Source organism: Alosa alosa, chromosome 4 (genome assembly GCF_017589495.1).
Source record: "Alosa alosa isolate M-15738 ecotype Scorff River chromosome 4, AALO_Geno_1.1, whole genome shotgun sequence".
Lineage (NCBI taxonomy): Eukaryota > Metazoa > Chordata > Actinopteri > Clupeiformes > Clupeidae > Alosa > Alosa alosa.
This window is the reverse complement of record NC_063192.1, coordinates 14,730,003-14,802,091: the sequence shown is the minus strand read 5'-3', so window position 1 is coordinate 14,802,091 and position 72,089 is coordinate 14,730,003. Positions and strand designations below refer to the sequence as shown.

Genomic DNA, 72,089 nt, shown 5'->3' with positions numbered 1-72,089 from the left:
TCATCCCTCAACTCCCCTGCACTTCCTCACTCCTGTTATCTTCTGGCTGGTTGATGTTCTGACAAGAGTTACCATGACAGTTCCAACAAGCAGAAATACACTTGACTCCTTGCTTTTTACAGCAGCACCTGAGAGTGTCACAGACGCCTGCACAGTTGCAGCTGACAAACTTCAGAAGGTAGTCTGGTGCAATGGGATCTGGTGTGACTGGTGCATAATCATGTTCTCCTTGTTTCTATCCACACTCAAGGACATCTAGTGATGGATTTTGTAGCAGTAGCCAATCTCTGGTCTGGAGATATGCCTGCAGAGAGTGCTATGCTGCACCTCCTGTAGTCAGAGGTAGTTTCTAGGCTTGACACTAGTTATGTTGTCCTCATGAGTTTTACATGTTGCTTACTGTCCACCCTCAACGTTGGACACTCTTTTATCTCTCTATCTATCTCTCTCTCTCACACACACACACACATTTATGCACATTGACTCTCTCACGAACACATTCACAACCACACACCCACACATCTATGCACATTGACTCTCTCACAAACACATTCACAACCACCCACCCACCCACACCCACACAAACACATATGCACACACTTAGAAATAAAGTTCATGTTTGTCCAGGACTGTCTTTAGAATTTTGGTCCAGCACCGTTCCAGCGCCGTTTTTACAATGTTAATCCTGGACCAACATTGTAAAGACGGTCCTGGACCAACATGGTGATGTCACTCCTGGAAAATGTACAACAAGCAAAAGTGACTGCTTTAGCCTATTACCAAGAAGGGACCCAATAGTTGAATAAGCTTTGAAGCTCATTTAGCAATCTTGTTGCCATGGTAACTGGTGCTAATGTTAGCTGCTAGGCTAGGTAAAATACAAAAAATAGCTTGCTAATAGGCAATGTTTTTCTTTTTTGCTAAATGTCTGAGAAACTTGCCATGTTTAAACCTTTTATACAATAAGCTGCAAACTATTTTTGTCTGCTTTGTTTATTCCAGGCCCATTATAGGGAAGTTTGTCCCTGTACATCACAGAGAAGTTGGTCAAGGTCCATCATAAGGAAGTTAGTCCAGATCCATCACAGTGAAGCTGGTCCAGGCCCATCACAGAGAAGTTGCTTCATGTCCATCACAGAGAAGTTGGTCCAGGTCCATCATAAGGAAGTTGACACAGGTCCATCACAGTGAAGCTGGTCCAGGTCCATCACAGGGAAGTTGGTCCAGGTCCATCGCAGGGATGTTGGTCCAGGCTCATCATAAGAAATTTGGTCCAGGTCCATCATGGAAGCTGGCCCAGGTCTATCATAAGAAATACCAGTATGCACACACTCTGCTTTTGTCTGGACCCAAATGGATGGTCAAGCGATACATCACTGTTTCAATTGAATTTTCTGTTTCAATTTAATCTGTTTATACTATAATTTAAGAGAGTGGGACATGGAACAGCAGTTTAAGAAAGATGTTTAGTAGGAGATTGACTTTTACCATGTTAAGCTATGGAGACTGACTGTGTGGGTCGTTAAGGCCACTTATTTTGACAAATATATTGAAGTATATTTTAAAGGTAAAATGCAGTATTGGCAATTTCCTTACTGTTTTCTCGTTTTTTGCTTCTTTTTCGCTGGCTTTGTCATGACGAATGTCTGAGAAACTCCATCGCTACCTTTTTCTAGCCGGTGCCTGTATGTATGTGTATTTGAATGCAGTAAAGCAATTTGTTACACTCGTTATACTTCCTGACACTGAGACCGTCGGCCCGCCGGCCCACAGTTGCAAGGGTGGTTGACTTGGTTCCACTTCCTATATACCACATAACGATAATACTGGAAATTTAAATGAAGTATCAATATTCGGTTTTCTTTTATTTCATTTTAAAATATCTGGTCCTCGGTCAGGTATATTTTATAATATTTTATAACATATCATTAATGGTACTTCCAAAAGGTTTTATTAGATAGATTGGTGCTGGGTAATAAGTCTTAGGGAATGTCTGATAACAACTCTTTGCCGTCATTGTGAAGCGTGTAGCCCACCTCAAACATGGGACTGCCATGTGGCTCACACTGTCCACTCACTTCCCCCTTTTGATGGACATTGCTAGGCAAGCTTCAAAGTGCCTCATAAAAAAACCCACAAAATATCGGTTTCTAAATCTGCAGTCAGCAAGTCCCCAAATAATGTATGCAAGATCAGCCACTGTTTCCGAATAGGAAATGTGACTCAACTGTACAACAGTTCAAAGATTACCCAAAAAGAAAAAGTTAAAGGCTATATTGGGTAAACTTATACTGATGTCCCTGACTCTATAGCGATGTTAACTGTTCTTTTGTGACACATTATGTTACAATGTTCCAATAAATTGTGAATGCTATTCTATGTTGCCACTGTCATTCCACAATCTACCCAAACTCTTTTGCAACCAATAAACATGATTCTCTGATATTGTAAAATAATTATATATGGCTTGGTGACACCTACAGTATACAAGTAAATTCAGAGATTCTTAGAAAGTGTATGGCTCCATTCTCTAACAACTTGTAAAGAAACACACTCCTTTTTTTTTCTTCTTGATTTTATTATGACCGCCGCACAGCGAATGTTGCTTCTGTGTTCACATTCTTGTCTTCAGAGCCCTGCGTGTTTTTCCTATATGCTTTCCCACAGGGACATTTGATCAAATATACCTAATTAGTAGTGCTGCATGAGATTTTTCCTTTAACCCATAGTTCTTTTCCTGTTATAGGGTGATTGAAGGAGTGACATTTGTGTGTGAAATTGTCCTGTGCACAGTGCACACAAGGATAATTTCCATCTGGTGCAGGTGGGCAGTCTGTTTTCATAGTCTCTGATGTTGTCTGGCCTCTTGTAGATAATTAAAAATAGAATAGAAAATATAATAGAAAATAAAATATATGGGTCAATGATGTGACGCTCATTTTTTTGTGTACATATGGGTTACATACATTTAAAATTGTTAAAATTCGAAAATAATTTGACAAATTATTTTCAAATATCATTTTCATCAAACCCTAATCTTAAAGTTTTGGATTCATTTAATTTTGAAAGAGTATTAACTGAATTTGGGTAAAATTGTCAACACGGTGTAACCACAAAAACATGAACCAAATAATGACACTTGCTGAAAAAAATCTGAAATTCTCTCCAAAATCCCTTCTAAAATAATCTGGCATTATCTTGCACAATAACTTTTCTATATTTAATACAAGTAATGAAACCCCATTGTTCTGAATGTTTGAATTAATATGGGGAATCGTGTCTGTCACATTAACCACTTAAAATGTCAAGTGGTGTAACCACCATTTAAGGAGCAATTTTGTATTATTATTTACTATGAGTCAAGGTTAGCAACTCTCTTAAAGTAACATAATAGTGTTTTTAGGTCATGGCCAGGCAAGCTTACAGTAGGTTACATGTCAAATGGTATGACCTTTTAAAAATGTTGATAAATCATAATAATCATAAAATATTCAATTTAATGTAAAAACTGTGTTTGAATATTCACATAAAGGTGGAGTGTGTACATAGTTGTCCACAATAATGCCTGCAAATTTTGCTTTTAAATAGAAATGTCAAATGGTGTAACCGGTTACACCATTTGACTCTTTTCTGTTTGAGACCAGTTTGATCAGATTCAGGGCCAAGAGTATGTAATTTTAGGTGCCAATTATATTATTTTTATAATTTAAATAGTGACTAACTGTTTAGCATGAACAATAGCTTTAAAAGGGTTTAATTAGATTGCAATTTAAGCGATTTTTGAAATGTCAAAGCTTTTCATTTGAAATTTAAACTTCCATAATTATTTTTTAATATTTTATTATGATGCATGTAAACAGTATGTTCAAATTATAAATAAATAATATACATACATTTATTATATATAAAATGTGCCTCTTGTCCCCCAATGGATGCCACTTACAAGCAAGAAAAACTTGTCTCGCCACAGAGTGCATGTGAACGCAGATCCTGCTGTTGGTTGGTTGTTAAGAAATGATCATACCCACTTTTTCACTCACTCTTATTCTCTCTCACACACACTTTGGGCCCTAATTTAGCAATATAAAATGTATGGTCACTAGCAAATAGCGTAAATACATTTAGGGATTTGTCCAGTCCACATTCGGGGTGGTTTTGTTATCAAACGTCAGGTGCCTGGCACAAAAAGGTGGCTCTTATGTTTCTTAATCAGTCAACATCCTTTAAACCAATGAGGAGGACATCTGTCATTCCATTTAACAGCAAGCAGTGCAACTTCAAACAGCACATCAGTATTTTGATAGTCAGCGGTGTATTTGAAGGAATCTGCTTGTACGCAAGACCGTATGGAACAAGTATTCCACTAAGCCATTCTTTACTAAAACCGAGTAGAGTATAGGCTACACACATCTGCACTTGTCTATTAATTGAACATATAGGCAAAGTGAAACTAACTTCACTGTGGTGTCACAGTCAACGACAAAACAGTTATACACAGTTAATTACTTTCAATATTGACTGACAATGGGTTACCAGCAAAAACATAGCCTGAAAAAAGCAAAACTTCCCCCTATAATGTTCGAATGACTAAATAAATAACCTAAGGACATTTATTCTGCAGAGGAATGGCTGCTTACATCTCGTGACAGTGACGTGTTTCATATGCGCCTTTCACTATAGACCAGGCTTTTCTTGAAGTGTGGCATAATGCTTTTTAGACGGTATAAGATTTTTAGATCATGTGCCAGACCACACCTTATGTCGGTAATTGCCATACCCCTGGGCGCATTATTTAATAAATGTGTATAGGAAAAAACTTTGCATCAGAATAATAAAACGCTTTGCGCCAGGTTTTGCATCGCGAAAATAGGGCCCTTTATCTCACTCTCTTTGAAAATAATGGGTATAGACTGAAATTGTATGAGAACTGAATTGAAATCAAATAGACAGAGGTGGAAAAAGTATGAAAATATTGTACTCAAGTACAAGTTAAAATACTGATCTGAAACTGTACTCAAGTAAAAGTAAAAAGTAGTTCATTTAAAATGTACTTTAAGTAAAAGTTACTTAGTAGTTTTTTTTTTGGTGGTACCATAAACAAGACTTTCTAATGAGGAAACACAGCACTAAAAAAATCCCCCATAGTAATGCATGGGGTTAGTTTGTAACGCCAATATGGCAGTTGTCTACACATATCACAACCCTTCCACAGCAAAACGTCGACATGTGAATACATTGAGCCAATCATGTGGTGTGTTGTAAAATACATTGAGCCAATCATGTGGTGTGCTATGAAGACATCGTGCCAATCATCTGTTGTGATCTTGCCGCTGGAGCAAGATTGGTGTCGTGAAGCCTTACGCACACACATTTCTGCTGAAATTGATGCACGATAAGTGCCCAAAAAGCGTTGCAATATGGCCTGCCGAGTGGAGGGACTTGCCTAAAAGGACTTTGGTCCTAGCTGGAGTTGCTGCAGCCAGCAGCTAAGGCAGCAATGTTCATGCTCCCAGTGTGTAGCGCTGTAGCTGCAGCAACTCGAGCTAGGTAAAACCGATTGTTTCAGTTTTGTTCATACCGACAGTACTCAGTGACGTTGAGAAATGATCTCTGTGAAAAAATGTGAAAGAGTTCTCCTTTAAGTTTGAGCAGTAGTTGATTTTCAAAGTTAGTTGCACTCATCCTTGATCGCTTTGCAGTGAACAGTAATCCAGCACAACTGAAATGCCCCTCACAGGCAGCTGAGGCAGGCAGGCCAATGTTGAGTTGCAGACAGTTTTTTTAGATTTGGAAACGAGCAGAAGGTTCAGCACATTAAAGGGCGTCAGACTGGGGAAAGTGGGAAGTATAGGGCCCCAATGGAGGAGAGGGCCCTTGAAAAGTGGAATACGGGGGGCACAACATTTTCACCAGACATTAGTAATAACTCAGGTAATCCACACATAAAAAATCCAAACAACTCCATAAGTAGAGTCATGTGTAATGAAGTGGAATAACACAGGGAAAAAGTATTGAACACGCTAAGAAAAAGCACTAAGGCAAGGAAAGGGAAGGAACGAGCTGGAATCTGTAAGTAGTTAGAGAGTAGTTATCCTTTCTATCTGTGTCAGTACTTAGTACTGAGGGACTCTGGCCGCCCTGCAGGACTGTTTGTGTATTGTCAGACAATCTTGTGTTTTGATGCCATGTGCCTTTGTTGTGGCCTGAATCCCACCTCCAACTTGCCACTCCCTGTTTTTTCCCGCCACTTTCTGCCCACACCTGTGCTGTTCATCAGTCTGCTTATTATCTGTATTGATTTCTCCTGTCCCTTGTTTGTCCTCACCCAATGATCTGTCTCCTTTGTTTAGACTGCCTAGTATTTAAAGTTCAGTTTATTTTCTGTTCTTTGTCTGGTTGTAACTGATTTTGGTGAGGATCATGCTGTGTCTGCCAGAGATGTATTGCTGGTCTTCTGTGAATACTCTGCCTGTTTTTGCCTGAACTTTTGTGTTTTTGCCTGCGTTTTGGATACTCATCCTGGATCTTTTGTGCTTTGCCCTTTTTGGAACTTTTCGTGTTTGGACTGTATCTCTTGTGCTTTGCTCTGTTGCTGTCTGGCTGCAACATTAAAACTGAACGACGCAAGTTTCTGGTCTGCATTTGGGTCCTTGCCTGCAAGTCCTAACAATCTGTGCAAATTAATATAAGCTTGGTTAGTAGCTTACATATTGATGGGCTATAAAAAGTTTTTTCATTACCAAGGTGTCACAAGAAACATTTCATGATGGATAAAAGCAAAAAGCTCTCCCAAGACCTTTGCAACCTTATTGTTGCAAAACATATTAATGAAACTGGTTACAGATGCATTTCAAAACTTCAGAATCTTCTAGTAAGCAGCATGGGAGCCATTATCTGCAAGTGGAAGGAACATCACTGCATCATCAACCGGCCATGCACAGGATCTCCTCGCAATATTTCTGACCAGGGAGTCAGAAGGATAGTCAATTCCAAGGGCCAAGGACCACTCCGAGAAAGCTCCAGAAAGACTTGAAGGCAGCCAATTAAATTAAATTAAATTAAACAGTTCTGGAAGTAACTAAAGATCAGGATTCACAAGAGGGACCCCTGGAATCGGTTTAAAACAATGGGCCAAAATCACACCTGATACTCTGACTAAAGATTTGTCATACAGGAAATGTCTTGAAGCTGTCATTACAAACAAAGGCTTTTCCACAAAGTATTGAAGAAATTTCAGTAGGCACGTTCAGTACTTTTTTTCCTGTGTCGTTCAACAAAGGTCACTCTCACTCCCTTGCTAAAGAGCTAAATGGTTTAGTCCGCCTGCACGATAGTCTATCTTTTGTTTATTTAGTTGAGCATCGCTAGTAGTGGACCGCTAATTGTTGTGCTGCTGGTGCAATGTCTTTCTCCAAGAAAGCCAAGTCAGGTTACCAAAAACAAAGGCCGAAACAGGAAAAAATGACATCAAAATAAGGGGAAACAACTAATAAACTTATTTCCAAAGAAAGGTGAGCACAAACGTCAAAACATGAAATCCCATGGTGTTTGCTTGAATAGGCTATCTCCACAATCATTAGTGCTAAAACGAACTGAGACAACCCATTGAAATAGCGGAAAATACTGTACACTTTCATAGGTTAGGCTACACATGTAATCTGAGGCATCTCGTGATCCAGCTCCATCTCCATCACTTTCAGAAAGACTGCATGGCGCCAGCTTGATTCATGTTCTGTTGTAGGCTACATGCTGACCATTATCACTAGGCTAGTGGTTTAGGTCGTGATTTTTTTTCTCTCCCTTTCTGTTTCGTTAGTCTTAACTTTTTTTTTACTCAAGTAATGGATGGGATTTTTGATGTAGCGAAGTACAATACTTCACTCAAAATGTAATCAAGTAAAATACCAATTTTATAAACTACTTAAAAAATACAAAATACACAGAAAAACTACTCAATACAGTAACGTGAGTAAATGTATTTCGTTACTTTCCACCTCTGCAAATAGAACACAAGTTTCTTCATTGATGTTATGAAATGATATTTGATATGGAATATGATGAATGACATGAATACATATCAAAATATCCAATTCAGTTTACCTTGATGCCTATTTTCTGTGTCAATTTCTTGTCCTATTGCTATAAACATTTTATGGTCAATTGGTGTAACCAGTATTTTGTCTAAAATACTAATAATGTACAAAATGTATATGGATAATGATTTAATACTCTACTTTACTGTAATAATGGTTGTTTAAACCATTTTTACTCAAATGGTCAAAGAATAGACAGAAAACAAGATGTTTACAGCATATGGTCTTGGCTCAGTACAATGAAAAACCCATATAATTTAAATTTAGAAATAAATATAATAAAACATATTCTCACAGGATATTACAAAATAAACTAATAATTTCATGAGAGCAATTGCATGAACTCTAGGAGGTGTGAAATATTAGATATTTGTCATTTTTGTGGTTACACCATTTGACAATTTAACAGGCTGTTAGTTCTATTTTTTGTTAAAAAATAGCATACACGTCATATTAAATAATATGAATACAACAGAAATACAAAGTATACACTCTAGCAAACCTCAGGCATGTGTTGTTTTAAAGGTTTAAACATATTTTTAATTTTCTCATCTTACCAACCCTTATCTGTCACTGACCCACATACAAAAAATATATACTGACAAAATATATATTGACAAATATGACAAAAATATATAATTTGGACACTTAAAATATAATTCAATATATTTTTCCAAATAAGTACTCTTACCTACCCACACTCCGTCAGTCTCCATATCTTAACATGGCAAAAGTCAATCCCCTACTAAACTTATCTTTCCCACCCCCTTAAATTATAGTATAAACAGATGAATGCACAAGGCTATTGACCATTCATTTGGGTCCAGACCAGAGCAGAGTGTGTGCAGACTGCAGAGTGCTATTTCTTATGATGGACCTGGGCCAGCTTCCCTGTGATGGACCTGGACCAACTTTCTTATGATGAGCCTGGACCAACATCCCTGCGATGGACCTGGACCAGCTTCACTGTGATGGACCTGGGTCAGCTTCCTTATGATGGACCTGGACCAACTTCCCTGTGATGGACCTGGACCGGCTTCACTGTGATGGGCCTGGACCAGCTTCACTGTGATGGGCCTGGACCAGCTTCCTTATGATGGACCTGAAACAGCTTCACTGTGATGGACCTGGACCAGCTTCCCTGTGATGGACCTGAACCAACTTCCATGTGATGGACCTGAACCAACTTCCCTGTGATAGACCTAGACAAACTTCCCTATGATGGACCTGTTATAAACAAAGCAGAAAAAATATTTTGCAGCTTTTTGTATAAAGGTTTAAACATGGCAAGTTTCTTAGAAATGTAGCAAGAAAAAAATCTGTCTAACGACAACTGACAGATCTGTATTCCCTATTAGCAAGCTATTTTTTGTACATGTATTTTACCTAGCCTAGCAGCTAACATTAGCATGAATTACCATGGCAACAAGATTGCTAAATGAGCTTCAAAGCTATATCAACGATTGGGTCTCTTCTTGGTAATAGGCTAAGCAGTGACTTTTGTTTGTTGTACATCTTCCAGGAGTGACATCACCATGTTGGTCCAGGACCGTCTTTACAATGTTGGTCCGGGATCAACATGGCGATGTTGGTCCAGGATTAACATTGTAAAAACCGTGCTGGACTAAAATTCTAAAGACGGTCCCTGACCAACATTGTAAAGACAACATTGTAAAGTCAGTCCTGGACCAACATTGTAATGACGGTCCTGTACAAACATGACAATGTCGGTCCTGGACCAACATTGTAAAGACGGTCCTGGACAAACATGACAATATGGGTCCTGGACCAACATTGTAGACGGTCCTGGACCAACATTGTAATGATGGTCCTGGACAAACAGGACAATGTGGGTCCTGGACCAACATTGTAAAGTCGGTCCTGGAACAACATTCTAATGGTGGTCCAAGACCAACATGACAACGTCGCTCCAGGACCATGTACAAACAAAAGCTACTGCTTTAGCCTAATACCAAGCTACATTAGTAGTCCAAAAGTGTGCTCCTTAGCCAGTGAACTAACATAACACCGGCTTGGCACTTCACATAGTTGCATGCTGCACCTACCTATTAGCAAGCTAATTTGGTAGCATAAATTTATGTTCCCTAGCCTAGCCTAACATAATAACAGCGGCACCAAGATTGCTAAATGAGCTTCAAAGCTAATTCAACTACTGTATCCCTTTGAAATAAGTTATTTAAAAGATGCATAGCCACTGAATTACCTATTAGGAAGCTAATGTATTACAGTAAATGTATGGTCCCTAGCCTGGAACCAAGTCAGCTAAAACGAAAATAAAAAGAATCAAAGGTGCATACATTCAGATTCCACTCAGAATTATTTTATTTTACAGCCAATTTACACACAAATATGCAAGGACCTACCTGTATTGAGATACAAGTTGGTGATCCACTGGTTGTTTCTGGAGGGAAATTTCAAAATGGCAATGGGAGAAGCAGAAGGCTCACATTGAAGACATCACAAGGCTGTGATTGGTTAAAGAGTTGTTGGTCCAGGACCGTCATTAGAATGTTGGTCCAGGAACAACTCTTACTTGAACAAATCACGGTCACCGTTGTACTACAGTTAAGCAAGTACACTTGACATTTTTTTAAAACACTTTACAATGCAGTATTTCTTTTATTGCTTCTATATCTCACAACATTTCCTATCTGTGATCCGTACACATAAACTTAGATTTGTCTGTCCTTGATATCATTTTCACTTCCATTCACTTTTTGTTTCCTTTTTACAACTATGGCTTTTCCTTTGAATTTACCCAGAAGGACTGGGCAGGGCTCTACTCTTTAAAATAAGACTGGTGATTTCTGTGTACTACGTTGTAAAGTACACAAATGCATGAGGCATGCATGAGGCATGAGGCATCTGTCTCTCAAATCAGAACCTCCTGCCTGCCCTTGTGTCCTGGTTCAAGCCAGTTTGCACTTTTTGTTCTCTGAAGTGCATATTTTTGAACCTTTCAGTTCTCAATTTTTGGCAATATTTATGAGGAATTTCCTCAGTGTTTCAAAATGATAGATGAGTTTTTGAACGAAGCTCTTTTTTAAGTTTTTTTATTTTTTATTTCGAATCCAGAAGTGCTGATGCTCCAGATACGGAGCCGGTTGTAGTGTACGTTTTCAGCTACGCAGACATTCAGTAATTGCATAAAGGCTTTCTCGTGATGAATAAGCATTTTAAATATGATATAGTTCATTAACATGAAGTGTAAATGTCTAAATGTCTAAATTAAAAGGCATGGTAGCAGAAAGTGGTCCATTTAAGTCTGTTGTTTCAGACATTTACAACATACACAATATGTACAAAACATTTTCTTTTAAAAGCTAGAATATTTCTGAATTTCTGAACTGTGATGAACTGCCCTACTTGTGATTGTTTAAAGGTTTTATAACAATGCTACAACTTCTTTGGCTATTCTACAATCTACAGTATTCACCTTTTCAGCGCCATTAGGCTACTTTCTGTGCAGCCGCACACACACACACACAGGCATGCCAAACAAGCATACACAAACGTTTCAAGAGTGTGGGATGGAGTAAAAGATGGAGACAAATTGATTAGTGGGATTTATTTTCGCGGAAAGGATGTACAGGACTGAGCGGCGGTCATATTTTGTACCGCTGTGCGGTACATCTAGTTTTTCATTTGAGTACATCCACCACCTTAGGGTGTTCTCAATCATGTAGTTAAGACTCTGACAAAAATGGCAGAGCTATGCAGTGGACACGTCATTCTAATGAAACCTTTTCCCATGCCAGCCTGTCATTTCTTTCCAGCAAACTAGCACAGTTGTCACCATGTTGTTTGGTGACAAGATGAAAGTAGAGCACACTTTCAAACTAAGTTTATTCATTAAAGTAAATGAGTGTACTCAAAATGATGATGAGACAAGTCTGAGTTATGTGGTGTAATGAATCAAGAAAGCCAAAGTCAGAGGCATGCTGAGAGAGGGAATGGCAGGTATAGGCCTAGCCCTTTTAGGGCCCCAGGTATATGCCTAGCCCTTTCATGGCCCCAGGTATAGGCCTAGACCTTTTAGGGCCCCAGGTATAGGCCTATCCCTTTTAGGGCCCCAGGTATAGGCCTAGCCCTTTCATGGCCCCAGGTATAGGCCTAGACCTTTCATGGCCCCAGGTATAGGCCTAGCCCTTTCATGGCCCCAGGTATAGGCCTAGCCCTTTTAGGGCCCCAGGTATATGCCTAGCCCTTTCATGGCCCCAGGTATAGGCCTAGACCTTTTAGGGCCCCAGGTATATGCCTAGCCCTTTCATGGCCCCAGGTATAGGCCTAGCCCAGCCCTTTCATGGCCCCAGGTATATGCCTAGCCCTTTCATGGCCCCAGGTATAGGCCTAGCCCTTTCATGGCCCCAGGTATATGCCTAGCCCTTTCATGGCCCCAGGTATAGGCCTTTATGGCCCCAGGTATAGGCCTAGCCCAGCCCTTTCATGGCCCCAGGTATATGCCTAGCCCTTTCATGGCCCCAGGTATAGGCCTTTCCCTTTCATGGCCCCAGGTATAGGCCTAGCCCTTTCATGGCCCCAGGTATAGGCCTTTATGGCCCCAGGTGGTCAGTCTGGTAAACTGTGGGCACCTGCCCTTGAGAGCCCTTTACTCCACATCTCCCACCAGCCTGCGAATAAAGGCAGGCCACTGATGTTGCTACTCATCCATTACCGTCCATTACCATTACCGTCACCGTCACCGTCATATTATCTTCAATCAATGCAGCATGTCCGTTTGAGCTCCAAGGCACTCTCTGTCTCAAAATAGTTAAAAAAAAAATTATTTTCATGGCTTGGTCATTTTAAACATTTTAGAACACTCTGATGCATCTCAGCATCAAGCTTTCATCAGGGAGTCCAACAACAATCTTACTGAACGTTTAGATTAGTGTAGGTGAACACAGGAAGAGAGGAGAGGCCCTAACATGGGTGAAGCACATGCTTGAGCAGGATGCCGAGACAGAGGCTTCATCTGCTGATGTCATGATTCACATTATAAACCCATGCACCTTTGCTCTGAGCCGTAGTGTTACCTCCCCTTTGCAATGATGATTTTCTTACTACTATACTTGCACATTCAGACCATCCATGGTAAGATCTTTTTTATTTACTTTACTTAAACACCAGCATACTTATATAAATATATATTATATTTTTTATACAAATGTATATATATATATTTAGAATTTATCAAAGTGGTGTTTGCAAGTGTAAAGTTGTAAAGAGTTTGGCAGATTTAGTATGATTTCTGTGATATCAATTGACACCTTCAGAATGCAATTACTTTGTATATTGTGTTTCTTTAAAATAAAATTAAATGTATATTCAGTTTCGCCTTATAAAACATATTTTATTATATATCTGACAAAAATAAATCACTATCATGTTTTATGATATCTGATTCAAACTGTAGACCATTTTTAAGGGTGAGCAAAAAAAAGACACATCTGCAGCTGAATGCATGCACATTTTAAATGAGGGCTCAGCCCCACTTAACACAAAACAATGTCAGGATCAGTTTGAAGAAACAGATACAGGACTTTTGATGTTGTGCTTTTTGTTTTGGATGGATTTTGGATTTCACATATATTTAAAAAAAAAAACAAATGAAGAGTTTGGTTCCAAAATGCTATATCCATCATTTTAATGAATTTTCATAAATATTTTTTTACATTTGAGGAAGTATTTTTTAGTAGAACTGTAATCAGATATTGTTATTTGATTCATCTTCAATCAGTCAATACAACACAAGTGCAATTTGATTGATATTAGATGAACTTTTGAATCGAATTTGAATTCAAATTGACTTTTTAATGTTTTAAAAAATAGAGCATTTAGGGACCAAACTCTTCAAATACAGTAATACAAAAATACAAAAAAAATATTTAGTTATGTAATGTTAATTTAGTTATGTATTAATATTTTTTTTGCATGATGCAGTGAGCTGCCTGCTACAGCAGCGCTCGGGGAGCAGTGAGGGGTTAGGTGCCTTGCTCAAGGGCACTTCAGCTGTTCCTACTGGGATCGAACCGGCAACCCTCCGGTTCCAAGCCCGAAGCCCTAACCAGTTACGGCCACAGCTGCCATAATATAAGAGGATACTCCAGTGTGCTAAATAATGTCAAAAACACTAAATGAAATGTGTTGTTTGTTTTTGTTTTCTATATGGTCATCTACAATATCCCACAATGATATTTTCCCAAGTGGTGTGTGATAGAAAAACATCCGCTGAAGCATCTAAAAATCAGGTGGAAGCCAAATCATCCGAGGTCAGAGACATCCGTAAAACCAGAGATGTCAGCAATCATTATAATTTAAATATAGAACATAATTATATTTTAAGTTATTGCCTTTTACTGTAAATAGTGCAAATTAATTGTAGTTTATGGTCTGTCAGGTTTCTTGTATTTCATAAATATTTTAAAGCAGTGACAAACCCATGCATTTACTATTTCAAAGTACAACCCCGACAAGGTACAAATTGTAAATAAAAACGGTATGCAATGATGTGGAAGTTTCAAAAGTCCATATTTTATTCAGAATAGAACATAGATAACATCAAATGTTTAAACTGAGAAAATTTATAATTTAAAGAGAAACATTAGGTGTTTTTAAATTTCATGGCAACAACACATCTCAAAAAAAGTAGGCCTTGTTTACCACTGTGAGGCATCCCCTCGTCTCTCTACAACAGTCTGTAAACGTCTGGGGACTGAGAAGACTAGTTGCAAAAGGTTAGGTATAGGAATGTTGTCCCATTCTTGTCTAATGTAGGATTCTAGTTGCTCAACTGTCTTATCTCTTCTTTGTTGCATCTTCCATTTTATGACGCGCCAAATGTTTTCTATGGGTGAAAGATCTGGACTGCAGGCTGGCCAGTTCAGTGCCTGGACCCTTCTTCTACGCAGCAATAATGTTGTAATTGATACAGTATGTGGTTTGGCATTGTCATGTTGGAAAATGCAAGGTCTTCCCTGAAAGAGACGTCGTCTGGATGGGAGCATATGTTGCTCTAGAACTTGAATATACCTTTCAGCATTGATGGTGTCTTTTCCGATGTGTAAGCTGCCCATGCCACACGCACTAATGCAACCCTATACCATCAGAGATGCAGGTTTCTGAACAATCCTCTTTGGTCTGAATGACACGGCATCCCTGATTTCCTAAAAGAACTTCAAATTTTGATTTGTCTGACCACAGAACAGTTTTCCTAGAGAAGTTTGCCCAGAGAAGACGTCTGCGCTTCTGAATCATGTTTAGAAACAGCTTCTTCTTTGAGCTATAGAGTTTTAGCTGGCAACAGCGGATGGCACGGTCAATTGTGTTCACAGACAATGTTTTCTGGCAATATTCCTGAGCCCATTTTGTGATTTCCAATACAGAGGCATGGCTATATTTGATCCAGTTTCGTCTAAGGGCCCGAAGATCTCGGACATCTAGTATTTTTTTCCGGCCTTGATTTTTCCAGACCCACTGAATCTTTGGATGCTATTATGCACTGTAGCTGATGATATGTTCAAACTCTTTGCAATTTTACACTGTGGAACTCCTTTCTGATAGCCTAGAAATCTAGACGCGCCCCTAGCGGCCGCAAATTACATTTGCTGCCAGGGCTAGTCTAGCAACTCTCCGTTGGCTTGTGAGCTCCAGAAATCGAAACTTAATCAGGCCAATGAAATCGTGTATAGAGTCGTTAGTTGGGCTTAACATAATGATTGATGGCAGAGTTGCAACGGTTTGGCTTGAATTCCCTGCTACTTGAAAACAAATAAGATGGATGTTGCTGCTGGCGAACAGTGTGACACGAGTTAAGCTTTTATTAAGTAGGCAAACGTTTGAACTAGCCAACTAGCTCGCTGGTGGGAAACGATGGGACTCATAGCTGCTGCCGCTGTCCTATTGCGTGCAGAGGGAATTTGAAAGACAACTGATTATCCCGCCCCTCGGACTGAGCACTGCGAACGGTGAGTGCCCAGACCCTACATTTTAATGTGGGTCTGGCTCGTCAGGCTACCTTTCTGATATTGCTCCACTATTTGCCGGCGCAGCATTAGGGGGATTGGTGATCCTCTGCCCATCTTTACTTACCGCTGCCACTCCAAGATGCTCTTTTTACACCCAATCATGTTGGCCTATTGCCAATTGACCCAATAAGTTGCAATTTGGTGCTCATTTGATCATTATCTAAAAGTATAAATGTTTTTGCTCAAATCAAATGGGCGGTCACATTTAGTGTTACATTCACGAAAAATATTAGATAAAAAATTAATATAACTAAATAAATACAAATTTAATGTAAATAAAACATGTTTCTATTATGCCAACATTACAGGCTGTGTTCAAAAACAAAATGCTACATTTTCATAAGTTTAAAATATCTAAAGTAACTAATCATTACACATTACGCAGCAAATTCAAAATTGATATCACAGAAGTATATATGAAAAAAAAGTTGAAAAAACTAAATCTCGAGTAAGTGCGGACGTTTAGGGACCGGGTTGGGGTTGAGCTTTTTGAAGCTGATGGCAGTTTTGTTGCTAAGGACTGTGGTTTAAGTTGCTTAGTTGGCTGGGAAACAAGCTGTTATCTAAATATCTGCCTTAGAGTGCTACACCCACAGGTTCTTCCCTCTAGCCCACAAATTATGCGCCACTGAAGAGTGTGTGAGGTATTCTGTGATATTCTGCGTCAGATGTGCAGATCATTTTCCACTGCAAGCATACAAAAGTCTAACAAATACTTCTCAGACTGAAATTTGCTGAACATTTGTTTGAATACTAAAGGGCAATACATTACCTTATGATAGCATGAGTGAAATAATATGTAATAGAATCACCTGATATACATTCAAGTATTCATGGTGAATAACTCTACCATGTCTCGAGTCTCTCATGTATGTCATGATCGGGTCTCTTTTCATGCATGTAATATACATACATAATATTAACAAATATGATATGTACAGTGTATAGAATAATTATTCCTTCATAGTAGCAGTAGGTAAACTATTATTATAAATGATTAGCATTCTGTTGCATTCAGAGACATTTTAAAATGTCGTACCACCACATAGTATCACACCTGTGCAACTTTGAAAAAAAGCCCATCTTGTGCTTTGCAGGGCAGAACAAACTGATCCTCAGCGGTGGCTCCAACGCATGTGAAGGCCGAGTGGATGTCTACCATCAGGGCAAATGGGGCCATGTTGGACCCATCAACTGGCACATCGAAAACAGTAATGTTGTGTGCAGAAGCCTGAATTGTGGCACTGCCCTCGAAACTACGTTTGGGTTCAAGGATGACCACCATTTAACACAACAGGTTTGGGCAGATGATATTAAGTGTGAAGGGACTGAGAAACACCTCTGGGACTGCCCGTCTCCAACATGGGGTATTGTAAAGTCCAGCCACCTGCAGCATGTTTATATCAAATGCTCTGGTGAGTGTTTCACTATTTATGAGTCATTAATCTTCATTAATCTATGTATACATATTGTATAGTTTTATTATTAAGTGCTGTAATATTTAGACTAAATAATATACTGGAACTCATGACACGAGTGTAATAATATAATATAATATAATATAATATGAATATTTTAAGATTTTTTTGTGATTAATCACGATTAATGTCTTCCTTATAATGAAGCTCAAAGCGAGCCAGGAGATTCTGAATGCCTCTGAATGACAGTTAATTAATCACAATGATCACACAAATCATGTTAATTTTGATTGCACTAAATATAATACATATGAAATATATAAATATGTACAAAAATATTCATATAATATTTTTAGGAATTGTATTATTAGGTATAGTCTTCTTGTGAAAAGAAATAAATTAATAAATCCAATTTTAAAAAAACGGATTTTGACATTTCATTTACAACTACCATATCGAAGTTTTGGCAAGTTTATGCATGTGCACTGCTGTTTAATTCTCAATACAATTATATTAAAAATATATATTTTAATAATATTTTTCCACTTTGACACAATAGTCAAGTCAAGTCAACTTTATTTATATAGCACATTTCATACACAGAGGTCATTCAATGTGCGTTACATAAACAAAAATGCCTCACATTAAAGATTCGGCATGCATTACATTCTACTACCTGCATGCTGTACCATTTGTTCTCCCTTACTTAGTAGTCCTTGAGCCAGACCAATTGGTACCATTCAAGGGGAATAAGTGATGTTGTCATGTAATATAGTGATTTTTGACAAATTTGTATACCACCATAGAATTATTAAATATGATCGTGCATTTTGGGTAGCTTTTTGTGTTTTATCAGCCTGTTTATGTCCATTGTATGAGGGATATTTTACAGGTGATTAGGCTAAACATTTTAACTAATAGACATCCCCTCAAAACTTCCACAGATGATTAAGTCAATATTTTGTTGTATTGCAACTTATCTAAAATATTATATGAAACACGCAATCATTTGCATGCATTTTAAGTACAGAAACCTTCACACTGTATAAAGCCAGGTTCAAAATTGTTATTTTTTTTATTTTTCATTTTGGACATATTAGAGTGAGATGTTATTACAGTGGGGTGTTTTGAATTTGTGTATTTTAAATAGATCAAAATACTGCCAACAGCCATTAAACATATATATTATCACCATTTTCACAAAACCAGAAAATCTCCACTTCAAAATTTACAAACTTACAAACACTAAAGTTTCTAGTTAAATGTTGGAGGATCTATAGAGGATGCTGTTCATGTATGATTTGTAACCTATAATATGGAAAATAAATACAAGTTCTAGAAACATATATAACATGGGTTTTCAGCAAATGTATGAAGACATTCTCAAAAATACAGCATTTCAGGAATTACATTTCACTCTAAAATGTCACCAAAGTGAAAAACAAAAAGAGGAATTTTGAACCTGACTTTATCCATGCGGGACTTTATGCAGGCGGTGGAAGTGTAGTGGTTAAGGAGTTGTGCTAGCATGCAGTACTAGCCTGAAAGTTATGAGATCAGTTCCGGGCTTCCACTTAACCCGAAGTTGCTCTGGGGACAATGTAATCCCTTGTAATATACGGCAGTTGGTATATGTAAGTCATTTTGGCCAACAGTGTCTGCTAAATGAATACATGTAAATGTACCCAATGTTAAGGTTCCTGTACTTGAAATGTATGCATGCACTGTGCTAGCCTGGTCGTTACCATCCTATGTACTTCCGCCCTAAATTTGATTTAGGTCTCGCATGTAGTCTGGCCCGACCCACATTATACGGCTCGCGTGTAGCCGAGCCATTCAGCGAACAGTTGAGTGATGGCGCGGAACTTGCCTGCCGAGTTGCTTGTAGTCCAGCGAAGCTTGTAGTTCAACAGCATAGCAACAATGGCGACGGAGGAAGAAACGCTAGAAGCTATCCGCGAAGTTGTCTCAACTCTCGAGGGCATCACGCAATTAAAGCAGGAACAAGAGGCTTGTCTTGTCAATTTTATAAATGGCAAGGACGTCGTATAACTCTCCTTCCAACTGACTTTGGGAAAAGTTTGATTTATCAGATGGTGATAACTAAACCTAAATGCACAAGTGTACTACATGCATCACTACTTATCATGTTTTCAAATAAACGTTTCCTGCTCGTTATTCTCCCCCCTACTCTCAAATTACCTTTACAAAACCAATGTGGCAATGTTAGGCCTACTTAAGGAATGGAATGTTAGCTACTAGCTAGCCTTCCGAGCGGGGCTCAAGGCAACGCGGTGTGTCTTGACGTGAGCTAGCCGGTTACCGAGCGGGGCTCAAGGCAAGATTTATAGATTTATTAACGCACCCATGATGACCTCGGACACGTCAGTCGTGAATGGAGAGCGTAAAAAAGCGTAAAGTCCTTTTCCAGTTCATCAAAAAACGTGAATCGATTGTCAAACTCATGCCTGAGTCCGGAAAGCAAGTTTGCGTAGCCTACTTGTCCATACTCGATTAATAGGCTGAGATTTTAGACAGGGAAAGTGGGCTTCATTGCGCTTGGAGAGCTGCGTCTTCCATAACGCCAGTTTACTTTGAAAAGCACAAACACTATCATAATACTTTGTAACGAGTTTGATAACATTTCGATAGCGACTAGTACCGTCAGCACGCTGCTGCAGCTGAGGCGAGCAGCAGCAACAGACCAACTGACGGATTCCACCGAAAATTAAATACAAATAAAATAAAAATATATTCTCCCCTTATCACCCGCGGGCCAGATGTGACATACAGTCGGGCCGGGGCCGGCCCACGGGCCATAACCCTGGCATCACTGCTGTAAGCCATTGGTTCTCAAAGGAGATTTTATTTGGGTCGCCAGCATAGCCTAGTGACAATTAAAGTTGTGTAATAGGCCTAGCATAGGGCCTTTTAATAAATTAAAATGTGTATCATTCACAAAAATCCATGACATGGCCTCTTCTTGATAGCTGTTGAAAACTGCATGGAACTGACAGGGATTGTTTTGTTTAATAAAAATAAAAAAATACATTAATGCTGCTACCTTCTGCTTTTCCCAAATACAATGTAGCCTACAGGTGTACCTTTCATCAGTCCAGTTGCAATGGATGGACTGTGATGAACTGCCCTACTTGTGATTGTTAAGAGATTTTAAAGGTTTTATAACAATGCTACAAATTTTTTGGCAAGTGCTACAAATCTATTCACCTTTGCAGCGCCAGTAGGCTACTTTGTGTGCGGCCCGCAAACACACATTCCAAACAAGCATACACAAAAGTTTCAAGAGTGGGGCATGGAGTAGAAGATGGAGACAAAATCATTAATATTATTTATTTTCGCAGAATGGATGTACAGGACTGAGCGGCGGTCATATTTTGTACCGCTATGCGGTACATCTAGTTTTGCATATCTCACCATCCTTTATACTGTGCGTGGGAGCAAGATAACCATGTTTGTCACATTTCCAGTTGATTAGAACATTCTAATCATTGTTTTAACTGTAAATATAGGCATTTTCAACAAAGTGCCTAGTTTGTATAGCCATTCCCTGACTTACAAATGTCAACACACTTTCTTTTTATTTAAATGTACCAGTATTCTCTGGTCTTTCCCAAGTTGCATAATTGCTTCTGCTACATTTCGTACGTTTTTTCTTGGGGTGCCGATAATTGTGACCAACATTTTTCTGTTAGAAATATTTATTTCTTTATGAGATTTTCCTTTTACTCAAAGTGGAAAAAATTGACTGTTTATAGTCAATTTTATCAAAGGTGGCAATAACTCTGGAGGCTACTGTATTAATATTTTTAGCCTATTCATCTGGAATATATCCCTGCATAAGCATAATAGACATGAACAGGGTGACCTTGCCAAAAATCAGTATGAGACCTATTCTCCTCAGATGGTACCAACCAACCCCTCTGGCTCAAAGACTTTATCTATGTTTTCCCTTTTTGTCTTAGACAAACCTGAACCCAGCCTGGTACTGAAGGGAAGAACGGGATGTGCTGGATTTGTGCGACTCAATACAACAAAAGACAATCACGTTTATCTGTGCTCAGGTGATTGGGGTGAGTATAAATATTGATTTACTGCATAATGTTATTTCTGGACATTTCAACCTATGGCTTTAGAAACACAAATAAAACTCTAATCACTTGCAAAACTGAACATTTGTGGCAGTCCTGCTTTACATGAACACAGATAAACAATGAACAGGGTTTTTTTAAATCATATACTAAAGTCTTACAAGTCATGTTTAATGAAACTTTACACCCAAGGTGGCCCATCTGCACTATTAAGCACAATGTCATCCTCACACTTTTTGCAAAACACTACACACAGCGAATTACAAATACATTTCTTATCTTTAGACGCATACAGTACATTTAATGTTTCTTCTTTGCAATTCCAAAATACTGCATTTCATTTAATTTAATTTAATTTATTTATATAAAGGACAGTGCACATTGATCAACATTTCTGTAAATGTGCCAGTGTTAGCCAGCAGGCTAATTTTCAACTGTAGTCCATTGGCAAGATGTTATACTAGGCACATGGTGGCTAAAAAAAAGAACATATTAAATCACAGTGCAATTGATATACAGCAATAAAACACAATGCCATAGGACTGGCTCCATTAAAACAATTAGAACATAAGACATGTAACCATACAGCCATACAGTACAACACTTAAGGGATCAATAAGGGATCAAAAGTAATCTATCCATCTATCTATCATACATACACCATGGGTTACAAGACAGCTAAACTATAGCTGGCAGACCAACATTAATGTATTATGAGAGGTGCTCACATTTTTGTATGCTCAAAAGCCAGTCCTTATGATGGTGTGTGAATGTATGGTGAGAGGTGGAGTTTCTAAAGTCCACTGGCAATTGATTCCATAGTTTAGAGGCTCTCACAGAAAAACATAATTGGCCAAAGGAACTGGACCTAAGAGGGACTACACAGTCCCCTCTTAAGGCAGACCTTGTGGTTGTGCTAGATGACTTTTGCTGTATAAAAGTGCTGAGTGCAGGGGGAGCCTTCCCATTAATGATCTTTGAATTAGGCATGCATCACTGCGTTTTAAAATATTTTCCCAACTGAGTAGGTTATATTTGTTAAGAATGTTACAGTGGTGGTAAAATTTGTTTTTCTTGTCCAAGACTTTAAGTGCTTGTTTGTGAAGTGATAAAATAGGCCTTAATGTTGTGCTACATGGGTCCAGCTTGTCATACAATATGTTAGGTGAGGGATTATCATAGTATCCATGTATAGATTTGCTACAGGTGTTGTCAAACAGTTCCTTATATACCTAAAGTTTGCTAGGTTATATTTGGTTATTTGCACTACTTTTCTCACTTGATGTTTAAATGATTAAATTTAATGAGTAGAATCAAGAATAATGCCCAGATATTTAAACTGTGTAACATTTTTATTCTGAATGCTTAAGTTCCTCCAAAGAAAATAATCCATTAAAGGGGTGGTTCAGGATTTTGGACATAGGACCTCATTTCCAAGTAAGCAAGTGTGATATTTATCAGTGGAGACCGTTTTCAACACGTTTCATCCAGTCCTTCTAATTGCAGAGTTAAGCAGGTGCTAGGCTAGCGCAAGTCAGCGGTATGTGCTAGCCTGCCACTAAAGACAGTCTTACCCACTCCAAAGTACACCCGAGGCAAATAAATTATAACGCCAGACTATCGATGTAAATGTCTGTATTGACAGTGTTATTTCTAACGTTATTCTATCCTTGCATTTCAACAATCGCATTACATTTTGAGGGACTAGTTTCTTAGCAGCGAATTATACTTGCTCGGTTAGTAGTACTGTGCGAAAAAGTAAACAGTAAAGCGCCTCAATGGGGATACCTAGTAGTAGCCTTGGTAATATCAGTCCGCCCGCTGAGTTGCAAAATGACTACTAACAACTTTAGGGACCAAAGTATAACTATTGCAACGATGCAAGGGTAGTTGTATTTCTTACACTATTCTATCAACACAGACATTTACATCGATTGTCTGGAATTTGCCTCAGGTGTACTTTGGAGTGGGTAAGACTGTCTTTAGTGGCAGGCTAGCACATACCATTGACTTCATTAGCCTAGCACCTCAGAACTCTGCAATTAGAAGGACTGGATGAAACGTGCTGAAAACGGTCTCCACTGATAAATATCACACTTGCTTACTTGGAAATGAGGTCCTATGTCCAAAATCCTGAACCACCCCTTTAATGGAGTTACAAGCAAAATCTTGTGGAAATACATAACCCTTTAAAGTGATTTCAATCTCCTTTCTTTCCTCATGTTTATGATCACAACTATGCACCTTTTTAAATAGGATGTTTATATTTATATTAATTTTCATAATTCATATTTTTGAAACCAATGTGTCCGACCTATCAAGTGCAACTACTGCTGTTCTACCACCTCCTCACAGATAATTTGTGTCCACCAGTGATGTGGCACATAATTGGCTTGTTGAAAGTAGGCAGAAGTGAGCACTTGAGAGATGCAATTTTAAAAGACATGGATGCTAACTGGCTGAAGCTAACCCTTACAATCGTGACTCCCCTGTATGTGACTGGGGGAAAAAATCAAAATGGAGACTGAATTATTTACTTATCAAAATGTACCATGTTTTTCATCTTATATAGAGAAACATCAAGACCACGCAGAACAGCTGTGTAAAACGCTGTCCTGTGGACGAGCCACACAGAGTCCAGTGTCCCATGGATTCAAAGAAACTGGCAAAATTCAACCCTACACTTGCCTTAGGAATGATCTCTCTCTCTGGCAGTGTGTGGACTGGACTTCTGCCCGTTGTGTTACACCTGCTAGTGTAACCTGCTCAAGTGAGTCCGTCATGCTTGCTTCACTTCACTTCCCTTTAACACAGTCAGTTTCCATGGAGTATTGAACATCACCTCTGTGGTAGAGATGACTCAGCATACTAACGGTAGGCCTACATGTCAGAGCAAAGAATGTATTAGAATATATAGGCCCTGTGAATGATGGTGGTGGTGGTGGTGGGTGGTGGGGGGGCTGTATTCATCTTTAGAGGATTTTAGAGAATACTGTATTATATGACTTTATATAAGAGTATTCTGGTGGTGTGAGTAGCATTATGATGCTGTATGCATCTCAAAGCACTCATTTCCATACTTGAAATCAACAACTATTGTTTTTTTTTTTTTTTTTTTTTTACTTTTACTTAAGGACTACAATGGAGAATTACAGGGAATTAGGCAATTACTGCAATGCCACTACGAGTTACTGCAATACCATGAACCATGCCACAATTCCTCAATTCCTTCCAATCTTTCCACAGAGCATTTGTTCTTCCGTCTAAAGGGAAATGCAAAAGTCAATCTGTGCTCAGGTAGCCTGGAAGTATATAAGGATACTACCTGGCAGACTGTGAGCTCGAAGGATTATCGCAACATCTCGCAACATTGGAGCCCCAATGACATATGTAACCAGGTGAATTGTCGAGACAGCTTGACAGAACCAAATGAAACATCCTCAAATGTCTATCTCAACTGCTCAGGTACGAATGGAAAATGTGCAGTTGAGTTGAGCAATGTACTCAGGTGTTGTCTTGAACTACCAGTTGTCTGTGCCATTGTGAGGAAGTACATTTGACCACCCAAGGCAACTCACTTTCTGATTCATGTTAATTTCTTAGCATCATATATCAGCTATGGAATGAAATGGCCATTACAGTTTCTTTTCCCTCACTTTCCCTCAGAGCAAGTCAGCATATCATTGAAAGATGCAGGACAGCAAAGCCATTGTTATGGGGTTGTCTACTTGAAAAAGACGAAAAGTGAAGAGGCAGTGTGTGTCAACAGTGAAATGATTGGTCGTTTGGTGTGTCGGGAGCTGGGCTGTGGTGATTTCATGTTTACCAGCAACAAAGGCATTTTCCAGCCAGCACAATGGACGGGCATGTCCTGCGAAAACCATGCAGAGTCCCTGTGGCACTGCCAGAGTGACAACTGTAATAAAAAAAACACAGCCATTATTTGCTCAGGTACCAACACCCTGCTGATCTCTCCCTCAATACAGTGGACACATTTTCACATGTCACTTTGGTGCATTTCAAGGAATAATCATTACATTTGCACCACAGTTAGTGCATTTCTCAAAATAATTCAGACAAACGGCATCACACGGTGGTTTACCAGCGAAAACTCATCACAACTTGTTCAAAGTGATTATTTTATGCCCAAAAAGCAAAAGTTAATCATAGTTAAGCATAGTCATAGCCATCAGAATGACAAATTCCAAAGTCATTCTTATGAATGAGATTGGAATACTGTTTTACAATATTGCAGTACTTTCTAGTAAAGAACATTTTAGAAATGTAAACATAAGAAACACCGTAGAGGTGGTTGATCTTTGATTGATTTAACATTCCCCTTTGTGAAATCAAGATTCACCCGAAAACAATTCATGAATCCAGGAAATATTAATCAAGTGTAATAAAAATGGCAATATTATACTTGACAGATTACATATGACAGCTGCTTCAATACATTTACATGTAATGGCCAAGCAATGAAATAATGCCTAGATGTTTTTGGGGTAGGACGATTAAACAGAGAACCAGTATAATGCATTTTGACCAACATGACATGAGCAATTGATAATGTAAAAAACAGAAAACTATTGTACACAATCAATTGCATGAATGTGCATTTCCTATTTATTCATGTACATATTTACACACACACACACACATGCACACATAGATAGATACTGTAGATAGATAGATAGACAGATAGATAGATAGATACACCAATTAATTTGTCTTTTCGTTCCTGCAATGTAACAGAAAGCATTGATGTGCGCCTCAGTTATGGTCTGGATAAGTGTTCTGGAAGAGTGGAGATCTACTACAAGGGCGCATGGAAGAGAGTGCGCGCAAATGACTGGAAACGTGTGCACTCTGACATAGTTTGCTCCCATTTACAATGTGGGAAGGGCTACAGGGAGGGGCATGATCTTTTTGTTGATGGGGACGCACTGGACACACTGGAACTGTCACTGAAGGCCCAATGTCAGTCCGACGACCCCATTCATAAATGTCTGGAGGAAAATGGCAGGTCTAATTCTCAAGATAATTTCATAAAGGTTGTCTGCCAAGGTAATGAACTATCCCAATCACACCAACTCACTGTAGGACTCCACTAGTTTGGGCTGAGCCCATAGAAAACATAGAATTTCTTGTAAATTGGGTTTTGTTACGATGAACACCATTCATAGATTCAATGCATTTAAAGACGGACTCCAGCAGTTTGTTACACTCCTATTCTCTGTTCCTCTAAAGTAAATATTTATAAGTTATTTCCATGTAAAATCTGCTTGTGGCCTTGAAATAGCTCAGGTGGTGACTGATTGAAACATAGATCCAAAGCAGAAATCCTCAGCCATGACATTCACTGCTGAATTCACTCATGATATGTCTTGTGAAAAGTAGCAGATGTCATATGAACACGTTAACAAGGTTAAAAACTTAATTTTCACCAGAGGTGGTCTTTAAAACATAAAATGTGTTTATTGTTACGTCTATGATTTTCCTCAGAACATCAAATGAAAATTAACTATTTGTACTGGATTGTCAATGGATTATGAAATGTGGGGTTGTTGAGTGTGAGGGATTATGACTGTTAACCTTGAATCCCTTTCACAGATAGCCAGATGTTCTTTGTGGAAAAGAAATCCTCTTGCTCAGGAATGGTTGGAGTGGAGCAGGCAGGGAAGAGTTACTCCCTCTCCGGACAGCCAGGCGTTTGGAATGACAGCGCCGCGGAACACGTCTGTCAGAAGATGCAGTGTGGCCACATGGCCAACTACAGCACATCCGTTAACCACACGGCCACTGACTGGATGCAGCTTGACTGCCCAGTGTCCAGTGACAATTGCACGCTTCGACGAGCCAGCTCAATCACCACTGAGGCTGCTGAAGTGACATGCACTGGTAATCCAATATCATGTTCCCATTGCATGAATTATAATTCAATAGTATTCTAAAATCTTTCACTCATGATAAACATATAGCCCTGCCTTATTTAGAGAGGGTGTGGGAAAGGTCTCTGTGTGAGTTTTTTTCCCCCTGTGCTTTATTCATGTTAGATGAGGTGACCCTGAAATTAACAAACGACAACAAGGATTTGGAGAAGAGCAAGCGTCGGTGCTGGGGTGAGGTCAGCGTGTGCCACGGAGATGCTTGCCATGGGGTCTGCGGGGATGTGTGGAGCGAAAAGCACTCCGAGATGCTGTGCCAGGACCTTGGCTGTGGAAGACCTGTCACCAACCTCGAACGCAAGTCCCCGAATACCCTCAAAGCGACCGTCAGCAGTGTGCACTGCCCGTCCAAGGTGTCCGACTTGAGCCGCTGCAGATTTGTAATGAACGCGACCTGTAAGGTGTCTACTATCTATGTTGTCTGCTCAGGTACACTCACTAATTCATCCACAAGCTAGATGTGTTGCCATTGAATATCACTATCTATTTCTCCATCTACCTCACTGCAAATCTGAAATAAATAACCATAAAATCAAGTGATTATATTCTTATTTTTCTATCATTTGCTTATAACAAGACATTTTGCTCTTAATTTAAGTTTTTTGACTTTGTTATAAGCAGGGGGGTGGTTGTAAAATAAGAGGTGGGTAAACAATGAATTCTGTGATCACGGTAAGGTGGACTGCACCAGGTGGAATCAGATGTTTTAAAAAGGCATTCAGAACATGTTTGATGATGGTGGAGGTTACTCTCCTATGTTTAAACAATATCACTGGTATTAAATGGTTCCTAGATTGTTGATGAGTGTACATATTGTGAATGTCAATAATACAGTGTGATATCTGAATGTTAAAAGTTGCAATTGGTGAATAAACTCTTCTGAGAGGTGGATATCTCTAATAAGATGTGGATAAACTCTATTTCTGAAATTTCAGAGGTGGATAAACTTGCATTTGGCCTCCACAGCCCTGGTTATAAGTAAAACATATTCTTGTTCTATTGGCAAATCTTGCCAGATAATTTAGCTTATTTTAAAGGAATTATCCGGAGTAAAATGCACTTTAGATCAATTTAGGGATGATTGGGAGTACATACGTTGAGTTGACATCAAAATCATGTCATTCGGATGTGTTTTGAGAAAGTTCGATTTTACCGTTTTTAGTCAAAACTCGTTAGCCTGGAAGTGACCAGGGCATGTCATTTCGCCGCTACAAAACGCTATTTTTATACCTCTTCTACAGTTCCAAACAACATTACACTTACGTGGTAGTGAGTAGAGGGTCCCTAAAGCCAAACCGAAGTATCCCGAGGTCTTTATGTGGTCGGATAGAGAGTCCAGAATGAATTTCATCAAGCCAGTACCTTTCCGGAAATGTTGCTGCTGCAGCTGGCATCTTTAGGGGAAAGTCCGTAGGAGTTGATTGCATCACGTCGTTGCACGACATCACGTCACGTGACATTTCATAATTCCAACCTGTTAGTAAGCTAGGGTTTGCTGTTGCATACAACTTCATTTCAATTTCGAAAGAAATATTGGACTATGTTTTTTTTTCTTTTTTTAAACGGCAACGAAATTGTGAATTTCCAGAGCGTGTTACTTCACACTTCGGTTTGGCTTAGAGGGATTTTTTGGAGTGCTCTCTATCTCTCTCTCTATCTGTCTGTCTGTCTGTCTATCTATCTATGTGTATGTTTTTTATTCAGTTATTTATTTTGTCCCGTCCATTTATTTCGTTTGCTTTTAGGTAGCCTCAAGTCCAAGCTGAGTGATCCTCGGGATAAGTGCGGAGGCAAAATGGAGGCCTTTCTAGCAGGGTCCTGGCAGCCTGTATGTGGTGATATTAATGTTATGAAAACAATCTGCACAGAAACGGGCTGTGGAGGAGTAATAACTCCTACAGCAGCAGACATAATGACCAACTCGAAGGCCAAAGTGATCAAATGTGACCAGGCTTTCCAGTCCCTAGTGAACTGCACAGTAACGAAAGAACCCTGTGACAAACAGCGCATCCCCAGAGTCAGATGCTCAGGTAAGTTTAGGTGGTATTCACCACAACAGTAATCAAAATGTTATGACACAAAAAGCATACCGTAATGTACAGTCTATTACCCAAGGTTTATATTGATATTCTTTTCTTTTGCATTTCTTTTCTTAGTTATTATTTCTGATGAAAACATGTTTAATTCTGATTCATTGGGCTATTGGGCACTGTGGAGCAAATACTGAAAGAGCCGTAACCTTTTTACCTATATAAACCTTTTACCTGCATACATACTTGTGCTGATAAAAAAAAAAACATAATTAAAAAGCTACTCTTGCACCACAATGCATATCCACACAGCTATAAAAGACAAAGCAAAGGGTAAATCATGACTTAACTGAGCACCATGACAGGACATGGCTAAGTCGATCTTGCAGGCCATGCCTTATACATGTCCTGTAGATCCAGAGGCGTGAGCCCGGAAGGCACTCACTCACCCCCATACCTCTCCACTGGCTGTTCACAGGCTGGAGTCGTCCGGTGGTGGTGGGGAAGAGTGCGTGCAGCGGTGGCGTGTTCGTCAAGACGGAAGCCCCCGAGCGCCTCCATGCCATGAGCTCAACCGGCTGGGGCGACAGGGAATCAAGAGCACTGTGCAAGAGTCTGGACTGCGGGGACCTGGTGACAAACAGCAGCGGGCCCACCGTCAGTTTCGAGAACTGGTGGAACAAAACCTACAACTGCAACGATGGAGACCAGAGCATTTGGAACTGCGAGGAAAAACACCTACCAGTTGAAAAGCAACAGTTGAACATCAGTTGCCAGGGTAGGGGAAGCTATGAACATTTGACATTTGACAACAAGTAAGTACATTTCCTATGTAAAACTTTCAAAACATGTTTTCTTCCACTTCACCCCTTCCATATTCAGAACATCGGTTCATAAATCTGACTGATTTATGTTATGGAGAGGTGATCATCAGTGGTAAAAGGCGTGAGAGGGTCTGCAAAACCGGGTGGACCGAGTTCATGTCCAGAATTTTATGTCAACACCTGGAATGTGGCAACCCTGTAGACACTGATTATGCAGCTTCTCCATTGACTGGTGAGGCGCATCATTTCAGTTGCACTGGTGCTGAAATAAACCCCCTGCAGTGTAAATCAGAAAAAGGCCAATGTGATATTGGACCAGCTTCTGTGGTCTGTTCAAGTAGGTACACACACACACACAAACATACACACACACAGACACACACACACACACACAAAGACTGCAATAAGCATCAATTCAGCATAAACACAAGTGGTTATCCATGAACAGCTCCTCAACAATCTAGACAAGATTCAAAATGTTGGTTGTTTGCACCTATTATAGTTTTCCTCAGTCGCTTTGGTGCATTTCTTAACGTTTGCACGGCAGTGCATTTTTCAAAACAATTTCTGCAAATTAAAACCAGACATGCACTTTGTGAAAAGAGTCTGGAGGCTCACGACTGGGATATGTTTCCAATACTACTGTAGCATTGTGACGGGCATACAGTAGACTTTGTGTTAACTTTGAAATCATTGGTCCAGTCCAACATATCACATTGACCAGACATTCCTAACGTTACTTCCTACTTTGCCTAAGCTTTACAAACTAACAATTAACAGTATCAGCAGTCAGGAAACAATGTATGTAGGCCTACCTTTGCTGTAAATTAGTGGTTCTCAAAATGTGGGGTGGAATAGAGACATGACAGGTGTGGCACAACAGCCACAAGTAAATTTGTCGTTTTTGCGCTTTATTAATGTTGTACATTCAAAACATAATTGCCACAGTTATAAACAGGCCTACATATAAATTAAAACAACACCAGCTCCAGCAGACCGAGACAAGAAATGTAACGTGGAACCAAAATGCGAAAATGGTATTTCAACCATTTTGCTGGGGTAATTGGGTGAGGTGGGGCTTGAAAATTCCCAACCTCCAAAGTGGGGAATGATGGAAAAAGTTTAAGAACCACTGCTGTAAATAAATGTTCTTCCGACTGCATCTTTTGAAGTTTACCGGCGTTCCTACTACCGTTTACCATAGCCGCTTTCGATTTCAAAACTAGAGTATCATCTCCTCTCGTTGCTAATTGGCCCTAGTCGTCTGCGGACCGATGGAAACGTTAGCGAATTATGGAGTTCCAGACTAATATCTCCTTAAAAGGAGATCTAGGAGAGTGTGGCCAGGCTAGCAATTTTCACCACACAGCAGATTATCTGCATGTAACTTGCTCAAAATGCTTATCAATATGCCATCACAATGAAAGTTTCTGTGACACTGCTATGAACAAGATAACTGCTGAGAACCAGTACAATGCACTTTGACCAACATGAGATGAGCGATTTATAGTGTAAAAGTTGTACACAATCAATTGCACAGACGTAGTTGCTCTTTGTTCAAAATAAAGAATATTTGGTTTTCTGCTGTGCATAAGAGATGATGAAGAGGTTGGACAAGAAGTTTGGGGAATTTGGATTCAGATCTGAGTAAAATGCAACAAAGCGACTGAGAAAAACAGTAAATATTCTTAAAGTTATTTGTGTGTTGCAGTTCTTCCTTTGGCTTCAGTAATCTGAAGGAGCCCATTTAACATATGATATACAACCCCAACACAGAAAGATTTGTGACGTTGTGTAAAATGCAAATAAAAAAAGAATGTGACAATATGCAGGTCTTGTGAACCCATAGCTGCAAAAAGGACATAGACAACATGTTCAAATGTTGAAAATGTCAAATTCGACTATTTCATGGAAAATATATGTTCATTTTGAAATACCAGCAACACGTTTCAAAAAAGTTGCGACAGGGGCAACAAAATGATGGAAAAGTTGTGTAATGATAAAAGACAACAATAGGAGGAATATTTCACAACTAATTAGGGTAATCGCCACCATGGTTGAGTATAAAAAAGAGCATCACTTAGTCTCTTATGTGAAGATTGCTAAGTAAAGAACTTTTTTTGAAACATGTTGCTGGCATCAAATTCAAAATAAACATATTTTCATATATCAGTTTGTGGCTGCCGTGAAGAGGAGATGATGCTGTATATCCTGTCACTGAGCCACATCCGCATAATATGTGATAAGAGTACCATATCACTATGTCCCCATCAGAGAGCTTGAACTTTAATCTGACGGACCAGTGCGGAGGGGAGATCCAAGTGCTCTACGGTGGTGAATTGAAGCCTGCATGCCTGAAGAAAGGAAATACGCCCAGTCTTCTATGCAACCAGGTCAAAGGATGCGGGAACGTCAACAGCAGCAAGAAAAGCTTGCCCAGACGTGGCCAGAGAAAAGATCATCTTTCATTCTCGTGTGATTTGGACAAAGACCTAGAGTACTGTATGAGACTCTCCTCTTGTGAGAAGGATGACTTAACTGAGTTATACTGTGATGGTAAGATGTTTTTTAAGTGATCTCTGATAAGAAGCATGTTACTCATCCATGTTTAGTTAGAAACAGTTCAGTATTTGGTGTCACTTCAAAATTAGATGTGTTGCTGCAATGTTACATTCTTATGCTGCATTCTGCAACACTGTTGTATGCTGATGTATTAATACTACATCTACATCATACATATTTATGAACTGATTAAGTATATTCACCATGAATTTACCTTAGAACACACAGTTTTGCCTGTGACTTTTGTAACTTATAAAAACTTTTCATTTGCAGTTCTTACTGTACTGTAAACTAAACTGTACAAATGGATTTGTGCTTGTGATTCTTAAAGGTTTCAAAGAGATAACCCCTCCTCCTGAACTCCCCATCAATTTCATTGTGGGAGTTTCTGTTGGACTGCCACTGCTGGTGATAGCGATCGCACTGGTACTGTGGCAAAGAAGACATATTCTGTATAGGCTGCGTGGTGAGTGCAAGACCACATAGAGATTTAATTCTTTAAAATGTATCTGTTATGTTTTAGATTCACACGTCAATTGCTCTTACAGCTGCAGTATGGAGAGTCTCACAAGGTCTGCATGGTTGCTGTGATACTTGTCTTCTTGACACTAAACATGAATGCAAGAGCAATAGTTTGGAATGTGTTATGTTGAGTGTGAGTCTGTAAGAAGCCACTAGAGGGCACTCTCTTTGAATATTCAAAGGCTGCATTTGTGAAAATATGATGAAAAGACATGAAAGAAAATGAAAGGAGAGTAAAAAAAGTGAATGAGTCTGTGATGTGTGAAGGGAGACCTGTAAGATTAAAACTGTATACAATGCTAGGCATGCACACCAGTCGGCTGTGAATGCTGTTCTCCCTCTACAGTAAAACATGCAGCATTCCCTGACTCAGGTGACCCAACCTTTGTGTTCACAGGGAGACGGGCCTTTTCCCAGACCAGATCAACTCTTGCAAGTGATAACTTTGAGGATATAGAGCTCAATGTGAAAGAAGAGAGAGATATTGGACTGAAGAGTCAAGGTGGGCATTATCACGACACAAAGTAGCAATGTATGGTCACACTTTAAAATTACACTATAAAAAATGAAAGGCCTTCTTATGCGTTCCGGATTCAAAATGGCCAAAAATACCCCAAATGAACATCCTAATTAAATCTCTTTTTTTAAAAAAGATTTTTAGTCTAATTTATACTGTGCTACTGTCCTGGATGAGAGAGGTTCAAACTCATGTTACACTGACTAAAGAATTTGACTGTTTTATCTGCCAGCAAATGGACAGGGGAAAGGTCTGGATAGCCAAGCCTCCTCCGAGTATGATGACGTTGACGAGGAAGCAGACGCTGGATTTAACAGTGCAGATGAAGCGCCACCTCTTCCAGACAGACCAGGTGAAGAAGGCAGACCAGATATTCTTATAAACCACATAGAATGGGTCTGGAGATACCAATTAAACTAAAAACAACTGCAAACTGAATAAGCTTCCTAGAATGAGTAGACTGAATACTGTCATCATGAATATAAAAATGAAGGAACGAGTATAACTGAATAAAAAAAAAATAGTTTGTTCCAGATATGCCCCCTCTGGGCCGACAGTGTTCCATCAGCCTCTTGCTATCTGGGAAGTGACTGAAGAGTATGTGGCATAATATGTGATTCAGGTTAGCTATTTATGAGGGTTATTACATAGGGAGAAGCTGCTCTTGAGCTGGTTGAAACTGATGCAGTTTGTTTAAAGGAGAACTCTGGCACATTTCAACCAAGTTCCTGTTCTTAGAGGTCTTTGAGTGCTGTCCTTAGGAAAATAAATGAAAAAACATCAACATTGAGGTAGCTGTCTTGCTAGTGGCAAGAATGGCTATAGGCATCTAAAATACCATAGGGGGGCAGGATGTCAAGAGGCTCAATATGTCATTACAAGTGCTGTGCAACAGGGACAGGAGCCCTCCAGAGATACCACTATTTCTGTTTGACTCAGTAATTGTAAAGAAACTCTACAATTCGACTGACAAGCAGTCACATGCTTCAGTTTTCTTCGGTCACTTCCTGGCCGAGTTTTGGAGTCTTCTGAGATCTCATCTGAGGACTCATCTGTTTACCTTGTATCTAACTAATTCATTCTAGTTAGAGTTCTGGTTTCTATATGTTTATGGTTATTATTATTTTGTTAAATCTATTTAAAGGGATGGTTCAGGATTTTGGACATAGGACCTCATTTCCAAGTTAGCAAGTGTGATATTTATCAGTGGAGACCGTTTTCAACACGTTTCATCCAGTCCTTCTAGTTGCAGAGTTCGCAGATGCTAGGCTACCGCAAGTCATCAGTCTATTAATACAATCTATTACTATTATATATTTGCATATATATTTTTATTGAGGTTAGGCTATATGACTGTTTAACTTTTAATGTTAATGTAATGTATTGATGTCATTGTAAGGACAAATGTGTCTGCTAAATAACATAAACTCGTAAAGGCACAAGTATGCGGCTTTGCCTTGGTTCTGTTTCCCATGAGTCTTGAGCGACCTCTGTCCCTCTCAGCCCTTGGTGGAGAACTGGACGATGGTGATGATTATACAGATGGCTACGACGACGTGGACCAACTACCACTGGAAGAGGAAGAAGACCCAGAGGAGCCGGGCGTGCCGCCCCAGCCTGAGGAGGGCTCGGTGCCTGTGCCATTGGATGAGGAGGACTACGTCCAGCCAGATGACGACAAGTGAGGAAGGCGGAGTGGAGTGGAGGTGACCTTTTACTGTCTCAGAAAATGTAAAACATTGTGGGTGAGTTTGAGCTCATGGCAGGTTAAATGTTGTGTGTCTGCACCCCCTGCCCCCGTGTTCATCTACTCTAAAACAACAAAATAGTCTTTCTCCTTTCTCCTAAAAATACAAATTGGTACACACAAACACAATAGCATTGCTTATTTTTTTATTTGTTTTCCTCCCAAATTAATCAGAAAGAGCTTGATGAATGTAAACGTTGGAATATATATAAAACCCCAAAACAGAAAAAGTTAGGACGTTGTGTAAAATGTAAATAAAAACAGAATGTGATAATATACAAGTCTCGTAAACCCATATTTAGCAGCAAAATGACATAGACAACATATCAAATGTTGAAAATGAAAATTTGGACTATTTCCTGGAAAATATATGTTAATTTTGAATTTGGTCCCAGCAACATGTTTCAAAAAAAGTTGGGACGGGAGCATGTTTACCACTGTGCTGCTTCACCTCTTCATTTAACAAAATTCTGTAAATATTTATGAACTGAGGAGACCATTTGCTACAGTTTTGAGAATGAAATGTTGTCCCATTACTCCCCGATATAGGATTTCAGTTGCTCAACTGTATGGGGTATTCTTAGTCATGTTTTTCATTCCATTATGCACCTAATTAGACAAATCTGGACTGCAGACAGTCCATCTTAGCACCTAGACTCTTCCTCTATGGAGAAATACTATTTAAATATGTGCAGAATTCATTTTGCCATTGTTTTCCTGAATTATTCAAGGTAGTCCCTGGAAAAGACATTGCCTGGATGGCAGTATATGTTGCTCAAAACCTGTATACATCATTCAGAATTGATTGTGGTTTGCCAAATGTGCAAGATGCCCATGCTGTAGGCACTAATGCTCCTCTACACCATCATAGATGTTGGATTTGGAACTGAGCACTAAAACAAGTTGGATAGGTTGGATACTTGGATAGGCCCTCTCCTCTTTAGCCCAGATGAGTCCATGATTTCCAAAAAGAATGGCAAACTTTGACTGGTCTAACCACAGGACCTTTTTCCATGTTACCTCAGTCCATATTAAACAAGCTCAGGCCCAGATAAGAGGGTGGTATTTTCTGTATCATGTCTCAATACAATTTTAGCTGTTAGAATTTTGGCTGCAGTTTTTGAATTGAGTATCAAACTGTGCACATAGACAATAGTTATCAGAGGTTTTCCTAAGCTCATACAATGACAGGTGTGTTTTTCAGCTCTATCCCTTGTTTGCAAAGATTTCTCTGGATTCTCTGAATGTTTTAATAATATTATGTCCTATAGATGATTAACTCCCCAAATACATCACAATTTCATGTTAAGAAGTAATAAAATGACATTGTTTCATCATTTGTGCGCACAAGTTTACGCAGAGTGATGAATACCCCTACGCAGGCTTGGAATTTCACCATTCTGGGGGCAAGGCCACTTAGTTGGGCATATTTGGTGGGGGGCACAAAGGCCACATGTCAGGGCACCAAGGCCAAAGTTAACTATTAGTAGTAGGCTATAAAAATTATCAAAGTTGTATTTAGCCTATTCACTGCAGTAGACCTGCATCACTGTATGAAACATTACAAAAACATGAAATGAAAACATGACATATTACATAGAACTGTAAATCATCTGACTATCTAATATTTACAGATATCTAGGCTATATATAACATTTATTTTATATTTGGCCTGTTATGAAATCATGTATTGAACAATTTAAGCACAGCTCAGCTTTAAGAAACTCAAATAGTCTAGATGCATGCTTAGCATTTTGTGATCATTAAGGCTACTTTTACAAACTCTTAGTCAGCTGTCCTCTGATTTACCAATATATAGGCGATATTTGTAACATTTATTTTGTATTTGGCCCGTTATGAAATCATGTGGAACAATTTAAACACATTGTAAAACTTAAAGCCCAAATTTGGAGACATCCATGTATGTCGAACTTTACTGCAAATTCAAAACTGGATTACTCTGGAACGGCTAACTGTACAGGGGACTGCTTTACACCTTTGTGTTCGGTAAGGTCTCCTGTTTATTCTGATATATGGGTTGTCATGTGTTAAAAGAAGGGTTCGTAAAGTATTACACCGAGATGAATGGGTATGGAGATCATGGGACGCAAAACCTTCAGTAGAATGTATGATTAAATTGAATTATATTATTTACTTTTCTCGCGAACCGTTCAACACAGCAATTATCGGCTAACATCGTTTAAAAGCTGAGAAAAAGCTCTTTCATGTGATACGTGTGATGTCTGTGTGATGAATAGGCTACTTCGCGAGTAGTTCAACTGAGAATGGGTGAATTTGGACGCACATTCTTTCTTGCGCTGCCACTTTCTCTACTGCGTAAATGACTAAATTAATTTGCGCTGTGAATGCTAAGAGTATTTTGACAGGCCACAGGCTAAATAAAAATCGCTATTAGTAGGACGCAAAGCAGAATAGAAGAATAGAAGAAGGGGGCACCAAGGCCACCTTGGCCTGTAAACCTCTGATTTTCAAAGGGGTCTCACGGCCAACGCCGCCGTGAAATTCCTACCCTGCCCCTACATCTTTACTTCTAAGAGACCCTGCCTCTCTGGGATGCTCTTTTTCATACCCAATTGTGTTGCAGTTACCTTAATTAGTTGTGAAACATTCTTCCTTTTGTTTTATTTATCATTATACAACTTTTCCAGCATTTTGTTACCCCGTCCCAACTTTTTTTGAAACATGTTGCTGGTATCAAATTTGTCATTTTCAACATTTGATATGTTGTTTCTGTCCTTTTTGCAATTAAATATGAGTTTAAGAGATTTGCAGATTATTGAAGTCTGAGCTACAAATAATTGACATTATTGTTGTCATGCTGCAAGGGAGTTTATTGCAATGCTTATGTCTAGTATATCCTGCTTTAATGATTTGGCAGCTGTTAAACTTCTTTTATTCTTACATTTTACCTAAACAGGATTTAATGCATGTTAGTGACTGTTATACTGTTAGATACTATATACTATTATAGATACATAAAACCATGTTGTAAATAGTGCAGTTACTGTAGCTTTAGAACACCAAACACATGCATGAATGTAAATTCTGGGAACAACTTTATAATTGTAAACATTCTAACTTTACATTTCTCTATATATCAAGTTCTGATCATATACTTAGTGACACCAATATCCACTTTTTATTTGCAACAAAGGGTTCAGCCCTTGTAACAACCATACCTGTGGTCCACAGTATGTATTCTATGACAGTATATCTGGGAAAAAATGATGCAAGGGATATTCAAACAATTGCTGTCTATTGATAATCCAACAGCATCGCACCACTGGTGTAATATGACCTCAGTGAGTGGAGTGCTTGGCCTGGGTGTTGGACGACAGCAAGTGTAAAATGATTCACGCACATTTCTAAGGGCAAGACACGCAGCTGTGCTGAACTGATCATTACAGAACACTTGGGGAATCTCTTAATTGCCTTGAATTCCAATGCTTCCTTTACTCTTGCATGTCAAATGAAGAGCAGCCTATGCTCTTAAACTGTCAAGGAGTTGTTTGTGCTCAAATAAAGTATGATAGTCAGTTTCAAAGTGTAAAGTTGAATGTTTTTATATTACAGCAATATTTTTAGAATGTTATGTCATTGTAGCAATGTTTTTGAATGTTATGTCAAGCTTGTGCTGATGTTTTTAAACATCAAAAGTTTGATTTAGTTTTTATTCATTGTGCACGATTTCTGAAAATATCAACATATTTTTTTATATTTTTACTCAAAATAGTAAAGTAGATTTTATTTTCTGTTAACTGATTGTTGTTTCTGCCTTATTAGCAAATAAATGAACTGCATTTGAACATAAATCTCTTAAATTGTTTGTAGCTACATTAAGATACATTGTTACAATTTCGCAGAAACTTTCTTTGCAGGAGATTAAACTAATATTCTCTCATGAGCGCACAGTCATGGACAGAAAGCCACAGGTCTCTTTGGGTTGTTTTTGGAGGTTGCTCTGGTGCTGTGTTTTAAACTGTATGATCTGGGAAGCCTATAGTTTGATACACAGCACAAGAAGCCATTTTCCAGTATTAACTCTTGACTGTGGTACACTGTTCTCTTTCAGTCAAACTACTCAGCGTTAACCAATGGGAATACATTCCACGATCACACGATCACACGGAAGCCCTCTCACAGATCCTGCTAACTCAGCACTGTGGTGCACTGTTTTGTGTGTTGTGATCTACAAGTTCTACATTCTTCAACAGTGTGATGTCATAGTGTTTGTGTCTGATATGAGAGTGTGGACTTCAAATGACATCAAAACATTTCCAAGTATACTAACATAGTTATGGTGGTCCTGGAACACCATGGACATGCAACATGGATATACTTGGATACATGGATCCTGGATATACTTACAAATGTTATTCCTGGACCATCACTATTTGTTGTTAAATGTTTGGACTTCCATTTAACAACAAATTAAATTGTTAAATGTTTGGACTTCCATTTAACAGCAAATGTTGTTTCAGGACCACCATTATTTAATGAGAGTAAAGAATATTCATTCTATATCCATATTTTTCACTCACTATCAGCTATGGAGTTTTTAGTTTATAGTATACTTTCCAATTAGCAAATCTCTCTCTCTCTCTCTCTCTCTCTCTCTCTCTCTTCTCTCTCTTCTTTCTCTCTTACTCTGTGCTTTGATGTTTCATCTTAGCAAATGATGCAATGAGAGGTTCCCTGTAAGTTTAGAGTCCAAATTATATCATGATCATTGATCTAAACTGACAACTGGCTGTGCATTTGTTTTAATCAAATCAGTAAATTAACACATTCTATAAGATTGACTTAATGTGACTCAGGATAGATAATAGCACCTCCTTGTATACATTTTTTTCAATATCTGGTGAGCATGCCTGTACTTTATTTCGTTCTGTGTTCATGGAATATTTTGCCATGGGACCATCCACCATCCATGTGTAAGGTGTAGGAACAGAAATTTGTAGAATTGTGACTATATGCCCAGGGGGACTAATTTGTGAATGCTAACCCTGATACTTTAACATGGGCTCAACCTTCCAACCTGAAGCTATAGTGGGCTGGTGATGCAATATTAGCACATCTGTTGTAAAGACAACCTGAAATAGAACAGGAGACATACAACTCTTAGAACCGTCAATAATAAAAGGCCATTAAAGCCATCCTATCCTATTTTTTTACCTTAATATAACAGCTCTGAAGTCTATACTATAGTATAGCGGCACTAGCCATACTACAAGATTTCTATAGTAGTTCTAGAGAAGTATAATAGCCTACTTCTATGATGTTCTCTAATAAGCTATAATATCCTTACCCAGTACATCCTTATAGTTCTTCCATATACAGTATGTCCCAAATTACTATACTTCTAGCATGTCCCAAAATACAATCGTTTTCCTATAAGATTACTATTATATTTTGTCCCAAAATGTTATATAGCCTAGTTCTTTTTGCTGGTAAACTAGCTTGTGATAAGGAGAATGGCTTGCCTTCCCAACCGTATCCTATAGAGAACCAGCCTTGCAACTTCGCTCTCCCCAGACCCTGACAATCACAAATTACTTTATGGCAATTATGCAGCCTACTATGAAATTGTGTAATATAACTTTGTCAGTCGACATGGCTCATCAGAGATTTGCCAGTTTGCTGCCAATTTCACATGTACTGTGTCCAGGTAAAAGGTTGCAAGCCATGAGTGGTATTTATGACAGTAGGCTAACTGTTGTGTTAAAAGTTCATTGGATTGCTGACCATGTTACACTTTTTTACAAGTTAAAGGACAACTCTGGTCAAACAACAACCTAGGGTCTATTTTTAGATGATAACAGGTGTAAACTTTCTTTGCTGGCTAAAAATCAGAGTAGTTTTTAGTAAGACCAGAATATGCATTCAGAATGGAATAGCCTTGGAGGCAAGCTTGCTACATCAAAGTAAATTGCAACTTTAAGTCACTGACAATGCAGAGAATATCATTCATTACACATCTGTGATAGTGTGGAGAGGGTCCCTGGAGACCAACTGGAGTCCTATTAAATTTTAAATGTATGGAAAGGGTGCTACAAAAAGGTCTGTGCAGTTAGTGCATTAGGCCCTACACTGTACCTTTTCTTTCTGGTTGGTGCCATCTTGCTAAGAAAACTCCCATACAAGTTGATTAACAAATGTCACGCAAACTACTGTCCATTGTCCATTATCCAAGTTGTTCTTAGATCGGAGGTGTCCTTTAACTGTTCTTTGAACAAAAGAATCAGTTCTCTGTTGTCTCTTGTAGTGTTAAAGAAGTACTATGGTCTGGTTATTCCTTCGCTGTTTCTGGGTTTTCGCCAGCTTGCATTTTTCACTACACAGCTCCACCTGCAGCTTCGGTAGCAAGAGACTATCAAACCACATTACAAAAGCCAAAGTTCACCCAAGGGTAGGCTACTTACAATTTCAACAGCAACAAAGCCAAGTCGGCGTCCGTTTTGCAGTCTTCTTCGAAACTACAATCTGACTACATTTTCGAGGCGCGATTGGATACTTCCGCTGAGTCACACCCGGATTTACCCGGACTGGGTCCAGTAAGTTGCATATTCGTTTTTTTCCGCGTAGAATCGATAGGGGGAGACGAAGCACCCACCAAACGACCCAGAAAGTGTTGTAGAACCATCAGAACGACTCTCAACCTGCATAACTAAGGTAATTTTTGCTAAAATTGTTGCATAGTGCTTCTTTAAATACAGTCCACATAAACATTTAGTTTAGTCTTAGTATTGTGGTAATTTTCTCTCTCTTGCACAGTAGTTGGGTTGCTAAATTTTTCTATGAAGCCAGAGACAGGTCATGCGAAAATAACCTAGAAGCACTTTTTGTAACAATGTGAGCCTAGCAGAACTCACAAGTCAGAGCTGTTTCACATAACAATAATTTGTCAAAAAATCTCAATTCCTCATTGCATATTATGGGTAGGCCTACACCACAATTCTGTCTGTCATCAAAATCTGCTAGAACAACTGCAAGTAGCTAACATAGCATAGGTTAATGTTTGACAACATGTGGCAATGCATATGCTGCCACTGACAAATGTCTATGCCTGTGTTTGTCGCTTGACTGCGAGGGAATAATACATCAACACTTAGAAATGTGTTGTGTCATCTGTCGCCTCAGTCATAGACCATCGCTTGTTTCCCTGTGATGTTTGCCATTGGGTGAAGTCATGACACATTTTCTCCCTCACTTCACCACATGCGTTTTTGATGGAAGCATTAAGGGAGCTCTTGGCTGTTACAAGGCCCGAGTCGAGTTGTGTTTATTTTCCACAACAGCAGCATTAAGTATTCTTAACAGATTGAAAGCCCCTGAGCAAATCTTTGTCCGTCCTTTCTTCAGCTCTGCTTTAGGACTCACCGTGCGACTGCGATGGCACCTGTTTGTTTGAACATGGTGCACTTTGGGTACCAAAGGCACTGATGTAATGCAGAAAGAAACAAATGGCACCACCCCTTGGGAACTCCTTTTGTTCCCTGGAAAGTTTAGCTAATACATAAAGAATGGATGCGCGTTGCCGTTCCACAGCTGGTTGACATATGTTAGCAGAAGTGTAACAACATTGACTTTGAGGTCATCGATTGCCCTCAGTCTGTCTATTAGATAGGACTGCAAGCACAACATCCAAAACAGATGGCAGTAATCTGTTGTAAGTTAGTTGGAATCCATGTCCTGGTTAAACTTACAATAAGTCCTCGGAGTAATGAAAACAATAAAATAAAAATAGGATAAAGATTGCTCATATCATAGAATATTTTGCTGTTGCCTTTAACTTGATTGCACAATTAAAGGCAGAACTTGGCAGGTGTTACTTGATAACCATGTTTTTGAAAACTGACAATAATTTGTGAATGAGTGCACTGAATCACAAATAGAAGAAGTCAATGTAGGGTTCATCCAACATGAATGATCTGTCTTTAACAAAAATCTTATGCACCTTTCTGATATTGCTGTAGCCCTGATGACATGTGGTTTTAATAGCTACATACTGCACGTCCCAACCATAAATCAGGACTATAAACACTGTCCGGCAGTTTATTGTACAAACATTAGAGAAATTAGATTTAGTGCAGCAGCTGTTGATGTCACGCTTCAGTGTGGAACAGTGATGCAGTTGGAAGCTTCTTACAAGTGTGTTCCAAAAGGAGTCACAGAACTGTCATATTTACCATGAAGACCCACACTGTTCCTCTCGGTGTCATGACGGAGCCATTGTAACTTCATCAACTCTAATAAAGCTCATTGATGCATAGTGCAAATGCTGTAAATGGTTTCTCTTGTGTGTGTCTAAAGTAGGGATGTCATCATGTAGGCCTGCCGGTATTGACGATAACCATAATATTTGAAAATGCAACAATTAATATTGTATTAATATTGTTAATATTGTATTAATTTTGTATTATTTTTCCAATATTATCATATTTGTATTTAGTACAAATATGATAATATTGGAAAAATCTTGTTTAGAATTTATAACAATCCTGGTGTAAGTGTAATTGTTATGGGTACAGACTCTCCACCTCACTACACCCATATTTTGAGTGTAATTCATTTGGCTAGAAACAGACAATAAACATATTCAAAGATTATTACTTTGTGCAAACATTGTTATAGTGAATTCATTTGGACTCAATTATTATGTAGTGACTATCTGATATTGTCACAGCCCTAGTCTGAAGTAGCGACAGGTATAGATCTATTTCTCAGAAGCAATTGATAGATTGATTGATGACTGTTGGTTCATGAGAATCCAAGTATGAGTGTGGTCAGATGTCACAGCATGTGTTTGGTGACTGTTTGTATTGGAAAGGTCACAGATAGGCCCAGCAGTGAGGGCATGTCTAGACCCCTAGGGGGTGGGGGTTGTAAGATGACCCCCGGCTGGCTGGTTTAACTGCCGAACTATGCACTAGTAGGGACACAAGGGGGCAACTAACCTCAGGATCTATGCCAGACTCACAACTCGGCCCCACAACAACAACCCCAACAACCACACCACCACCCATGCGTAAACTAAACGAACGCGCCATGCTGCGGTCTCACTGGGACAGCCGTTGTTAGCGCTCCTGCTCGAACAGACGAAGATGGGACAACGTCAGTCAGTGACGGGCCAGCTGCAGCAGATGCCATGAGATTACTCAATGTTAAGGGCTGATGGGTATCAGGGACAAAGAGGAAGGAGCGCAGGGGAAAGAAAGGCCATGGACGGATCACTTACCACAACTACCGCTGCCAACTTCAAAGAGCCCGTAACATGAAACACATTCTCCCCTGAGTGAGATAACAGTCCCAGAGCCCCGGCTTAGTGCTCTTGTGTTGATTGTGCTTCTACAGAAGTGTCTTCAGAACACGTTGGACAATTACATTGCAATGCACAGATGTGAATGCCCACACTTGTCCTAACCCCTCTACTAACCAACCCGCCCTAAAACGATTGCTGAACGACTTAATGAGTTTCAAACCAATTCTACATCCTCCTGAACTTGAAACTTGAAGCTAGAGTGTGGAGTCCTTGCTCATTGATCAGCCTTGGTAGTGTCACAGAGTTATTTCTTTCTGAAGTTTCTCAGCGAACAACTGAGGAAGATGAGGAAGAACTGGTCTTCTTTCCCTTCTCTGTCTAGTCTTGCCTCGACTGGCAGGTCTTTGACAGTGTAGCATAGGGGTTTCAATAAGATAAATGCGATTATGGACAGATTCAATAATTTTATTTGTATCGTGCACAGGCATTACACTCTGACAAATCTTACATTCAAACAATATATTAAATGTGTGTGCAAAATTAATATTATGTGTTTATATCATTGTGCAACAGACACCTGTCAACAACTTAAAATAATGAATTTTTAGTGACATTGAATTATATTGTTATATTGATATTGGCTTGGTTCTCACATAAGTCAGTGTAGTTCCAATACCATTACAGTCAGCAAGATTATATTTTGTGGCTTTTAGTTGACGTGCAAAGTTGAAGATTCAGAGCACAAAGGAACAGGATCTTCTCCATAAAGCAATGCTCTCCGAGGGAATATGGTATGTCTAGGTATCGGACATCAGAGCTCTTGGTCCATGCTCTTGAAGGCCACCAGGGCTCAGGGCTTTCCCAGACACTTTATCCATCTGCTGCAAGCGGAAGGTGTGTAGAACTTGTCTCACTCAATCATCCTGGCCCCCCATAAAATGGAACAGCGTGAACTTTTTCTACACTTTAACGGCCCCCATAAAATGAGTGCCGCAACCAGTTGAGATGACCTACAGTCCTGAAGGAATTTAACATTTATCCTCACTCTCCGACCTCCGACCTCCACTGCATGCTAAAAAAGAACCCTTGGGAAGTCCTTGAGAATGATTTACGTCATGCCAACGCCTCACGGACAGGGCTGCTTCTGCCCAAGCTAGGGCTGATCGTGCCATTGACCTTCTTGCTGTCTGCCCATGGAAGGCCATTAGAGCTCCCTGCTTTGAGCCAGTCCTTCTCCACATACGCCTTCACCTCACTTACCAAGCACCTCTGGGTGGCATCCAAGGCTAGCACCTTGCTAAACATCTCCAGGGCGGCGGGGCTGAACTTCTTCCACTGGGACGGGACATCTGCGATGGACGGCTGCTGGCACCAATCTGCGAACTCCTCGTAGAAGTCGTCAGATGGCACGCAGCGGTCCCAGGGGAAGAAGCCGGTGAGGATGCAGAAGACGAGCACGCCAAATGCCCATGTGTCCAGGCTGGGCTCCACGCTGAGCGGGGGCGCCTTGGCCTCCGTCTCACCCTCCTCCACTGCCATGGCACACAACTCGGGCGCCATGTAGGGCAGGGTGCCCGAGATCATGCGGATCAGGGTGCCCTTCTTTTGGGTGAGCCCGAAGTCGGCCAGCTTGACCTGGTGGCAGTGGCTGTCGAGCAGCAGGACGTTCTCGGGCTTGATGTCGCGGTGGACCAGGCCGTGGTCGTGGATGAATTCCAGTGCGCTGGCCACCTGCTCGGCGACGCGCTTCGCTGCACACTCTGGAATACCCACCTGATTGAAGAGGGGTTTAGAATAAGTGTGTGCCTGTATTCCACAGCCTCACCATTCATATTTTCAGATCAGAAAAACATTTCTGTAATGTATTGCTTTTTTAGATATGAAAAAGAGAAAAGAGTTTTAATTATCCTGCATTTAATCACCCTCACCACCCAGGAGAGTGGTGTAAATCATATGAAATACCATCATTTACAAATATTAAATGTGTACTGCATTGATTCTTTTAACATATACAATCATCTCATGAAACATTGGTTAAAACATATTTCACAAATAGATACAGTATATGGTCATTCTTAGTTTAAAAGAGCAGATTGTAATGAAATTCCATGAGCTTTGCATATGAAATCTTTCATTCAGTGGCAGAAATAAAGGGATTAGGTATGCCATCCTTCTTAGGCTCTCCACAGTCTACACTCCTGGGATGGCGTGAGTGTATTTCTTAGTGTCAATTATTGTTATAATACACAGCAAATGAAGGGGAATATTGGAGTGCGTGTGTGGTCCAGACCGTGACCACTGGCTTTATCTATAATGCACAGTTTGAGGAGTGACAAATGCACATACCATGAGGTGCCACACGCTCACCTCCTTCACTTCACGTGACCGTGGAACTGAATTTAATTTAACTGCATTCCATGTCAGATGCCTTTGTAATCCTCAGGGTCACAAAGAGCTTAACTTTCGGGATTCACTTAAGGCACTTTAGGCCACTGTAATAAAAAATATAGCACTCACAGGGCAAAGGTTTCCACCTGTTTTATTAACTTCACCATCCACATCTTGAGCTTTCACAAATCTCTTTGGAAGTTCCTGATTGATAAGTTAGAAGTCTACTCTTCAGGACTTTAAATAGATTCCTTGACAGATGAAGAGATACATCAGTCTTACTAATGACGAAGTTAGGGGCCTGATAATTATAGTTCACACTCTAATTTGCCTGCCATATCGAGTTTGAAGAATCTGACCTTTGATCTTGTTATGAATCTTGCAAATAATTTCCATGTTCCAAGGCGGCTCTGGTTACTTTGGATGATGTTCTTGTATGGATACCAAACATTGCCTTCTCTGTAATGCAGGTGGTAACGTCTTTTGTATTGTTTCCCAATTTAAAGTCTGCATTTCAAGGGGTTTGGGAAAGTGCAATCGATTGACTAATAACAGTGGTCTTGGAAAACAAAAACATATTTGTTGTGATTTGCACATCCTCTGTTTTCTTCAACTGTTTTCGCAATAGCTTAAAAAGAGAAGCCCGAATTCAACTGAACATGGTAGCAGTTTCTACCTATGCACACAGCATGGGTCTTACCCTTGGCTTGATAACCGCAAACAAGTCCCGGCCAATCACCAGCTCTTGGGCAAAGCCATAGTGCTCTTTGGACTGGAAGGCGATTCCGAAGAGTCCCACGATGCACGGGTGGCGTGACAGGTGCAGGGAGATGCAGTACTCGCGCAGGAAGCCCTGCAGCTTGGTCGAAGCTTTGGGCATCACTTTGAGTGCCATCGGTGTCCCTGTTCGTTAACCCGAGAAATGCCACAAAACACCAGCAAACACCAACAAACAACAAAAACACACAAGACACCAAAATATGAAACACTGTCATCTCTACAGTTTCTTTTAGATCAATATGAACATTTTTCTTAAGGTCTTTCCTAAGGTCCAGTTTGTGTGTGTGTCTTACAGCTGCATATTCAGCACACAACTGCTTGCCCCAAAATCTGACTGGTGATGGGTTATATACTGTATTTTAACCACCTGTCACAACAGGGATTAGTTAGAAATTACATTGCTGTTACGTCAGACCACATTGCTTCCAGTTGCATAAGCCTTAATATTCTTTAAGCAAATTATTTTACAAAATTTGGTAACACTTAACCCTGCCTGATATAACCATGTCATGGAAATTTTATGGCAGATACCCTGCCTTGTAATACTGGCAGTTGAAGTCCAATCACTTATCATGGTCATTATCACTAAAAGTAAATGTCATGTTATGTCATCATTCTGTCAGCACAGTTTCTGATTATGGTAGCATGACACTATTACACCCTGTCATACACACTGTCATAGCTAACTCATGTGTGCCTATGAATTCTGCCATAACATGATTATGATATGGTAATGTTTGTCTTATAACACAGTCTTTTTCTAACAACAACAACATAACATCCACTGAATCATTCTTGAATTTCCCCTTGGGGATCATCTATCTATCTATCTATCTATCTATCTATCTATCTATCTATCTATCTATCTATCTATCTATCTATCTATCTATCTATCTATCTATCTATCTATCTATCATTTTTCCACACTTCCTATTTCAGTGCATTACAATGTTGTAAATGTCAGTATCTCATTGTTATAATTAAGCCTGAACCAATTTGTCATGTTTTGTAAACACCCCCCTCTTTTCTGAAATCCACACACTCATCAGTAACCCTGCAATATGAGCGTTAACCACCATGCCCCATCCTCTGAACCACAGCCCTGTACTGACCTTGCCCTGTCCCCGTGCAACCGCCCCCTCCCCCCCCCCGCCGTCCTCCTTACCCCTGAAGCGATGTGTGACCAGCAGCACTTTGCCGTACTTTCCGCGGCCAATCTCCTTGATGATGTTGAAGTGCTCCTTGATCTCCAGGTGGCTGAGGCTCTGGGCAGTGAGCTCCATCAGCTCGTCGATCAGACTCCCGGCCGGCATCCCCAGTTCAATCATCGTCCTGCCCAGAGGCCACAGGGACAGCAAGACACGCATGTCATGTCACACACATTTACATTTCAAACCACACATTAGATTTATGTCAACACTGAGGATCGGACTTACATCCACACCTATGAAATACATTTAAATGTGGATTGAAATCATTGTATTTACCGTTACGTAAAATCATTACAAATAACATAGCATAACATTCATTTGAGATTTAAACAGTACAATATACTGTACATTGTTGTATATATATATGTATATATATATATATATTTATATATATATATATAAACAATGTACAGTATATGATATATACATTGTTATGACATATCATTACTGTATAAGATTTACATGGATATATATCATATCTCTACTCAAACAATTTGACTGCACTGATGACGGTTACAGCTGGTGATGAACAAGTCCTTGCTGAATTCATGAAGCTGAAAGACTGACTTGTCTTATGATAAATATGATTAATCGCTGAAATGTTGTGCTTATTCCAACTATAACATTGTCAGATGAGGAGGTTGTCACTGCCAAAGCTCATCTAATTCTAAACACTTGTGTTAGTTGTCATTTATATTTCATCTGCCTACAACAGTCACTGTCACAGTCACTTGGTTTTTGTGTAAGGCTGTGCATTCCTCTTTTTTTCTTTTTTCTTTTTAAACAAGACAAGGATCAATCCCGTCTGTCACAGGCATCTTTCAACACCTTCTTCATCAGATTACCAGAGCTGCTTTCACACATGCCTTACACACTTCTTCAACCCCCAAACACTTTCTTATTTAACACTTGGTCAAATAGATTACACACTGTGGGCAAGTGTCCATTAGGTAGCATATGAGGAAAGTTATTCTTGTGTTCAATCAAATGATTTGTTAACAATGAACAAAACAGGCTTGCAAATTAAACATTTTACAATGTAAACAACTCAGAAGCACTAATTTATTGATCATATGGAGTTTGAATTATGATGTGTGCTCTGGAGGCCTTCTAATGTCTCAAAATATCAACTTATCCAATTACATCATGCATATCATCTCACTAGACTTGCCCATGAAAGAGCTCATATTGCCTAACAAAGTCACTAGTCACTAACAAACTCCGTTTCGTTACTTTTAGATACATTGTAAATTAAAGTGGGAACATGCCAAAAATACTGTGGGTTGAATGAAATCTGAAACAAAAATCCATGTTAATTCAAAGACAAAAATAAATACATATATAAGCCTACAATTTAACACTATTCCTTTTGTTTTTCATTAATTGAATTGTTCATGTTTCTCTTTTTCTGAAAGAAAAATTACATCAACATAATTGATGCAATAAAACAGTTGTTTAGAAAATTTTTTTTTTTGTCAATAAAAGCTACAATTTTATCTTTAACCTAAGCTGCCAAACAAACCAAACAATGTCAAAAGTTCTTCTGTGGATCTATTCAAGAACCAAAACACACTATTTATGCAATTCCAATAACAACATTATCATATTCAATATTTGTTTAAAAATGTGTACAGCTCAGATAATATGACATGCATGTCATCTTTGTATTGAACAGCGTAAATGCATGGATGTCTTCACTTGTATGTACTCACCCACACACCTTTAGAGAGTCTTTAGAGAGAGAGAGAGAGAGATAAGAGAAGTCAGCCCTGTATGTGACCTGCACTGCCCTGCTTTACTCTGTCCACCTGGCACATGTGTTCACCAGCACTGGGACGCTCACTGATTGCTGGCCCCTGTGTCTGTCCGTGTCAGCCTCTGTCCCTCTTTCACCTCAGCTGCAGCTGTACTGTCCACCCCAGAGTGCACCCAGAGGTCCAGTAGGCTATAGCACACTCACTGAGTCTCACTGACACTCATTCACCAACTCACTGCTCAGCGGCAGATTGCAAACTAGCGCTTTATATGGAAGAAGAAGCGCCCTAACCCTGTGCTCCTAACCGCTGTCCTCCTAACCGCTGTGGGAAGATTAAAAAGTTTGTGCCACTGCTGACTGCGCGGGTATCTGGACAACACATGGGCGTGCACGCTTGCACATACACACATTTGAACACACACACACGTGTACACAACGTGATTTTTCTAGATGCTCACGTACGCAGCTATCAATATAATATAATATAATATAAATATAATATAATATAATAATATATAATATAATATAATATAATATAATATAATATAATATAGAATAGGATAGAATTGTGGATGTTATAAACAAAATATACAATAAACTAATGAGCTATTTTGGGTTGTCACACTGTTTTCAATCCACTTGACACTGGGGTGTAACAAAATAATTTCTTTGAGTTTATTCTTTCTTTATTCTCTTGAAGTGTCCCTCTGTAAATAATTACTCTAACCAGATGCAGCAGCCCAGTGCAAACCAGTCTACTCTCTCACACAGCCTTGGCATGTCCGGCGAAGTGTCCTGGAAATAATACATTCCCCTGAGTGTGTTACCGAAGTGTCTGCCATCAAAGGCACTCAGGTTGAATCTCACACACACACACACACACACACACACACACACACACACTGCCGTAACGATTGCCCTACACTGCTTTGGCAAGAGTAGCACTCCACTCCTGAGTGTCCTCACTCAACACCCTGGCGAAGGCTATTCTGAGTGCCCCAGTGGCAGCGCGTGCCCCTCGTGGCACTGCGGGTATTTCTCCGCCAGCAGGCATGCAGTGTTAAATGCTAGATTCGATTCAGGGCGAGAGCCTCTGGAGTTGTTAAATTCCAGTTAAATAAGTGAGCACCCACTGTGGAATCTTTTGTTGTAAACAGATTTAGATGGCAGATGATCATGAGTATATACAATGATAAATCATCCCTGTCATTGAGATGTTTTGTTTCAGTCGTGTGCCTATACATATGTGATATGTATGTGTGTGTGTGTGTGTGTGTGTGTCTAATTAAGTTGTATCCTTGTGAGAAAATGAAACTGATGTGGTTGATGCTATTTATCAGATTCCCATTGGTTTTATTTTGCATAAATGTGCATTTACATTAATGTGCAACTTGTATGGGAATGCCTGTCGTCACATTTCAGCATCATTGTTGACACACAGGAGGCACAGGAAGAGCGGGGATAGGTTGTTGGGGGACAGGGGGTCGCGGAGGGGGGATTTAGGCGATGTTTTGGCTCCGCATGCATCCAAGGGACATACGAGGTGGGCGCCAGTATCCCGGTATGCGTCCCTCACGACACGTCCCAGGGGTGCATCAGGAATGGAATTACAGAATGGTGAGGAAAGACAACGGGCTCAACATAACCACCACAATCGGGGCTATAATTTCCAAAGCGGAGTGAGCAACCAAATGTTACCAACCAACAGCTGTCGCTCTCACTCTGACCCCCTGCTTGGGATTGTTGTTTCGCTCCCTGTTGAGAAATTCGATGCAGAAAGTCTCAAGTCTCATAGAAATATAATGGGGATGATTTCTTAACTTGATCATCTTTGCATGCTGGACTACAGGGGTATGATGTTAATCTGCCGCAAAAGCAAAGCTCCCAGAGTTGAGAACGATTATATGTCATCTCACATTCTTAAGATGTGAAGTGTTTTTCTCTCGCCGGAGCACAGAACGGTCAGTTTTACATCCTTGCCAATGCCCTCCCCATCCCCAAGCCCCAAACCACCCACCTGCTGTGGCCTAACTGTGGATTAACTAAAATTCTGTGTGCTGTCAAAGGGGGTGTCGGGTTCTTGATCGTGTCAAACTGCGTCTTTGGTATCTGAATGACCGGTCCAGACACATATACACATGTCACATGTTGTTCGGCTTCTCCCGAACTCAATAGCTCTCTCTCTCTCTCTCTCTCTCTCGGCCTCTCTCTCTTTCTGAGAAAGTGAGTGTTTAGCAGCAGCCTCAGACATCAACGCGAAGCACACACATGTGCAAAACACAGAATAAGAAATTACAAAAAAAGACAGAACTATTCCAAAGTGGGTTCCTCCGGTATTTTTAAGGATTTTTTGGAAGACTCAACAATATTCCTATCAGCAAAAGAAAAATCTGAAATCAAGAAATTGGTGGAAAACTTTTGAAAGCTGGGACAACTAGCAATAAATCTGTGATGCCCTAATGAAATGTCTAATTTTTCTATATTACCTTATCAAAGCATCCCCTACATTATGGATGTGTACTATGTTCCAGAAATGATCCAGGACTGAGATCCACATACACTGTACTGCACCTCTGTGAGATATTTTTAAATTATCTGCTGGTATTTTAGCTGAAATGCAGTCATTTGGTGGTTAAAGGAATAGTCAGGGATTATAATTATTTTTTCACTTTTTGTCACATTCAGCAAATATCTCATAAAGATCCACTAGCGATCCATTCTGTGTACACACTGAAAATAAAACTTTGTGTAACTGCCAGCGAAAACTGAAAACAAACAGACAACACTATTCACTGTACACACAATACTGTTTACCATGTTGTTAGTCGCTTTGGTTAAAAAAGCGTCAGCCAAATGTAATGTAATGTAATGTAATGTAATTCAGGCCAGTCAGAAACAGGTGGCACCAGTTCACACCCACAAACCTATAGATCACTGAAGGGAGGGGTCTATTTTTTGGCAGTTTAGTTCAAATATCAACAATCATCTTTCACCAACTCTCTAACCCATCACTAACCCTATCTTTGATCAGTGACTGCAATGCATCTATTAATAGGTCAATATGGTCCCCCCCCCCACACACACACACACCCACCCACACCCACACATACACAGTAGTAGGTGGTAGGCAAGTGGGTTTAGGCACAGGAAGCAGCTGACTTAATATAGAAAGGTTATTAAAGAGTTTCTGAAGGAGATGGGTTACAGCAGAGGTGCAGATGAAGTGGGTGAGGACAGTGACGCGAGATATCATTTCAGCCAGGGGCAAGCCGCGAAGCGCCGGACCTAGTACTGGATCTCACCCGCATCCGTCACCCTGAGGTGATGAGTAGGCACTCATGAAGTCCTGAAGAAGACCCATTTAGAGTTCAGAGTCCTAGACCCCCCTCCCAATGATGAACTGGCCAGAGCTCTTTCAGGCCAATTAACATCGCCAGGCGGCCATTTTGTGAAACAAATTGATCCACTGGAAGGTCCTTGAGGTGAGAGGCTGTGTGGTATTCAACAAGCTGTCTGTCACTGTATATTCACATACCTACAGTAATTTACAATGGAAACTTGAACCACCATGTGTCCTATGCGAATGCCACGGGTGGCCAAGGTAGGAATATTACACAATGGAAACACATGCTGGGGTGTAAATACAAAGGCTTTGAAGTGATGTGCCAGTCATGCTGTACTTTTAATAGCATATTTACGTTCACATTTAGTAGACAGTCACACAGTTGTGCAGTTCGATTCTCAGCAGACTGCTTCAGCCGCTCACTGTGCCTTGCTTTCCCACCATTTCCAACACCTGCAGAAGAACACATGCGCTGGATGTGATTATGGAAGAGGTCATGATTAAATACAAGTGTAACAGTGGTCTACTGTGCACAGTGGAGGCATCTGTGCTATGGAGTAATAAACGGGCAGGAGAATTCCTCTGGGCTGGGGGGTGGTTTTATGGCGGTGGGGGGGGGTTCAACAGAGACATGCAAAAGCCCCTCTTACCCCCTTCACTGCAATACAAGAAACAAATCCGATGTCAACAAAGCACAGAATACCCTGAGGTAATCTTCCAGTTGTCGCACTGCCAAAGGGTGTATGTGTGTGTGTGTGTGTGTGTGTGTGTGTGTGTGTGTGTGTGTGCGTGTGTGTGTGTGCGTGCACACGTGTGTGGTAGTGTGCCACATGCTTGCTATGAGTCACAATATAGTTCACCAGATACTATTCTCAGCCTGAATTTGCCAAAGCAAATATTACCCTCCGATGGACTTTCTCACAGAAATCAAAACCAGTGCGTGCAGAAACAGACATGTATAGTTTTCACGGGCTAATTACCAATTATAGTCACAGTTGTACTGGATATCACAATAGACATACAGAATAAAAGTCATTCAATATGGTATCGGTTAGATACTGAGATCACAGCCAGAGATTCAGTTAAAATATTACTATAAAGAACTGAATGCCCATTTCTCAATTAATTTAACTTTATCTTCATTTAATCAATGGCCCGAGTGAGTGATAACGAAAATCAAAATCAACATGGTCAAAATCATCCCCTCACAATGTAAAAACAAGCATACTGCCTACCATGTAATGGATGCTGTAGTTTATCTCCTCTTGTTAAATGGCCTTTAAACACTTTACCTCTCCCAGGGTCATGTTCCTCTTTAAAAGACTGGATTTGGATATGATGCCACTGGGTGTGATGCTCCTTGATGCGTCTCCAGAACACACCAACTGTGCTAAATAAATATAGCATCTGGACTCTACAGGTCCTCATAATGATGTGTGAAGACCTGTGACCTATGACATGCTGACATGTTGAGCACAAAAGGACAGGCCACATCATTAAGGACGCAGCGACATTCTGCCAATACTGCCACCAACTTTGATGAGTCCTACTCAAAGAGGTTAACATTTGATGACACATGCCCGCACATGTACTACACACACACACACAAACACACACACACACACACACACACACACACACACACACACACACACACACACGTACACAGTAGCCTTTTATCACAAGGGGCGTGCTGTCGCTGCCATCATGATGATCCTCTCACATGAAATCATTTTGATGTTGATTTCTGAGCCATGAATTAAGTTAACGTTTGCCCTTTATTCAGACAGCAAGGCAATTAAAGCTTTCCCTATATATAACCCATGAGAATGCGTCTCTGTGGCATTCTATAGGTTAAATGGCACATCTATGCCATGTGGTGGTGCTTGAGAGGGCCGAAAATGCATGTCCTAGAGTAACACTGCTCTCTATTGGTAGAGAGCAGTACTAGCAGAGGAAGTATTACTGTCACCTGTAAACTGAAAGATAACATAAACAGTCTGGACTTCCGACTTTAGTATAATTTTGAAATTATTATTAAGGTTTGAGCATATATTTATTAACAATAATATGGAAAGGAGTGGCATTGAATTGCTGTTGAACCTTTGTCAAAACTACATGTTTGATTTTAGGGTAGGCCTACAGATGAAAAAGATTCATCTACAGAGGCCTACTCTTAGTTATCTCCTTTGCAGCAGATCTAACTTGAACGTTATGCTACTCCATTTAATTGGGAACGCGTCTGCACTCACCAGAGGGAGAAAGAGTTGATTGTTGATAATTGATATCTCCTTCTCAAAAGACACTTTTAAAAGGAAATCATGAAGGCAACAGTAGTTACCACAACTGACCATTTATAAACTGTGAGAGGGCACAGCCATAGGTACAGCACTAGCCATAGCGGAGTGGGCAGAAGATCATTGAGAAATAAACGTGAATTGTTCTTATAGCGACAGCGACAGTGCACAATTTATACATTTGTTAAACAGCATCAAATTAGCAGTATTGTTTAAGCAATTAACCCATTTACTCCTAAAATGCCTGCTAAAAACGCCTATAGAATCCTATCCCCCTACCAAAATTTAATATCTAAGCCTCTGTAGCACCTAGAAACATGAAATAAAAAGCATGCTGCGCTACGCAGCATCTAGCGGGAGATTCAATGTTGTGCTATGCAGTATCAGGCGGGAGATAGAATGTTGCGTCATGCAGCATCCAGCGCCAATGGGTTAATAACTAATTTTGATACTAAATGATAGGCTATAAAAAAAAAATTGTGTGTGTGTGGGGATGGGTGGGAAGTTGTGCGGCCCGCGGTCAATTTTCAAAACCCAATGTGGCCCTTGAGCCAAAAAGTTTACCCACCCCTGTTCTAGGTGGTGTCTTTTGGTGATATAGTCAGTATGTTTTGCTGTGAAATGTTTTCTTTGTTTTCTGTGTTGTGTTCCAGCCTAGCATGGAAAATCCAGACCCTGATAATCTAGAAAGATTAAGGGTCTGGCCACGAACAATGTAATGGCCCAACTCGAGGATCGACCCGGCACCATGCATTTGAAAATCTCACTGCACGCAATTGGATAACACTAGACCAATGTTTTCTCTGAATGATTCCGGACTTCGACGCAATTGGATAACACCACGATCAATGTTTACTGACCTCCAATGTTGCAGCGCTGTCGTCATCAGTTTAGCTCGCCTCTTGGTGCATTCAGGGCACTTCGGAATGACATGGACCGCCCCCATGGCTACTTTGTTTTTCCGACAGCAAGTGTTCATGTGCTTTGCCGTCGGAATGTGTGACAAACACGGATGCCACAACAAAGGTTAAAACATACACTCACTAATCCTAAACAAACAACTGTATTTGCTTAAAATATAGTGTAAGACGCTTGTGAAAGAAAGATATGCAGCTTTCAAGTGACAAAAACGGCAAATTCCCAAGTTCACATTAAAACTGTTGGACATGAAAGGCCACATGGACTACAAACGAACTACAACGTGACGACAAAAGTGATGACGAGCCCCTAACTGGGCAACTCTGTTAGCAAAATCTAGCCCCAGTTTCTGACCTCTGACTCACACATTACCTGACGTGAATGATGCGGTATGATGATGTTTTCACTCGGAAAAAGTTTTTTCCGAAGCCCATGAACGCTAGGTCTGGCCCGCCTATATCAAATATGCCGGGAACACAGAAGAACATGGGAAGGTGTTACATCTGCATGTTTTTTATATTTCTGTCTGCTTGTTTCTCTCTGTGTCTTGTGCTCTGTTAATTTCAGACGGTCCTTTGGGCAAACTACTCCTTCTTGAATTTCCCCTTGGGGATCAATAAAGTATCTATCTATCTATCTCTATCTAATTGCGTTGCACTGTGATTGGGTTTCCGCCCTTTAAAAGGGGGCCTCCTACATCACAGGAGGGGCGTTCTTGGATTTTGGGTTGGCCGCTACCACTCCATGCTGTATCGCTCCGTTGCTCTGCGCAAGCCACGCGCTCTGGTTTTTGCCGTCACTGTCGCTTCTGCCTGTTTCCCGAAGCAACTCACACTATACTGACTTTGCACACATTCACTCTTCAGCACTCTCAAACATTTCCCAACTCTGAACTCACACTATACTGACTTTGCACTCATTCACTCCTCAGCACTCATGACCCCACACACACACACACACCTACAGTACATGACTGTACACTTTTACATCCCACTCCCTATGCTACAGACCTTTTATTTATTTTCTTATTTCATCACACGTCAAAACACACACACACACACACACACATATCTGACTTTCTCCAACTTTTGCACATCTCCATAGAACTTTTTATTATTTTATTATTTTTTATATAATTTCTCCTCCATCTATCTACCCATGTCCTTGATTGCCTAGCCTTTCTGTCCCCACCCCCATCCCCAACACACACACAAAAAAACACACACACACTTACATCATCACTGTCATCACCTCACATACATACAGCACACTGCTTGCTACAGTAAGCCTCCTCTACATACTTGCTGCACACTGCCCCCCCCCTACATACACAGCACATTATTTCATCAGGAAGCTTCTCCAACACACATCCCCAACATACTTACAGCACACTGACCCCCCCCCAATACACAGCACATTGTCTCATGATGAAGCTTCTCCAACACACGTATTGCACACTGCCCTCTCCCCACATACACAGCACACTATCCCATCTCCCCTGTCACCCCCCCAACACACACACCAAGACCCCTGGCAGTTGGGTTAGCCCCTTGAGCCATGGATCTGCCCAAGGTTTCTTCCTTGGTAAGGGAGTTTTTCCTTGCCCCTGTTGCTCTTGGGTGCTCCTTGTTGGTGCCCCCTGCCCAATCCCCCCCCACCTTTCTTATGCAGCCCTTGTCACTTAATCTACTAAACCCCTTCTACTGCACCCCCCATAAATGCAGAAATAGGCTGACACCAGACATAATTTCACTGCATTTCTTACTTCCAGTAACTATATGCATGTGACAATAAACTTCCTTGCATCCTTGTATCCTTGAAAAGGCTGGGGATTACCTGGGCCTACTTTTGAGGCCTTTCGTTTGGGCAGCCTTAATTTTTGTTCTTCCACATTTTTCTTATTGTTATATTTTTTTGTAAGTAAATATTTTTGAATTTATGCTCTGCAGTTACTTTCCGTTTTTGGCCGTCTCCTATCTTTTGCTCATGTCTCACAAAACCCCTAGACTGGGACGTGACAGAAGGGATTAGAGTGAACATCAAGGGGACAGGCGAGGCAACAACAGTTGGTTGTTCAGTAGACTTTGCAGAGAAGGAAGTAAGGCGGGAGTAAGAATGTTTTTTCTTGGAAACCTTATAGTTCATCCCTCTATTAAATTTTACCCAAATACTTACAAACATCAATTTCTTTGAGACACTATAGGGACAAGGGACCATTATCAGCCAGGTGCAAACATACTTCAGTATGAGTGTTTGCATCAGACTGACCCAGCTCCAAATGCAGCAGACATCAGCAGATACCAGCTCCCCAACATCTGTATTTCCAGCCTTAATCCAGGAAAATGTATGCTGGAACACATTTGGCACAGGTTTATATTGGCAATTTTGCTAATGAAAAATGAACACTGAATTCAGCTAAAGTCCGGGGATTCCTGTCAGTGCAAGGATAAAAGATTAGCCTGGGTGAACCCAGACGAACCTGTTAGCAAATTTGAATGTGCTCTGCAGGTCAGTTTGGAAAGGATCCCATTGACACCTGTTTCCGAAACCCCCAAAACCCAAGATCCAATCATAATATAGCTTTATCCGGCTTGGGGCGGGCTTTATATGATGACAGATAGAGCAGTGCATTCAACACAACTAAGGGCTGCACTGATGCATGGCGGGTTAAACAGAAATTGACGTGTATTTTCTTTGGAATTGAGTACAACTGCATTTAAAACCTTGGTTTACACAAAATATATGTTTGTGCTTTTCTGAAACTATTTGGTAAGAGTTTTAATACACCAATTTAAGTTTCATTTAATGCTGGTTACTCCCCTGGAAGTCAAAAACGAAGTTTGGAAACCCGTGTCAATGGAATCCTCTCCAGATGGAGATTTCAGAGGAAATTCAAATTTGCGATTACAGTAAGTTTGTCTGGGTTCAGTTCACCCAGGCTGATAAAAGAATTTGGTCAGGTGGTTCCCCATGTAAAGACTTATCCACTGAAGGGTGTCAAGGTTTTGATAACACAAAAAATTAACATGATCAAGGAACTCCTTTGGGGCCAAAGAGATACATGTTTGCCAAGCATCTCCGATATTTCTCTATATAGTAAGAATGAAATATGTGCACAGTTGACAGTCGCAGGCAGACGTAAGGAGATACCACCAAGCAGACTGAGCACTCTGACACGACTCCCAGACACGTCTGTACCACGGGTCGTGACATTACCAGCACTTCAGTTACTGTCTCTGTTTATGCTTCAGTGCTGGCAACTGGGTGGTCCAACAGGCTAGCGAGATGGAGGAATGGAGGAATAAAGCACTCACGCTGGGCAGAGAGGCCGCGTGGGCTGTGTGAGAGGCCATTTTGGCTCATAGTTGGAGGCAGCTGGTGCGTCAGCATAGCGTCTGGTTAGCCGGTGGTCCCTCCCCTGTCAGTCAAAGGTGGCAGGCTGGCGATGAGGTGTGACAGGACCTGCTGATCCAACTGTGCTATCTGCTCGTGTGGGTTTGTTCTATCCCAGCGCTCACAACTCCCCCCGAAAGACCACACAAGCTTCAATTTGAGCAGATTTAGCTAACCAGTAACAACTGTCCATTTGTTATGCTTCTTGAACTAATTCTCTCACAGTAGGTCTAATAACTGAACCTAAGAAACCCAGTCACGTTATCGCTTCTGATTTGTCAGAAAGGGATAGGCCACGTTGGCCATTACACACTTCCTCATCAAGTATCAAATCATGTGTCAAAATAAATCACAAAATTGAATATACTAATGCATTTGAATAAAGTAACTACTAATGTGGATTTTTAGAATTATTGGCCTAGTGTTTACAACAGATTTGAAATTTACAATAGTGAGTCAAATTTAAGTGAAGGCCTATGAAATCACCGAAAAGACCATAGGGCCAAGCGACATGGATGCTGGCTTTTTGGTAAATGTAGATTAAAGGTGCAGTCTGTGATTGCGCAGGAATTCACATTTGTTTATGTTTATGTTGTAACCTGGGTGAACCCAGACAACCCAAAAAAACACTTTTGAATTTGTTCTGGTCTGGTCTGGTCTGATGCTTAGATTTTAAAGACCCCCCTTGGAAGGATTAGCTATTTCAAACTGTGTAAAAAAGTAACGATAAAGCACATGGATTTATTTACAAGCTAGCGAAGCGGTTAGCATAAGTTCGGCAGAACAATGTGGATGTAGGTAAGAAACACGATTTAAAACAAGTTTCTTGTCCTAATGTTGCAAGGTTGGTTTTCCGCCTGGGGACGCTATGGGGAAGCGGGAAAGTCTAGCCTGGCTCTGCCGTCCTACGTACTTCCGCTCAATTTTCATTCCCCTTCAGTACACCGTCTGGGTCTGCGGTATATTCGCGGGTTTTCTCCTGCAAAAATCTGCAGGTCCAATCAGCGAACAGCGGGAGTGGCTGAGAACGACGTTGAGGTCGTGCGCTAGTTTGAGCCAGACATACGTCATGACCAAACGTTAGAGATTGGTTATGGCAGATCCAGAGTGGCTCTGGGCAGATCCAATAGTTTTAACAGCATAACTCTCAAAAAGAATTTCAAGTTTTTGCCTGAAATTGCACTGTGCCTTGTTCCCACCTTTGGCATTGTTCCCACCTCTTCTGGGGCCTACCATCAAATGTTGGACCTCTATAGAAAGCTGAGAACCTCTAGTTTTCGTAGGAAACAATCAAAATAAATGTGTGATGTACTCACAAAGAGTTACAGAGGCTAGAATATATTTTTTCCTTTCTGCCGGATTACAAGCATCTCTGAACTGACCACATTTCAGCCCTCTAGGTCTCTTGATATCCCTTAGAAACACAACTGAGCCCTAGCACCAGGTCTTGTGAAGTTGTGTGCAAAAGTAGATCAATATAGAATGAAAATATGAGTGCTTTAGACTATTATTTGCCAAGGTATGCCCATGCGTTTTGTAAAATGCCTATGGATACTCCCAATAGGACTTTTTGTTATCCAAAATGCATACTAACAATCAAATGCTTACTGCACATGAACTCCTTTGTGTAGAAGCATAATCCTGGTCTCAAATGAAAGGTAACACTTTGAGGTTTCATGCTTGTATTTGGATTATACTTCAGGGGTTCTGATATGGAATGACTACACTAAATATGGAATGATTACAAAAATGTCTCTATTTTTGCATTTACTTTGTTGGTTCAATGAGTGTGTATAAGATAGACTATACATCTGTACAACTAATATTGGATAACACAACATGAAGATTCCATTTCTATGGATTCTTGTGAATATTTCAGTACCCAATATGTTGCATCTACTTATTGTGCTGCAGCTACACTGCAGCCAGAAGTCAGGGTAGCACCAAAAGCGGAAGGGGGGGAGGGGGGCATTTTGGATCACATTTAATTGAGACATAATAAGATTAATCTAAGAATGTAAAGCACTATACAGATTGTACATGAAAAAAGTTGTCATTTTTGGATTCCCAAGAGTCAAAGCTTTGAAATGTGTAACATTACAATGCTACATAGCAATATGGTGCACACAATTGATTTAGAATGTTGGGGGGAGGTGGGGGAGGGGGGCAACCGTCCCGCTGTCGGGACACTGAAAGTTATATGTTAAACTTCAACAGAGTACTCGCCTTCAAGGAAGTTAACGCTTGGCAATGGAAAGTGGCCAGACTCTCTGTACATTATGAAATGTACGAGAGTCTGGTAGGACCAGGCTAGGGAGAGTCACTGTTTTCACCGGAACAGGTCATTTAACCATCCAAATTATTTCTAAATGGGTTTATTAAGTTGAAATAGTTAAATCTAAGGGCTGTCTTGGTAGCAGGACACTATATAACGTATATATACCGTCAAAAACATATTTTTCTTTCTTTATACATTCTTTTAGTTTAAATATAAGGATTATATGCATTTTCTTTGTTTTTCTTCTTTATGATTCCAAATCTCAAGCTAGGGGTGTACCTCAAAAAATGATTATGCAAGCACCAAAGAATGTGCAATAACAGAATTACCAAAGTCAGTACTGCGTGTACTCTAAATAGATTTATGTGCAATCAAGGAAATTAAGAAATATCTTGATGTTCTGCTTAGTTCCCATTGGCTGTGTGTATTTGTTTTGTGCTGTAAGCACATGGTCACAATGTGTGTGTGTGTGTGTGTGTGTGTGTGTGTGTGTGTGTGTGTGTGTGAGAGAGAGAGAAAGAGAGTACATTATGTGTGGTCATACGGATTCTTGTGAAAATAGGAAACGCTGTTTGTGGACATGGCGAAAAGTGAAATTTGGTTTCTGGCTGACAGGAATAGAGAAGTGACAGAGCCATTTACTGGCAAAAGGGGTGTCAGTTTCCTCTCACTACAACTTCCACACGTTTCAGAAACAAAAGAAATCTGTGGTCATGACCTTTTTAAACTGTATCACAGGGAACAACTTCATTAATGTCACTCAAAGGAGATGAAGTTCATAGTATACAGGAAGAAATATTAACAAGTCACCACTGTACACATGATGGTGCATAGCCAGCAGAGGGAGCTCTTAAGCCATTTATAAACTTCTTCCATTTGCTCATCTTGTGAAACATCCTTTATATATTTACATTCAGCTGGTTTTACCTGACCTCTGAAAAACACTAATACCCAATATTTCCGCGAATCACACAAAAAACTGATCTTTCATCCTTTGTGCCAACCCCAATCTCTGTTCCAGGCGTTTCCTTGCCCGAAGATTGTGGAGGTTGCTCAATCAGTCACTGTTACTGGAAAGGTCAACCGTAAGCCTCATGCCGGGCTCGAGACCCGGTCACATTATTTTCGCAGAATTCCCCCTGACGATGGCTCTCTATGCTGGTGGGGCTCTTCATAAATTTCATACATTTCTGTCTATTTATTCTGAACAGACATCCCCCTACTGTTACAGAACACAATAATGAACAATCATGGAACACATTTGTCTTTAATTCCAGGTTGTTGTTGGCCATAGCATACCCATGCCTTGCAGAACAGAATTATAACTCACTGGCCATCTTTGGCTTACTCCAGAAGGGCCAACCCACACCACACATGCACGTGCACACACACACACACACACACACACACACACACACACAAACACACACACAAACACAAACAAACACAGAGACATATTAATGGGGTAGGCATGCTTTTAAGCAACATTTGGCCCATTTGCCTTGTGCACACATTACATACATTATTATAACACACATTATTTGTGCAACATTAACTGTTCAACATCTCATAACTACACACCACAGTGAACCTTGAAGTTACACAATGTAGGAATGTCCCTTTTCGTAGATTTTCAACAGACTGGGCACTGATTTACGGACAAAAAATGCTAAAAAGGATCACGCTCCTACCCGCAACAGCAACATTACATAGTGCAATATGAGGCATTAAGGGGATGCATGGGCAATGTCTGTGACCTCGTATCCTTACTTACTGTAACATCAAAATGAGTTTGTTGCCATTATTTTAAGGTGAACGAACTACATACTGTATTTGCGCCGAATGCTTGTCTGTGTTCACTGATTCAGAATTATGGGATGGCAGAGAGCTTCCAGTCTAATGCCAATGAGTTCGGGGCATGGTCTACTGTTCCTGCTGGAGAGATTATTAGATTGGCCCTCACTCCTCTGCTCTTTCCCAACTGCCTCTCTGCTGCACTATAGTGCCTGCTGCGCAGATTGAGATATCTCGATTGGTAATTGGGTTTGTGCGTGATTTAAGCCTACAGTCATGGTTGTGAAGCCCTTTACAACGAGCTGGGTTCTGTAGCAGACTGTTTTGTTTTTGCTCAAATGAGTTCATAGAATGAGCAGTTTTTTTCTGCCTTTTTAACTATATGTTCTAAAAATGCTGATATTTCTCTCTATCTCTTTCTCCCACTCTCTGTGTTGTAGGATCAAAGGTCCAGCTTGTTTATTTATTTATTTGTTTTTGTTTTCTAAAAAGGCCAGATCATTAAAAATTGTGTTCTTATTCTGGGGTTGTAGTGAATGGTTTCCAAGGTAACAGGGATATTTGGCTAAGGGCCAGACCCTGCAGTCTAGAGTGCCACTGCCTTGAAAGCCTGGCTAAATTTACACACACACACATCGTCCACTGAAACATGGCACATCGACTTTTACACTCACCTTCAGCCTCTCATCCTCCCACGAGCCCAGCCATTTTAGCGCTCATTCCTCGGCTGTCTCGTTAGCCTGGATGGAAGTAGTTACCCACTCAATGGGAATATGTTAGAGTGGAATAGAGTGAAACACACTCCACAGAAACACACACACACACACACACACACACACCCCACAAACATATTTAACACACTCTCTAACACACCTACACACATGTCTACAGACATGGTTATGTACACACGAACACAGTGTGATGATGGGCAATCCTAATGTGATTCAATCTGTTCTTCTCCGCACCCAACATAATATTGTCCTTGTGGCCAAAACAAGAATTGGGGTATGTGGTGTTATGCAAATCCCAAAGCGTTTCTGATGATGCTAGTTATGTCGTCAGTAGGGGGATTGTGGCTGTGGTAGTGTGTGTTCATTTGTGTGTGTGTGTGTGTGTGTGTGTGTGTGTGTGTGTGTGTGTGTGATGTCAGTGCTACAGTGAGGGGATGCCACGGGGTCAGTGCTCGGTTCTGTGGCTGACGTCAGACTTTCCCAGTGAGTCAGATTGAGTTGGGTCTGTTTTTCTTCTGCTTGACTAGCACAAACACATCACCCCCACCCCCAGTTCCTGCTAATAAGACTGAGTCATGTTGTTTTTATTGATATGTCTACTGGCATGGAACAGCATGTGTCGCTGTTGTTAGGGGAAGGGACTGACATTCTTCCAAAAATATTGTAAAATTCATAAAAATGAAACAGAAAGCAAATGCCACTAGTTTGTTGTGATAGGACTTTTTATGCATAAAACAAGCTGGGATTTTTATGGCTGGAAAGATTCCCTGAATTTTTACAAATGGCCACTGGGTGGGATCAGGAGCCCTTCCCTTCTCCTTGAAATGTCAGGACGGAGGACATACCCTGTGATTCTGGCACCATTTTGGAGACACGGATTGGCCACAGAGCATGCCAGTATGGCAGCAAGTCTCACTGTGGCCGGGAAGACGAAAGGGCCTGGAAAAGCCATTTTGAAACTGCACACATCTTCTGGAGCTTGTGCCAACACTCTGAAAATATCAGGGTCACTGGGTTTTTAAATGGTTTAATTTCAGATGTCATTTTAATAGACTGGTGAAAATAGCATTAAGCATGGGTTGCAGCAGGCTGAAGACAATTTGGAAGGGAGGTGGGGGTGGGGTGGAGATGTCGGGGTTGGAGGAAATTAGCTTCAACCACCACACTCCCGCCATTCAGGTGCTCACCTTACCTGACACACATAAGCACTAGAGCTGTTCAGTGCATCCTGATCATTTTTCAAGTGTTTGCATTGAGCAACATTTTTCAATGTCCTATACTCTTGCAAAGATCATGACCCATAATATACACAATATTATTTTTTAAATGCAATAATGCATTTAATAATTGAATGTAATAATGCAGTGCAATAAGGCTATTTTTAATGCTGCTAAAATGCTATGTTCCTCAAGTGTGAAATTTTATATGTGTCTCTCATGTCAGTTAAAAGATAAAGGATTATCTTTTGCATAGCCAGCACTGAATAATTTAGTCTTTTAAATTGACCCCATCCCCCAACCATGTATTCACAATTAGTCTACCCGTTCACTGAAATTCCTGATATGCGCTTCCTCTATAACATAAGGTCCCTGTAAAAAAGGCTGCGTGTCATTCAGTCTGACTAAAAAGTCTGCTGAAGGTACTGCATAACCCCGTGGTCCAAGTTCACGCTTATCAATCCACTGCTTGACCCCAATTTGATCCCCCCTTGCCCGGGCCTTGTTTAGGGGAGTGAGGGGTTGTGAGGTTCGGGGATTGAGTTGGGGGTTGGGAGGACTCCCCATCAGTGGTAATTGTTTCTGGCGGCTGCTCTTCCCTGGTGCATGTGAGCGTGGAGGCTTGTGGGGTCCCGTGTCCAGCAGGGGCCATGAGAATAGCAGTCGTAACACACCCCAAGATCCCGCTCACTCACCCATCCTTCCCAGCCCTTCCCTATCCTATCCACTCCAATCCCACACCAGCCAGAGAGTTGGAATCCCAGTCGTGGAATGTTTGCGAGGCCCGGGTGCCACCCACCCATTAGGCATTCCAACAGGGGCATGGTGGGTGGGATGGAGCCAGGGTCAGAGCAGAGGAAACCAAGTAGGAAGTTTTCACAAGAGTTTAGCTTCTATTTACGAGCGTCTCTCTATCTCCCTTCAGGCCCACTCAAAGGGGGCCCTTCCGAGCCGGCCACTGCGTACCCCGTCACCGCAAACAAAGTCGGCGATAGTCTTTTAATAGCACATCAAAAGGGGGAGAAAAGAGGGCCCTTGTTCGCCTTGAGCCGCTCTGAATACAGACTGTTTACAAGCCAACAGCCCTGTCACAACAATGGCTGCCATTTAAATCATATTTATGGTTTCCTGTGTAAACAACACCCTTTCCCTGTTAATTAAAACATTTTCACAACTCTGTAGACATGAAACAAGAATAATTTTGTTGTGAACGAAACTACCAATTTTTAATTTCAAAAATCTGATTTAGAAATTTGCAATTTAACATTTTCTCACATCAACTTTCCCCCCTTTGGCATGAAGGCAGGCTTGCTCTGGTCAGATCTGGTTTGCTGTGAGTTTTTGACTAGCCTGGTGGGAGTGTGTGTGTGTATGTGTGTGTGTGTGTCGCTGGCTGTGTGTGTGGCACGGCGGCAAAAATTGGACCCTTTTCTCCTCAGGAGGCTTTGTGTGAGATCCAGCACCAGCGAGTTGACCGTGCGACACAAAAGAGGAGAGGCAGAGGAGGGGAACCGGCCCGCGAGGAGAGGAGCCTTTCAAGAGTGTTTTAGCATTCCGAAGAGAATCGCTCGCACAGCCACTTTCACGCTTGCACAAGTTCAGGGGGTTTGTTTTAAAAGAGCAATGACAGATACAGTAATGCGTATTGAGAGGTCTGAAGTGAATGGTCATATTTCTGGGGTGTGAGAGAGAGGAAAAGCATGCATGTGTGCTCAAATTCATTATGTGGTGCATATTTCAAGCTGAGAATAATATATCTACCTTCCCCCAGAAAGTGGGACTCCAGGTGTTGGTTGTACACTCATAAATTCATTTGAAATGCAGGTGCAGGTTCTGGGCGCATTTGCATTTTAATATTTTTATATCTGTTGTTTTGCACAAAAAAAGCAGACCCTGAGTCTGGATGATTGGAAGAAAAGGAGCCATGGTTGGTGGCGTTTCCCACAAATGACTTCTAAGAATACACTGAGCTACCCGTTCATTGCAACACACAGATGTGGCTTTCCCGTTCTACTAATTTAGACAAGGGGACCATTAAACAAATAGCACCACCACCACTACCACCATGCATGTTAAGCTATCGAGGTTTTTCCACGAAACACACAGAGGGGGCCCAGGCTGAAAATAGCAGCTCTCTGAACCTCCTGTTTGTATTGTGTCTTCCGGCCCGCTCCTCTAAGTGTCTCATATTGAATCTGCTCCATTAGACCTCTGAAATGGGAGTCGGCAACCTTTCACTGGATAGCACTCAGCTCCCAGACTGCAGTCTCTCTCTCTCTCTCTCTCTCTCTCTCTCTCTCTCTCTCTCTCTCTCTCTCTCTCTTTCTCTGTCTGTCTGTCTGTCTATACCACACACACCCTGCCAAATATACTGATACTTTTCTGCAACTTTCTGCAGATGCTTTATTGACTCTCCCTTCTTAGTATGTCCATTTGTCGCTGGTGTCTAGCTCCAAGATGGAGGAGCAGTTATTTTGTGGCTCGTGAGCCTGGGCTTCATTAATGGTCTCATCAATCACCAGACAGGAGTTCCACGTCTGCCATTCCGCGGCCAGGCCGACCAACTCCTGTTATACCGACTGACCTTGGTAAGGGTACAAATACTCCTGTGTGTGTGTGTGTGTGTGTGTGTGTGTGTGTGTGTGTGTGTGTGTGTGTGTGTGTGTGTGTGTGTGTGTGTGTTTGTGTTGGTTTGCAGGAAAGCTTTGGGTGCCCTGCAAAGGTAACTGAGAATGGAGGGCAGACAATCTCTTAGGGTCTGCCTTCACCTTTGTTTTTATAAACTGTTCTACTGCACCTCTTACTTCCTCTTTATTTTTTCATCTCCTTTCTCCCTCCTTTCTTCTTCCTGCTCCTCTTCTCTTCTTCCACTCACTTCCTGTCCTCCTCTCCCATCACTTCCGTACTCCTCTCTTTCCTGCCAACAGTCTCATGTCCTTTCATGTGTTCCCCTCTTTCTTTCCCGCCACCACGACCACGAACCCCCTGACCCTACCTACAGCCCCACCCACAGCCCCACCCCCACCTTCTCTCTCTCTCTCGGTGTCCGTCTTTGTCCCCTCGTGGCCATCTCGCATGGCCACCATGCGGCCGCCGGCGATGCTCCCTCCCATCTATGAGCGAGTGGGGTAGGAGAGGGGTGGGAGAGGGGTAGGAGAGGGCGGAGGTGGGGGGAGGGGAGTGGCATGAAGCCTGAGAAGAGCATGGTTCTCACAGGCCTCACTGATAGGATTCCCGCCACTTCACTCCCCAATCCTGTTTCACGGCCAGTGCGTCTCAATGGTCTTCTCTGAAGTGGAGAGAGGAGGGGGTGTGAGGCCAGGGAGGGGTAAGGGTGGGGTGGTCAGATAGGGAGGGTGTATGTGTGTGTGTGTGTGTGTGTGTGTGTGTGTGTGTGTGTGTGTGTGTGTGTGTGTGTGTGTGTGTGTGTGTGTGGGAGAGACAGAGAGAGGGAGAGAGACACAGGGACATTAAGAGACGGAGAGAGAGAGAGGAAGACAGAGAGAGAGGAACAGAGAGAGAGGGTGGGAGAGGGAATGAGGTTGGGGGGCTGGGGTTCACAGGGCTGTAGTCTTTTTTTCAGAGCAGTTCACAGGGGGCCTGGGCCATAGGGGAGAAATGTTTCCTTTTCATTCTAACTGGGTCGGGTGACTACACTGTGAGAAAGAAAGACAGAGAAAATGCAGCACATGAGAGAGAGAGAGAGAGAGAGAGAGAGAGAGAGAGAAAGAGAGAAAGAGAGAGAAAAGAGAGGGAGTGGCAGTCAGTGAGAAGAGGAACAGCGTCAGCGACTGGAGGAGAAGAGGAACAGTGAGAGGTGCCAGACACAAATAAGCCCCCGTATAGTGATAGTGCATGTTGTAGTGTGCACAGACCACAGTATGGCTGATCCACTGCCAAAGAATGAGAGGACATCCACAACTATTCTCAACCTTTTTGGTCTTCTCTCTGTCTCTCTGTCTCCAAAATCTGTTCTTTTCTTTCCAAAGATACAAAACAGTCCTTTGAAGCACCCCCTTTTTTACGAGCTGTCCTTATGTCAAGAGCATTTTGCCTGCTGACCACCAAGCACAGAGAATGGTGCAGAAGAAAGACAATAACAATAGGGGGAGGGAGGTGACTCTTTGCGGTCATAGGACACTTAACTGGTCACTTTAACTTGTAAGAATGTGTATCTGAAGTGCTTAACCCTGAATGGTCCCTCCATGGTGCCATCCGCATGCATATAAATCACCCACAGACCGTCAGTGTCATGGGTCTGCCTCCCAGACAATAGCTGGGGTCTCATTAATGTCAAAAAGTGACCTCGGAGGCCTGGGGACATCACAAGAGCTGTCCGTACCCTTCGAGGCGGCCCTCTGGCCGCCCAGTTTCCACATGAGCGGATTTGGGGATGGGCGTGGGGGTGGGTTTGGGCGGGAGGTCTGGGATACGTGACCCGGCTTGTGGCCCTGGCTGAAGAGTCCTGACTGGATCTGGAATAACCATGACTTTCTAACCTGCGGTGATCCTGAACGAAGCACTCCTGTGACTTTCACATTTATCAGTTTTGTGATTATTGACTATTCATTCCCAAAACAAATCTTTGAAACTCAAAAGTTAGTTGAGATTAGTAAAATCTCAAATGTAATGGAAGTAGCTGAATATGGAAAGCCTCATATGTTATTGGAAAAGTCAATCATTTATGAAAAGTTTTGGAAGATAAACTCCATTGTTGATTTGTCGCATTGTTTACTCATTTGCGACTATTCACACTCAATCCTGTCACTCACTTGAGCTCTCACACGTTTACTTAGGCACTGACTTATACCATACCTCAAATTGTTTAATCAATAGACATGGCTAAATCCTCTCCAATCCAATGCATGCCCATTGTCTTTCA

General features: G+C 40.7%; 2 protein-coding genes across 4 annotated transcripts; one reads left to right on the top strand and one right to left on the bottom strand.

The window, feature by feature from the left end:
* Window positions 1-13,165: 13,165 nt before the first annotated feature.
* LOC125292993 (scavenger receptor cysteine-rich type 1 protein M130) lies at window positions 13,166-36,056 on the top strand. Its single transcript, XM_048240593.1, has 14 exons — window positions 13,166-13,208; window positions 17,239-17,556; window positions 21,543-21,650; window positions 26,424-26,648; window positions 27,282-27,569; window positions 27,725-28,045; window positions 29,485-29,646; window positions 30,125-30,390; window positions 31,989-32,012; window positions 32,747-33,026; window positions 33,364-33,498; window positions 33,952-34,056; window positions 34,304-34,423; window positions 35,575-36,056. Exons 1-14 carry the CDS (start codon window positions 13,166-13,168, stop codon window positions 35,754-35,756), a joined length of 2,577 nt encoding a protein of 858 aa, XP_048096550.1. The 3' UTR covers window positions 35,757-36,056.
* A 10,011-nt stretch (window positions 36,057-46,067) lies between these two features.
* si:dkey-8e10.3 (serine/threonine-protein kinase SBK1) lies at window positions 46,068-55,864 on the bottom strand. Of its 3 annotated transcripts, XM_048241636.1 has the most exons (5): window positions 55,815-55,864; window positions 54,935-55,032; window positions 49,435-49,601; window positions 48,190-48,392; window positions 46,068-46,874 (listed from the first exon to the last, which is right to left on the bottom strand). In XM_048241636.1, the coding sequence occupies exons 3-5, from the start codon at window positions 49,595-49,597 to the stop codon at window positions 46,215-46,217; spliced, it is 1,026 nt and encodes a 341-aa protein (XP_048097593.1). In that variant the 5' UTR covers window positions 49,598-49,601; window positions 54,935-55,032; window positions 55,815-55,864; the 3' UTR covers window positions 46,068-46,214. The 3 variants fall into 3 exon arrangements, with proteins under 3 accessions (XP_048097593.1, XP_048097590.1, XP_048097591.1); XM_048241633.1 differs by lacking the exons at window positions 54,935-55,032; window positions 55,815-55,864 and adding an exon at window positions 51,193-51,397; XM_048241634.1 differs by lacking the exons at window positions 54,935-55,032; window positions 55,815-55,864 and adding an exon at window positions 51,201-51,397.
* Window positions 55,865-72,089: the final 16,225 nt, after the last annotated feature.

What these genes read in the sequence shown, in the direction of transcription:
- si:dkey-8e10.3 (XM_048241636.1), bottom strand. Translation starts at nt 49,597, where the DNA reads ATGATTGAACTGGGGATGCCGGCCGGGAGTCTGATCGACGAGCTGATG. An exon ending in GGTCACACATCGCTTCAGGG is followed by an intron (nt 48,393 to 49,434) that starts GTAAGGAGGACG and finishes GTTAACGAACAG; the next exon opens with GGACACCGATGGCACTCAAA. An exon ending in TTGCGGTTATCAAGCCAAGG is followed by an intron (nt 46,875 to 48,189) that starts GTAAGACCCATG and finishes CTCTTCAATCAG; the next exon opens with GTGGGTATTCCAGAGTGTGC.
- LOC125292993 (XM_048240593.1), top strand. Translation starts at nt 13,166, where the DNA reads ATGATTTTCTTACTACTATACTTGCACATTCAGACCATCCATG. An exon ending in TCTGTGCTCAGGTGATTGGG is followed by an intron (nt 21,651 to 26,423) that starts GTGAGTATAAAT and finishes GCAATGTAACAG; the next exon opens with AAAGCATTGATGTGCGCCTC. An exon ending in GCGAGGAAAAACACCTACCA is followed by an intron (nt 30,391 to 31,988) that starts GTTGAAAAGCAA and finishes ATAGTGTAAAAG; the next exon opens with TTGTACACAATCAATTGCAC.